Source organism: Rhinolophus hipposideros, assembly GCF_964194185.1.
Source record: "Rhinolophus hipposideros genome assembly, chromosome: 19".
In the NCBI taxonomy this organism is placed as follows: Eukaryota; Metazoa; Chordata; class Mammalia; order Chiroptera; family Rhinolophidae; genus Rhinolophus; species Rhinolophus hipposideros.
Window position 1 is genome coordinate 28608003 of NC_138065.1, and position 60933 is coordinate 28668935.

General features: G+C 40.4%; 1 protein-coding gene across 1 annotated transcript; it reads right to left on the bottom strand.

The window, feature by feature from the left end:
- Positions 1 to 3417: 3417 nt before the first annotated feature.
- On the bottom strand, positions 3418 to 48313 carry CD48 (CD48 molecule). The gene is made up of 4 exons (XM_081025151.1): positions 48083 to 48313; positions 11203 to 11511; positions 7583 to 7849; positions 3418 to 6054 (listed from the first exon to the last, which is right to left on the bottom strand). Exons 1-4 carry the CDS (start codon positions 48162 to 48164, stop codon positions 5975 to 5977), a joined length of 738 nt encoding a protein of 245 aa, XP_080881277.1. The 5' UTR covers positions 48165 to 48313; the 3' UTR covers positions 3418 to 5974.
- Between the last annotated feature and the right edge of the window lie 12620 nt (positions 48314 to 60933).

Below are 60933 nucleotides of genomic sequence, written 5' to 3' on the forward strand. Positions count from 1 at the left end.
GAAGTTCTCTCTGACCCTCAAACCCAGATCCAATCTTCCTGATTTACATTCACTCAGTCCTCACTAGCTCTTTAAGGGAGCAGTTGTCATAGTTGGCACCTGCAGCATTGTCATAATTGAAATTAAATTACTAATTTTCCTTAGGGCTCTCTTCCAGACTAGACTATAATCTGCATGAAGGCAAGCACTGTGTGTGTGTCTTTCTCAGTGCTGAACCTAGAGCGGTGTTTAATTAATAATAGCTGCTTAATACATAGAAACAGTTTTTTTTTTAATAGTATGAACTTGGTTAGTTGGGAGCTAACAGAAAAGAATGCTCTTTCCTCCCTACTCACATCAGCACTATATCAAATCTGCCTTCCATCACTTAAGGATGTTTTGGGAAAAATCCCTCAGTTTCATTTTTATCACTTCTAGTAATTTTACACTACAGTTCAATGTAAAACTCCCCTTTAACCTCTTCCTGTCACTCCAGCTCAAGCTTATCTCATGGTCCAAAAATCTATAATAGGGAGGGAGGTATGGTTTAATCTTTCTCCTATTTTATCTCATCTAGTTCCAGCTTCTCAAGTGGTTTAGGGCCCGGAGGAGAGGGCCAAACTATTTCTGTTACCTGGATGCTGTTGATTTTCTCTGTTCCCCTAACTAATACTGATCCACTGTGGATGCTTTCTCTGAATACTGGCTCTTTCATGGAGCATAGGTGTGAGTGTTTTGGGAACCACAGTACGGTTGGTGGGGTTGGGGAGATCTCCACTAAAGAGTGTCCATGTGGGAAATGTTCTCTGGCTTGGCTTCTCCTGACCCTCCTCCCACTCAGCTTCCACTGATGATGTACCATCCAACCTCTTGCTGCTGGGATCTGGCTATCTGGCGGCCAGGACTACCATCTGCGGTGTCCTCTGTAGAAAGTCCTACATCCTTGCCATGCCAAACAATGAGTGTGTAGGCTGCATCTCGCTCCAATGCCATGTTTCTGCCTTTGGAAAGATCAAAAGATCCACTGCCCAACCAGGGAGAAAGACATTAGTCTTCACTTCTTTTGTATTTCTTGAATCTCTCAAGTGGTGCTTTTGGAACCCCTTTCATCTAGCACTATGGAAAGGGGATCTCATTCATGAGGAAGAGACGGAAAAGCCACAGGTCTCTCTCAACTCTAACAATTTTGATTCTGATGATTTTCTCTTCTCTCCCTAGTGTTCTATTTATATAGAATGGGGGTGAAGAATGCTGGGGTTATTGCTGGAGTAACAAAATCAGTTTGGGTACCCCTTACTAAGCCCCTTACTAGAGGTAGTGCTATCCCTGACTTATTGGTAGCTCTTTCGAGAATGTGAAGTCTCTTTGTCCTAGCTCTAAATTTGAGGCAGTGGGAAAAGTCCCATCAAGAATCCCATTACAGATATCTATGTGATGAGACAATGAACCAATGTGTTTGTTGTGCTGTCTGCTCTGTAGGAGCCTCTGTCCAAGCTGGGCTCCCGGACACAGAGGTCACTGGGCAGGGAAGCATTTATTGAGAGGATTGTATTTTCTATTTCACTAAGGAGGCAAAGAAACCAACCAAGGCACTAACTATCAGGGGTTATCAGAACCTTGTGGGCAGATGGAACATCAGAGGCAGAACCAAGCATGGTGAGAGCTAAGTAAAAAGCAGGAGTTATGAAAGAAATGTATCAGCAGGAAGAGGTGGAATAGAAGAAAGGAAAAATAAGAGACAGGAAGATGATGGAAACAGAAAATGAAAGTGATAGAAATGTGGAAAGAGGAAGATGGTGGAGGAGAGAGGAAGAACGACTAAGAAGCTCAGGTTAAGAGAAGGGGACTGGGCAAAGGGACTGGGCTATAGCTTGCCCAGCTGAAGCACAGGGGGCTGCACAAAGCAGCTAGTGAAAGAGAACAAAGGCCTGTGGTTACCACTTTCCAGCTGGTGCAGGTTGCTCTGGGCTAAATCTGTCCCCTCCTCCACCATGCAGTCTTCTGAGGAGATGGTGAGGGAGAGAGGAGTGGGTGGCGGGAGGGGACAGCACACCTCTCCAGGTGCAGGGGCTGCCACTTTAACAAATGCACTTGAAAATAGCTCAAAGGCACTGGAAGTGGTGGATCCTGTTATTCCTGGACAAGAAATGAGGATAAAAGATGGAACTTTTCTAAGACTACCTTGGTCTCAGCAAGAGTTTTATAGAATAAATATGGTCAAGGAAACCACTTAAAATTGAAAACCCCAATGAAGAATTTTGGAAAGACTTCTCTCAATACCCAGTCCCATTCCTTAAAGGGGAGTATTTGGGTAAAGAGCTCGGCAGAGTGCCAGGCGTTTAGACAGGCTCAACGTTAGCTCTCATTAAGCAGCTCCCAGCACAGGGCCTCGGCTCCCGGTGTGGGAAGGCACTCAGTAAACATGGGTGAGGGATGAATGAACTTATTGATCTGAGCGTCCAGGTCTAATTTATGTGTAACCCTACTTGGTCCCGCCACCAGGGCCCAATCCAAGCTGTTCCCTTGTGCACTGCCAGATATGAAGGCTGCATTCTCTCAGTTCACAGGAGCTCCTGGCCTTGCAAATATTCCATGTGCCACCTAGTGATGCCTGTTATGACAAGCTGGTCCCTGGCAGCATAGCCAATGCACTTGGGGACCATGGGAACCTGGGAAGGACGATTAAAATTTTTAACTTGAGAAGGGAAGGAGCATGGTAGCCAGGAGCCGAGCAAGGTAGGAAGTGGAAGAGAAAACCAATTCCCATAGACAGGCCTAGAACAGCAGAAAGCCTGGAGAGATCTTGTGCCTTTCTGCTCAGTGTACATGAACAGCAGCAGCATCTGAGTCTCCTGGTAACTCATTAGAAATGCAGACTCTTGGTCCTCACCCCAGACCTACTGACTTAGAGTCTGCATTTTAATAAGACCCCCAGATGATTTGCTGTAGTTATAATCAAAGTTTCAGAAGCACTGATCTGATCTAATCCAAGGTGTTAAATTTTACTTAAATGTGGAGCCAGCAGAGGGCAGTGCTGCAGGGCTGCCAGAGCATGCTGAGTGACCACCTGGAACAACTTGTCCTCTGACTTTATCTCACCGTGAAAACTTTGGGAAAGTGCTGGAATATCTTCTTTGCACAAAGACAAATAGCTTAAGTTCACTGAATCACCCCACTAAGTTCTGATGTATAGGAAAACATATGAGGGGTTGGGGAGGACATGAGAATCAGACTTGGTCTCTATACTAGAACTCCCAGACAAGCCACTGTCTTGGCTTAGGGTATCAGGTGTCCTTCAGGCAAATTCGGATTCACGGGCATGTGACCTGTGCAATTAAACAAGGAGTACAAAGGAACTGTGTTATGGAAGCCACTGTCTTCCATAGAGTATTGGTGGAATGTGTGTGCATCAAGAAGTAAAATAAAAGCAGTTAAGTTAGTGTTTTGCAGTATTCTCATTGTGCTGGTAAGAACAAAATGCATCTGCATGTATAAGCCACAAAACATGAATTGAATATTTTCAGTGATTCCACACAGAAATTAAATGTTCTTGTATTTCACTCAAAACTGACATGGCAAAATATAAACAGTAAAATTTATAATAATAATTTACAATTTTAATTTTCTTAGAACAACATTAAATAGCAAATTAAAAAGTACTATCCCAAGTAGAGAGAGGCTGTAGAAGAAAGGGAAAAGCTTTATTTTAGTACATTTAATGATTTTTCCCCCTGCTTTTTGAACAAGGCGTCTCACATTTTCATTTTGCACTGAGCCCCACAAATTATATGTATCTGGCACTGCCTTGGGGGATGGGAGAGACAGGGACAGTTTCTGTCTATGACCTAGGCTGTTTAAGGTGGGATTGCCTCAGTTTCCAGGTAACGAACCAATAGAAACATGATGCCTGGAGAGGTGTGCCTTTTCCCCAGCAACTGAGGAACACACTGACTTGAGATATACAGTTGACATTTCTTTCTTCTTTTCCTGTTAATGTTCTTTCATTCTGCTAGTACCTGAGTGAGTGAGTGTGTGTGTGTGTGCGTGTGTGTGTGCGCGTGTGTGTATGTGTGTGTGGTTTCCTCAATAAAACCTCCCCTTATACCAAGAAAAAGGGAGAGAAAAAGGAAAGACACTGCGAACAGGAAGGATACCTAGATGGTCTAATTGCAGGATGCAAGCTGATCAGAAGTGATGTTGAGGTGGGACCGCAGGCTGGGATGAGGGAGAGAGTGGGTGTTTTAGGAAGCCCAGGCTATCTTGTGGCAAAACCCAAAATCCCAAATTTCTTATCATGTATGTCTAATGCAGACCAGGCAGCAATAGCTTGGACCCAGTCTCCTTGCATTATGTGGCTCCATGCCTGAGTCCCTTACTTCCTATTGGCGGAAACCAGGCACATGGTTCCCACTTTCTATTGGCTAAAACAAAGCACATGGCTCCAGCTAGATGACAGGGCACTAGGAAAAGGAGTCTTTCTATTGGACCATGTATTAGCCAGGGTTCTCCAAAGAAACAGACCAAGAGGAGGTACACACAAACACACACACACACACACCACACAGATTTATTATAAGGAATTGGCTCATGCAGTAATGGAGACTAACAAGTCCCAAGATCTGAGTCAGCAAGCTGGAGACCCAGGAAAGCTGATGATATAGTTCTAGTCCAAATCCGAAGTCAGGAAAAAAACAAATGTCCCAGCTTGAAAGCAGTCAAGCAGGAGGAATTCCTCCATGCTTGCAGGAGGGTGAGCCCTTTTGTTCTACTCAGGCCTACAACTGATTTAATGAGACCCACCCATGGTGGAGAGGGTAATCTACTTTATTCAGTCTACTGATTCAAATATTAATTTTACACACACCCTCACAGACACACTCAGAATGATGTTTGACCAAATGTCTGGATACCCCCATGACCCAGTCAAGTTGGCACTTAAAATTAACCACCACAGCCCGGCAAGAAAATGTAAAGTTTTGGCAGAGACAAAGCATTGTCTCTGCCAGATCAGAGAGGACTAGATGTGGTGAAGGCTAGTTTGGTGTAAAGGCAGTGACGTGTGGTGGGGCAATTCCCAGAAGAGGGAGTCTACCCTTTAGTAACTCTCTCAGCTACAGGCCGATGGGGAGCCTTTGAGAAGAAAAACACACAACAAAAATTTCAGTTGTTATGTCAGTAGTGGGCCTATGTGCTCCTACCTTCATATAACGGAAGACCCTGGTGAGAACATTCTGTCAATTTGATGGTTTTATAGGATCCCATGACACAACTAGGAATTGAAGAGCTGCCCACATAGCAACAATGATGAAAAGAGGACAGGGAATTCAGTTCCCCATGAAAGGCTTGGGAGGGACTCTTTTATGTGGTAAAGCTGCATACTCAGTTCTGGGGAGTAAGCCTGATGCCACATTCCCAGGAAACTTAATGAGTTTGTTCCTCAGAGAGGCCAGAAGAAAGCAAACCACTAGGAAGGAGGTCAAAATTTGGTGAGGGGGAAATTTGGGAGTGCTGGAACCCAAGGAGGTCTGGCATGAATGTGACAGCAAGAGTCAGAGACAGCACAAATGAACTCTTCAGGCACACTGACAGGAGCCTATGGTCCCAGTCTCCTCCCCTTTGTATCTCAATGTTCCAGTTTGTTAAGGCTGATGGAGCTGGTATTGTCTGACAGATTTGGGGCAACTGTGGGAATCCACTTTGACAATCATCTCAACTATTTACTTAAACAAGATAACACTGCATAGTATAATAACATTTTTTGGTGGGAAGAATATATGTGTATTTATATATGTGTGTTGGAAAACAACTAGGTGATATAAAATAAAATATTAACAATGCTTTTTAAAGAGTTAATTTGAAAATCTTTATAGATGCCTCAACAACACACTTTCTGCATCCCATAGAGCCAGAGCTTCTATCTGGGTTAAGAGCATGGTTGCTGACAAAGGCAAGACCCTGCAGTCTTGAAGTTTCACTCTTGAGTTAGGAGAGTTTCTCAGATCAATGGGATGCCAAGAATGGTGGACACCATGACCAGTAGCCACGTTGCAATCCAAGCTACTCCAGAGGATCGGGCTGAAAGAGAAAGCGATGTCTTGATTAGATGTCAAACACTTAGATGTCTTGATTAATGCATTGAGAAGGGGTGGGGGTGTGGACATAGTCATGGGAGCAGGTGAGTGTGTTTCCTCCATGAATTCCCCCAGTGTGCCTGGGACATCTTCTTCCCAAACTGACTCAATCTCTCCAGACGTAAACTGTGGAGTGCAGAAACCCCCCAACTATCACTGGTTCAGCTGAGTCCTGTGCTTGCAGGTTCCCTTGCACATCTGTGGGCCTGGGAAAGAATCACTGTCCTCCACCGGACAGAAACAAGGTAAGGCAGAGCTCCAGGTATAGACAGATGACCATATAATGCTATGCACAGCTGACCTTAGGGTAAAAAGGACCACTACCCCTTCCTGTTTCTCCATCCCACTAATCATCTGAATCAAGGAGGAAAAAGGGGGAAGAAAAGAGAGATAGGGAAGGAAGGGAAAAGAAGGAAATTAAAACAGAGGAAGGGAGGAGAGCAGAGTTGAGGAGAGGAGCAGAGAAGAAAGAGAAGGAGAAAAGAGAAGAGGAAGTACAAAATAATGAGAAAAGAGAATGGTGATAAAATAAGGAAGGGAGAATAGGGATGCTTTTCTAGGATAATTGGGGTGGCTAAAAAGTGACAAGATAGGTTTAGCCCTTCCAAAAAAATGAATGTATTATTGTTTTCATCCTTTCTGCAAATGAGCAGTCATCCTCATTTTATAAAGGACAGGGATTCACTCAGTCCTTACAACAGCATGAAATAAGCACTACTATTTTGTCTGTTATTTAAGAAGGACATGACTTGGAGAAGCTAAGTAACTTGCTTAGCTAGTCAATGACATTTCCAGAATTGATCTCACGTGTCTGACTCCAAAACCTGTGATCTTACTACCCAACCTTAGCTACCCCACTATAGGACCTGTTTACACTTGATAGAAAGCCAGGAGTGATGCTGAAGTGAGTGGATTATCCAAGGAGACAGAGGAATATGAAACATAAAACCCAGAATTTTCCTGTCTAAATTCATTAAGCAGCACACACCTGGGAAAGAGCAGAGAGCCTCTACCTTAGGATAAAGCTCTCTCTCCTACTTACTGCTTGTTCTCACTCATGCTGATCTCCTTGGCCTTACTCACTTTGCTGATTTAGGCTGTCTACCAGAAACCCCTCTATGTAACTGATCAACAATGTGCGGCCTGCTCTCCCACTTGCCCTCTTTCTCCCTGCCCTCCCTGATATCTCAGATTGTCCTACAATTACCCTGGCCTCAGATTCTAGGACTATGCATCATTACAGTGGGCAAGGGAAGGGGATGTCCTATACAACTGCCCTTTGCAGATGAGGACACTGAGCTCCATAAAGGTAAGTGGGTGGTAGCAGAGCCACGAGTAGAACCCAAGTCTTCCAGATACCTTTCTGATTCTCCTCCAAGTTCTGTGCCAGGAGGCTGAATAAGATCTCTATACCTTTCTTCATTCAAGAGAAAACTAGTGCCCACCTCATCTCCCTTAGGAAAATTTCTTACCCAGTTTACAGGTTGAAGTGAAGTAGACTGTATCACTGCTCTTGCTCACAGGATTGCTGACTTGGCAGGTGTAAAACCTGGAGTAGTTTTGTGGCTTGATGGTGATTTCAAGCACACCACTCTGGAGCTCTTTTGGAACGGGCCCTGAGTCCCTATACCAGGTATAATTGAGAGACTGGTTGAAGATCACACATGACAGGATCAGATAACAGCTGTTGTTCACTTCTTGTATCTTCTCAATTCTTATGTCAGGCTTAGGTACAGGATCTGAAGACAAGGAGGATGTTATAAGATGAAACGATGGATTTATGCATTTATGAGGCATTTATGCTGTGAGGGTTTGGCCAAGAAAGTACAAAGGAAACTAGGGAGGGGCTGAATGTTTCCAGAAGTGGAGTCATGGACAAGAAGCCCCTAGACAGGGAGTCAGTAAGCAGCTTTGCCCTCAGGAAGGCTTCAAACTGAAAAAGCTACTCCTTGGGTGAAACTAAACTGAGTCCAGCAGGGGGAGCTATGCACCCAGAAACAAAATGGATTTCTGCCCATCTGTGGGCCAGAAAGAACAGCACAGCAGTATGTTTGTAGAGAAATCCGCTGGTGTCAGGCTTAGCATCCCAGCTGTCTGAACTGCTCAGGGCCCCTTCTCTGGCAGTGGCCTGCTGTTGGCATTTTGGCCCATCGGTCCTTCAAGGGCTCTTGTGCTCAGATTCAGCAAGAGTGTTAGGGTAAGAGACACATTGCATTGCACATGGCAAAGCCCTTTTCTGGACTCTGGCAGAACTACAGAAGAGAACTTCATGTAACCCCCAGCATCTGTCAGCATTATATCTGTTAACTTTGATATCTCAGTGTCTAGTGCAGTGCCTGCCACATAGCAGGTATTCTATAAGCATCGGATGGATGGGTGGATGGATGGATGGATAAATGGATGGAGCACTTAAGAGATAGAAAGGACAAAATACTAGCTGGGTTGAGACCAGCCTAGATCCTGGACCTGGCTCTGTTGGAGTTACATTAGGCAAGATAATCAACTTCTTGAATTTCCTTCTCATTTTTAAAATGACTCTACCTCATAGTACAGTGTCAGTAAGATAAAATGTCATTGTCCATGGGGAAATGCTTTCTGCAGAGTGTAAGTGTTATATGCATGTTGGAGGGCACATCATGATTTCTACTGTTGTCCTGCTGCCAGATGGGAGAAAAGGTAATCCTAGCATCTGCTCTTTCCTTTGCTAGGGTCATGTAACTTGAAATCCTCTGGGGTCTTTTCATTCTGGTCAAGGGTAAACCATTTGCAGCATCAGTGCAACTCAGATGTCACAGGATTAAAATGTGGCAGACAATTGACCAGATCAGAGTTTGCCTCTGGGTTATATGTGTATGAGGGGCAAGAGGAGCTCTACCAGGCTGGCATCCTGAAATCCAGACTCATCTCCTCCATGAAACCCTCTCAGATTCCTCAACTCCCCCTGTACACTCTAACTGAGCATTTTTATACCGTTTTTTTTTTCTCCGTTTCCTGTGGTCTAGCCTCATGTCTTACACAACTTCCGCATTTCCCACGGTGAGCAGCACAGCACTGGGTACTTTGTGGGTGGGATTTACTGAACCAGCTGGGGTAGTCTGGTTCCAAGACGTCCCCTTTGAGCTGTCAGAAATTCTTGGGCTGAACTAAAGGATAATTCTTCTGCTAATCACATCCTGAGGGTCTTATCTTCAGGCAAATGTGCTGAAGCCAAACAAGCTTGTGGATTTTAAAATATTCAGAAACTTTGCAAGCTGATGGTATAACCACTAGTAGCTGGGAATTGGCTGTATAGGAGTATTTACCACAGAAATTGGTAAATGATATAAATTTGGGTTTGTTTTTTTTTTTTAAACACCACTGTAAGAGACTTTGACTCTTTCCTATTCCCAGGACCTCCTGAATTTTCAGGGCATATGACATGGAGAAAGTGAGAAGAAGGGACATAGGCTGTTAAAATAGAGACCGTCTGGCTAGTGGGGCACGAATATATATATATACAACACTTCTTATTTGCACTGTTTTAGATGAATGGATAAAGAAGTTGTGGTATATATACACAATGGAATACTATTCGGCATTAAGGAAAGATGATATAGGAGCATTTGTGACAACATGGATGGATCTTGAGAGTATAATGCTAAGTGAAATAAGTCAGACAGAAAAAGCAGAGAACCCTATGATTTCACTGATATGTGGTATATAAACCAAAAACAACAAAAGAACAAGACAAACAAATGAGAAAGAAAAACTCATAGACACAGACAATAATTTAGTGGTTACCAGAGGGTAAGGGGGTGGGGGGTGGGTGATGAGGGTAAGGGAGATCAAATATATGGTGATGGAAGGAGAACTGACTCTGGGTGGTGAACACACAATGGGATTTATAGATGATGTAATACAGAATTGTACACCTGAAATCTATGTAAATTTACTAACAATTGTCACTCCAATAAATTTAATAAAAAAAATTATCTACTTTGATTCTCATAACATCTTAAAAGGTAGACATAATTATCCTCATGATATGATGAGGAACCCAAGGCTCTGAGATGCACATCTCTCCTGGATGTTTGCCCAGCCCCATTTCTCTAATAATTGCCTACCTCAATCCCAGAGAAACCTCTGCAGGACATGTTTCTGCTTTATAACCTGACATTTTTGGCCATAAATGTTTAGATCAGGTACACATACCTGAATGAAGTTGGGTTAGTCAGTTTCTGTCTCTTGAGAATTTAAACTGAGAGATACAAAAGTCTAGACTTTGAGAGATAAGTCATGTAAATGACACAGATCCATAGACACAGTCCACAGATTCTGGATGCTGGGGATTCTGGACTGGCCCTGGTTCTCACTCTTCTTTCCCTTCAGCCCTTCCTGAATCTTCTAAACTCCTTGAATTGTTCTAAATAGTCCTAGTTTCTTAAATAAATTCTCCTTTTTTGCTCAAGTTACATCGAATTGGTTTCTGTTACTTGCCATCAAAAGAAACTTACCTAATATGGGCACAGAGATGTTAAGATCTTTTTCCAAGGTCACACAGCTAGTAAGTGACTAAAAGACCAGAGTTTTTAATCCAGGTCTGTCTGATTCTAAGTAGAATGTCCTTGTCCTCATTCCACATATACTGGTTAGGCTGGGGTTATGAGTGGAAGGTTTTGTCCCATCCATTCTGAAGGGTAAAAAGCCCTCCTTAATAGCTCTTGCCCCATCCTTTACCTCTTCTATCTTTCCCTTAAGTCTGATAATGTCTTTGTCCAGATATATTATTAAGATGAACTCAGAATTGATCTGGGTTGATCACAGAAAAGCATGAAGAGAATAGAGAGGAAACCATCTCTATTGTTTTCCTTCACTTCAAGTTTAGACTCACTAACAGCAGAAGAGGTTTTAAATGTCCCAAGGCTATCAGTTTCGGTTCTGCTGGCCCAGGCTCACTCCCAAGCGGAGCTCGCTCCAGGAGAAATGAATTAAGCCTGTCCTGAGGATTTTCTCTCCTCTTCCCAGAGAGAGCCCCCATGATCTCCAGGAAGCCTCCCACTGGTCCATCCAGGGCTCCAAAGTGGAGACATGCCCTTTGGTTCCCCAAACTCACTAAACACCTCCAGTGGGATCTTCCATTCCTCTTCTGCCCCAGCCTCCTTTAACACCTTCAGGACGTAGGTACTGCTGTCTGTTTTCAGGACCTTATAGATGTGGAGTGTGCCATTTCGACGATCAAGCGTGAGCCTGTCCTTAAATTTAGAATTGAAGTAGTAAGGCTCAGGCTTGTTAGACTCCCATTCTACAATCTTCTGGTTGGTAGTGTAAAACCAGGTGAGCTTTTTGTGGTTATCAGGCAAATTGGAGATTTGAAGACTCACATTGCTGCCGGAGACCGTGAACACCGGATGTTCTGAATGACCTGCCAATGAGAGTCAGAGTGAGACCCGTTTTAGAGAAGGCAGAGATGCCCTCTGGCCCAGATTTTGTCCTGGGCTGGTGGATCAGATAAGAAGGAAGGGATTTCTGCTTGGGACCAGTGAGTATCTTTATCAGAAGACCTGGCTTCCTAATCGTGAATTCAATGAAATTTGGAGATTGAGAAGTGGGTATGGGGGCAGGGAATGTTGCTTATAATTCATTTGGTTCTGCCTCAGAAAATAAAGAAAAAGGAAACTGAGGCTGGCTCAGCAGATTTTCAAATAAAATAATGACAAGTCATGTCTCCTCTCAGGACTTGTGTTCTCCAATGGTTCAATTTAGTTTTCCAGCAGTAAGTGGGGAGTAGAGGAGAAACAAGGTTTGAAGTGAATGGGAGTCAGAGCTATTCAGTGGCCAAGTATTATAGAAACATGAAGGCATTTCATTAACAAAAATGTATGCTATTTTTCTGGCTTTAGTAAAATTTGTAATATTTGTCAGCTTTTTTTTTTCTTTTCAATCTTTTATTTTATTATTTTTTTGGGGGGGGGAAAGGAACAGGACTTTATTGGGGAACAGTGTGTACTTCCAGGACTTTTTTCCAAGTCAAGTTGTTGTCCTTTCTATCTTAGTTGTGGAGGGTGCCATTCAGCTTCAAGTTGTTGTCCTTTCAGTCTTAGTTGTAGAGGGCACAGCTCAGCTCCAGGTCCAGTTGCCCTTGCTAGTTGCAGGGGGCACAGCCCACCATCCCTTGCAGGACTCGAGGAATCCAACTGGCAACCTTGTGGTTGAGAGCCTGAGCTCCAAACAACTGAGCCAATCGGGAGGCAGCTCAGCTCAAGGTGCTGTGTTCAATCTTAGTTGCAGGGGGCACAGCCCACCATCCCTTCTGGGACTCCAGGAGTTGAACCAGCAACCTTGTGATTGAGAGCCCACTGGCCCATGTGGGAATTGAACCGGCAGCCTTCAGAGTTAGGAGCACGGAGCTCTAACTGCCTGAGCCACCAGGCCAGCCCTATTTGTCAGCTTTTTAAAACTTGCTATATATTGGGATTTCTTTTCTCATTCTAACTAAATTCATTTTTGTTCTCATTTGTATTTACAGTTCTGTTCTTTCTTTCATGAGGGTACCCCAAATTGCGTAAGCCTCAGCTCTAAAAAAGAAAACAGGTTTACTTAAGGTAATGAGAAAGAAGATAGCTAGAAGATGCAAGATGAAGGGAGGCCTATTGGCTCTGTGGAAAGGGAGAACTACTCATTCATGCACTACAAAACAATGCTGCAGTCACTGATGGACTGCATATACAACAGTGGTCCCATAAGATTATAATGGAACTGAAAAATTCCTATCAACTAGTGACATCATAGCTCTCTTAATGTTGTAGTACAACCCGTTACTCACGTGTTTGTGGTGATGCTGGTGTAAACAAACTTACTGTACTGCCAGTTGTATAAAAGTATAGCACATACAATTATGTACAATACATAATACTTGATAATAATAGATTATATTACTCGTCTATATATTTATAATATGATACCTTTTATTGTTATTTTAGAGTATATGCTTTGTACTTATAAAAACATTTCCTGTAAAACAGTATGCTGTTACACTTCCAGCAGCCTCATATTGTGTTTCTTGATTGCATCATATTCTCTTTGCTTGATTTAATCTCATGTTGTTTTATAAATTTAGTGTAGCTTAAGTGTACATACAACGTTTATAAAGTCTACAGTAGTGGACGGTAATATCCTAGGACTTCACACATTCATTCACCACATACTCACTGACTCACTCAGAGAAACTTCCAGTCCTACAAGCTCCATTCATGGTAAGTGTCCTAATGGGTGCACCATTTTCCATCTTTTATACCATATTTTTATTTTATCTTTTCTATGTTCTGAAATTTTTCTGTATAGTAGCATACTGTACAGGTTTGTAGCCTAGGAGCAATAAGCTATATGCCATATAACTGAGATGTGTAGTAGGGTATACCATCTAGGTTTGTGTAAGTGCACTCTATGATGTTAACACAATGATGAAATGCCTAATGATACATTTCTCACCACGTGTCACTGTTGTTAAGCAACACATGACTGTATAGGCTGAGAAAGATCAATAGAAAGAAGCTAACGGTAGAGGAAAGAGAAAATATGACTTATGTTACTCCAGTCTTATACACTCTCACACAAAAACTGAGTCATCCTGTTCAACATCATACATATACCTAGTTGTTCTCTTCTGATGCATCTATCATTTCCAAAAGCATTCTCCTCAATGGCGAAAGACGAAAATGCCTATGTCCCAGGACTTTCAAGTTTCTATTCATTAATCCTTCCAACCATCCATCTATCTATTCAACACATATTTATTAAGCACTTACCCTGTGCCTGGAGCATATGCAGACACACCTAAGCATTCATTTCCACAATGCTTCTGATTTGATTGGGCCATTTATACTTTATAATCTCTGTGACATAATCAATTCAGTCTAAGCAATAGTATTTGAACAACCACTATGTGCCTGTGCTAGGCTCTGTGCTAGGCTCTGACATCAGCAATGTACACAGTGTCTCTGGTTTCTTGGAGCATACAGCCTACCAGGACATTCTCTTCAGGATTTTAAAATCAATAGACATACTTGTGTATTCTAGACTTGTTCTTATTCTGTTAATTGTTTTCATGTGGATTAATAGAAGTGGTGACAATAGATCAGTGTTTATCAATCTTGGCACTATTGATATTTTGGTCCAGATAATTATTTGATGTAGGGGGCTGACCTTGTGCATTGTAGAATGCTTAGCAACACCCCTGGTCTCTGCCCACTGGATGCCACTAGCATCTCCCCAGTTATGACAATCAAAAATATCTCCAGACACTGCCAAATGTCCCCGGGGTGGGGGCGGGGGAATCTCCCCATCACCATTCGAGTGGAGAACTACTGCCCTAGGTCATCCTTGCAGACTCTCCAACAAGTGTCAGATATATGCTCAGTAAAACAGTACAACCCACAATTAACCACGTCTTTATTTCTCAGTAAGGAGTCACAGCCAACCACCAGGATGGCCTTTTTGGAATCATTATACTTTGGTGGTGAATGAAGGAAGAAGGAAAGACACATCTTGTGTATTTCTATATCTTAGCATTTATTATATTGAAATGATCTGTTTAATGTCTACTATCTGTATCACCAGACTGTAAGTATCCTAAGGACAAAAACATTGAGTCCTATGAGTCTATTTCACTTTCCATTATAGGATGGTGGTTGAGAGCAGGGGCTCTGGAATCAGATTGCCTTGGTTCAAATCCTGGCTCTGTCATTCACTAGCATATAACTATGAACATGTTACTTAGCCTCTCTGCTTTTGTTTTAGTGCTTATCTCATAGTTTGTGATGGTTAATTGTATGTGTCAACTTAACTGGGCTAGGGATGCCCAGATAGTTGGTAAAACACTATTTCTGAATGTGTCTGTGAGGGTGTTTCTGGACGAGATTAACATGAATTGGTAGACTGAGTAAAGAAGATCACCCTCAAAAAAAAAAAAAAGAAGTTCACTCTCACTAATGTGAGTGGGCATCATCCAACCCTTAAAAGGCCTAAATAGAACAGAAAGGTGGAAGAAGTGTCAATTTACTCTCTGCCTGAGCTGAAACATCCATCTTTTCCTACCCTTGGACATTAGCACTCCTAGTTCTTGGACCTTCAGACTTAGACTGTGCCTTACAACATTGGCTCCTATAGTTCTCAGTCCTGTGGATTTCGACTGAAACTACACCACCATCTTTCCTGGGCCTCCATCTTGTGAATGGTAGATCATGAAATTTCTCTAGATAGAGAATTACATAATATTCATTATGCTTATGTACCATAATATATAATATATGCCATAATTACATGAGCCAATTCCTTATAATAAATCTCTTTCTACATATTTATATATACCATATTTTATCATGCATAATTCGCTCCCATGTATAATGTGCACCCATGTTTTTGGCCCAAACTTTCAGGGGAAAAAATCTTTTATTTTAATTTTTTAATTCAAATTTTTATTTGTTTGCATTTAGGTACTTGTTTTTTGTATTATAAAGGAGGCTTAGCATTTATTTTTTAACATATTATGGTACAAGAAATTTTATATAACATATCATTACAAAACATAAGAACAGATACAAAGTACAAGAAATTTTATGTACTGGTAACAAATTTATGATATTTATACATCATAGAAGGCCAAGAAATCTGTTGTTACAAGTTTGTCATAAGTTCAACAAAACTGATTACCATATTCCAGGGTATTATTTTGCATACAGATATCGTTATTGATTTCTAGAGTTACTTTTTTAACTCATAAGCATGAATAAAAGAATCAGAACATTTATGTAGATACAGAATTAGTACTAGCCATGTATAATGCAAGTCTTTATTTTTCCCTCACAAATCTGGGCAAAGAAGTACGCATTATATATGGCAAAATATTAGCTCTGTTTCTCTGAAGAAACTTAACTAATACAGAGTTACACAAATAAAATGCTTAGAATACAATTTACTAATACAAATAATCCATACAAATAAAGTGTTTAGAATACCACTTGGAAGATTAGTAAGCATTCAATAAGTGTCATGTATTATTGTTGTTTCATTATTATTTCCTATATTATTTTGTATCCATAACACCAAGTACTATGCCTAAATTATTGAGATGTTTAACAATTGCCTGACTATTGAACTTATTTTATTGTACCAAAACAGCAGTAAAATAAGAACCAGACATAATTTTTAGAAATGAGTGCCTGTATGTGAATATGAAAGAGTGAAGAGTATAGAAGAAGAAGCCTTAAATCCAAAAAATAATAGCAGCTTCTGAAGAGGCTTACACTTGAAGCCTAATGGCCTAAAAGTAAAAGACATTAGTATACACACAAAAAAAGACACAGAACTAGGTCTCTGGCCTGGGACATGTGATAATATGAAAGAGAGGCCCCAGCACCACTGTAAGACCAGAGAATTTCCCTGAAGATTCCCTGGGGAAGGAGGAATAAGGATGAGAATAATGAGAAATGAAGAATACAAAGCATATAGACTGAAGTCATAATCCAGACCCAGTAGTAATTTGCATTTTTTCTCCTTGTGAAAATGAAATCTACTTGATAAGGGCAATGAGATCAGTTTTGGCCAGGGTTTCTTCAACATGCTCAAAAGAACTTCAAACTGAAGTGTGAGTAAGAGGGAAAAATTATAACTGACAGTCACTAAGATAGTGAGCTTCTCAAAGGCAAAAGCCAAGTGTTACTCAATTTTAAATCCCCACAATACTTGGCTCACATTTGGTGTTTGGTATAAAATGAATGAATGAATGAATGAATGAGACAAAATATATACATAAGTGTTCCCAGTCTTCTTCTCTTCATGACTTTCTAGTAATCAAAAATATTTTTTATACTTTTCCTCCCTGTTTAGTTTCTTCCTCTTGCTTACTCCTTAAGATTCATTTGGACTGAACTGATAGGGAGGAAAGGAGATAAACAAACAAGGGCCACTCAGGTTGGTTTAAGAAATAGTGATGCTACACAATATGAAGACTCAAAAGAGTGAGAATCTCTGGGCATCAGATGGATGGCATGGTTTGAGAAGACTGAAAAAGGCAGGAAAGGGGGTTATAAGAGGTGTTACTATAGCTGATAAATTGGATTCCCTTTAACATCTTTTGAGAGACTTCAAGTAGAAATTTGAATTACTGCTTAATTACAGCCAATGAACAATGTTTTTTAAATATGATACTTGTAATGTGCCCAAACTGGGTCAGTGGAGCTCTGGATTATGGCTGGGTCCTGAATACATGAATCAGTATTATGACATAGAAAGCAGACCAAATGGAAGAGGTGCCCAAGAATTCTCAAAAGAAACAACATAAGAGTGTTGGGTATAGCACTCAAATTTTCATATACCTATAAATCAGTGCAAATCAGCTAAGGGAAACATTGAAATTTAACTCCAGCAGCCTTAGATGGGCTGAGACACATGCTTGAAAATAGCAAAGGAAGAGTGAATTTTGTTATGAAATACCTAATGAAAAAGTAGCCCGAAAAAGCAACATAAACCTGAAGGTAGAAGCACTAGAAAGAATGCGTGATTGACCATAAAATATGGAAAAAAAGATACTTTAGTTATCTGAAAGAATTCTATAATCCATTCACAAAATGAAAAAGAAAGATAAATTAGTTTTACTAAAACAGAGATTACAAAACTAATGCAAAGACATTGTAATACAATTTGGGGTATTTAGGTGGTAGTTTAGTCTGCTAACAGAGGATTGCCTAATAAATTCTGATTGATTGATTGATATTTTTCTTATGTATAATATATTTATGTATTTTTCAACTTTTAAAATAAACTGACAAAATTTTAATTTGCCTTCCTATCAATTCCATATTTTAGAAGGTAGGGGAAGCAATGTAAGGAAAGCCACTATTTGATTTAATTCTAACAGGAAGAAGTAGTTGGGTATATGTCTGAATGCTTAGAATAAAGTAACTGTGTTTACCTGTAGTTTATAATAGAAAATGAAGCAGATATTTTCTGAGCTTACCCATGTTTCTTGTCTGTAGAATAGCAAAATTAAAATGGGGAAAAAATCAGATAAAAGAAAATCACAATTTTATACCAAGAGCTTACCCAGGAAAGAGAAAGAGGTTCTGATTACTCCAAAAACAAGTCACACAGTTTCTAATAAAACTATTAAGCATGGAAAGAGGAACATTTTAAAGATATGAAGTTACCTGGAGCTCTCTGACTAATCAACTATTTAACAAACCTGCACAAACCTTTTTAGAAAGTAACTTGGCAGTAGATATCAAGATCCCAAATTTGTATCACAGGTGACAAGATAGATAGAGTACCATTTCCTGAGATGGGAAGTCTAATGAGTTCACTAGGCCAGATTACAATGGGCCAAGGACTAAATGAAAGATGAGGAAGAAACAAAAACAAAAGTAAACCATTCTTGCAAGAAGGGCCAAGATGGCGGAATAGATAAAAGCTGTATCTGCTGCTTCCCATGATCACATTAGAATTACAACTAAATTATAGAACAATCAACCTCAAGAATTATCTAAGGACTAGCTGAACAGAACACCTGTAAATAAGGATATAAAAAAGAGGCCACATCAAGACTGGTAGGAGAGGTGGAGATGCAAATGGGTTGACCTCAAACCCACAAGTAGTGGTAGAGCACAAGGAGGGACACCTTGGTGGTGGAGGTCCCCCCTGAAGAGTGAGGGGTCCCAGGCCCACACAAAGCTTTTCAGCCCAGAGGTTCCTTGCCAGGAAGAGGAGTCCCCAAAACATCTGGCTGTGAAAATAAGTAAGGATTCTATCCATCCATCCCAGTAAGATGGAAGGCAGCTGGAAATCCAGACATCCTTTTAAAGGTCCCATGCACAGATTCACCGCTTGCAAACACTCACCCTGGGCTCTGGCAGCAACTCGAGGGGTGCCAGAGACATAAAGGGAAAGACACGGCTGTGTGGCTTCAGGGCAAGTGTTATAGGAACAGCTGCCATTATCCTTGTGTGGAGCCTGCTTCACATGTAAACCTACAGGCTAACTGGGCCTGACCCATCTTTCCTGTGTTGAACCTTCCTCCACAGGGTCAAATCTGAGACTGCATTGGTCTGGTAAAATCCATGTGCACACCACCTTGGTAACTCCCTGGGGCCCTACCCCACCCAGCTGATGTGGCATTACCCAAAACACTCTTGGCTCCTGAGTGGCCAGCCCCACTCCATGGGCTGCAGGGGGCTTCTACAGAGGTGGGAAGCCTACAGTGGCCTGGGAAACTTTTGGTGATGGGCTGTCACCGCCCAGCTCATGTTGTGTTCTTTCTTGGTGGCTCTCAAGGATCTACAGGCCTGAGGTGATCAGCAGCTGGCCACAGTGTTCTCAGGGTGTTTTTTAGAGTGGCTACAGGCTCAGCACTGGCACAAAAACTGAATGTGCATTAACTTTGTGAAAACCACTGGCCACACACGGTGACTCCTTGGGACCCTGTCCTCCCAACTGGGAGGCATCGCCAGGGGCACTGTCAACACTAAGTCAATCAACCTGGCCCAGGCACCTAAGGAGGCTCCTTCAGTGGCTGAGCATTATAAGCATCCAGCAGGTGGCAACAGGCTTGGGGTGTGGGGCTCTGGGCCTCTTGCTAAGCTGCCCCAGACCCAATACTGGTACCAGCTGGCCTTGGTTCACAGTGAGGCCACCCACACATGCTCCTAGGTCCAGCACAGGCAGCATCCAACTGCATATAGCTTTGTAGCTCCTACCAGATAGCCCCAGGCAGGTCACAGGCAAGTCTGAAATTGGCCTGCACAGGAGCCCCTCCCAAGAGGAACCAGAAACAAAACACCCTGCAGCCAGCCTCAGATCATACCAGAGCACTGACCAGTTAGCTCCACAAGCAGCACACCCAAAGGGTCGTCTTAATAGGCACAATAGCCTGTTGGAACAAATCCATCTCTGAAGGGTCAGCCCCCATATAGCAGCTCACACGCTGTCTGTGAAGCCAATCCTCACAGCCAGTCAGCCTAAAAGTCAATCCCACCCACTGATGTGCCAAAAGTAATCAAGGCTCAACTACAACAGGAGAATACATACAACACACACAAATGACACTCCTGGAAGACACACACAGGTGATCAGGGATACTGCACCACTGGCTCACACAGGACACCTACTATATAAGGCCACCAGGTAAAGACTGAGAGACATAAAAGGTCTACCTAATACATAGAAACAAACATGGAGAGACAGCCACACTGAGGAAACAAAGAAACAAGTCCCAAGTAAAAGAACAGGAGAGAACTCCAGAAAAAGAACTAAATGAAATAAAGGCAACCAACATACTAGAGACAGAGTTACAAATATTGGTTATAAAGAATGCTTAAGAAACTTAGTGAGAACTTCTACAAAGAGAGAGTAAGCATGAAGAAGGATATAAAAGCTCTAAAAAAGAACCACTCAGAAATAAAGAATACAATAACCAAAATGAAGAATACGCTAGAAGGAATCAACAGCAGATTAGATGAAGCAGAGGATTGAACCAGCAATTCAGAAGAAAATATAGCAGAAAATACCCAATTGGAACAATAAAAAGAAAAAAGAATTAAAAAAAAATTAAGATAGTTTAAGGAATACTGGGACAACATCAAGTTTAACGACACTATTATCATAAGAGTACCAGGAGAAGAGAGGAGCAAGGGATCGAGAATTTATTAGAAGAAATAATGACTGAAAACTTCCTTAACCTGGTGAAGAAAATAGAAATACAAGGTCAGGAGTGCAGAGTGTACCAAACAAGATGAACCCAAATGGGCCCACACCAAGACACTTTATAATTAAAATGGCAAAGTTTACAGAAAAAGAGAGAATCCTAAAAGCAGCAAGAGAAAGACAACTAGTTACTTACAAAGGAATGCCCATAAGACCATCAAATGATTTCTCAACAGAAACCTTGCAAACACAAAGGGAGTGGCAGGAAATATTCAAAGTGATGAAAAGCAAGGGCTGTAACCAAGACTACTCTACCCAGCAAGGCTATCATTTAAAACTGAAGGAAAGATAAAGAGCTTCTCAGACAAGGAAAAGCAAATATTACCAAGCCAGTATTACAAGACATGTTAAAGGAACTTCTTTAAGTAGAAGAGGAAAAACAAACAAACAAGCACAAATCAAAAACATGCATAATAAAATGTCAATAATTATGTACCTATCAATAATCACTTTAAATGTAAATGGATTAAATGCTCCAATCAAAAGACCTATGTCTTTTGACTGAATGGATAAGAAAACAAGACCCATACATATGCTGTCTACAAAAGACCCACCTCAGACTGAAAGACACATAGGCTGAAAGCAAAGGGATGAAAAAAGATATTACATGCAAGTGGAAACAAACAAAGAACAAAATCTGGAGCAATACTTATATCACACCAAATAGACTTTAAAACAAAGACTATAAGAGACAAAAAAAGGACATTATATAATGATAAAGTTATCAATCAAACAAGAGGACATAATGCTAGTAAACATCCATACATCCAACGTAAGAATGCCTAAATATATAAAACAAATACTGTCAACATAAACGGAGATATCAACAGTAACATCATCATAGTGGGGGACTGTAACACCCCATTGACACCAATGGACAGATCTTCCAGACAGAAAATCAACACGGAAACAATTGATTTAAATGACACACTAGACCAAATGGATTTAATTGATATTTTTAGAACATTTCACCCCAAAACAGCAGAATATACATTCTTTTCAAGTGACATGGACCATTTTCCAAGATGGACCACATGTTAGGCCACAACTCAATTCTCAATAAATTTAAGAAGATTAAAATTATATCAAGCATCTTCTCCAACCACAATGGTATGACATTAGAAATCAACTACAGAAAACAAAAAACAAACAAACAAAAAAACCCCCAGAAAACTGAAAAACACCCAAACATGGAAGTTAAATAACATGCTACCTAAGCAATGAATGGGTTAACAATGAGATCAAGGAAGAAATCAAAAGATACCTTGAGGGGCAGCCGGATGGATCAGTTGGTTAGAGTGCAAGCTCTTAACAACAAGATTGCCGGATCGAGTCCCACATGGGTCAGTGAACTGTGCCCTCCACAACTAGATTGAAAACACGGGCTTGAGCTTGGAGCTGAGCTGCCAGTGGGCAACCGGCAGTGGTTAGAGCGTGGTGCTCATAGCACCAAGGTCGTTGGTTCGATCCCTACATGGGCAAGTGAGAGACAACAGCTTTAGCTTGGAGCTGAGCTGCAGGTGCACTGGCTCAGTGGTTGGAGTGCAGTGCTCATAACACCAGGGTCACCGGTTCGAGTCCCACATGGCCAGTGAGCTGCAACCTCCACAACTAGATTGAAAACAATGACTTGACATCTTGGAAAAACACACTGTTCCACAATATTCCTCAATTATAAAAAATAAGATACCTTGAGACAAAAGAAAATTAAAATTCAACAACCTAAATTTATGGGACAGTGAAAGCAGTCCTAACAGGGAAATACATAGTAATGCAGGTGTACATTAAGAAACAAGAAAAATCTCAAGTGAATAATCTAACTTTACATTTAAAAGAACTAGAAAAAGAACAGCAAACAAAAGCCAAAGTGAGTAGAATGAAGGAAATAAACATCAGAGAGGAAATAAATTAAATAGAGTTTTAAAGAAATACAAAAATATACTACAAGTCTACAGTAATCAAAACAGCATGGTACTGGCATAAAAACAGACACATAGGTCAATGGAACAGAACAGAGCTCAGAAATAAATCCATGCCTATATGGCCATTTAATCTACAACAATGGAAGCAAGACTTTATGGTGGGGGAAAGACAGTCTATTCAATAAATGGTGCTGGGAAACCTGGACAAACAAATGCAAAAAAATGAAACTGGACCACCTCCTTACACCATATACAAAAATAAATTCAAAATGGCTTAAACATTTAAATGTAAGATCTGAAATAATAAAATTCCTAGAAGAAAATATAGGAAGAAACTTCACAGACATTACCCGGAGTAAGATTTTTACTGATATATCTCCTCGCACAAAGGAAGTAAGAGAAAAAATAAACATGTGGGATTACATCAAGCTAAAAAGTTTTTTCACAGCAAAGGGAATAATCAACAAAATTAAAAGGGATCCTACTGAATGGGAAAAGATATTTGCCAATGATATATCTGATAAGGGGTTAATATCACAAATTGTAAAAAACTCACTCAATTCAACTCCAAAAACACAAACAATCCAATTAAAAAATGATCAGAGGACATGAAGAGACATTTTTCTAAAAAGGACATACAGATGGCAAACAGACATATGAAGAAATGCTCAACCTCACTAACCATCAGAGAAATGCAAATAAAAACCACAATGAGATACCACCTCATCCCAGTCAAAATGGCTATCATCAATAAATCAACAAACAACAAGTGCTGGTGAGAATGTGGAGAAAAGGGAACACTTGTGCACTGTTGGTGGGATTGCAGATAGGTGCAGCCACTATGGAAAATAGTCTGGAATTATTTCAAAAAGCTGAAAATGGAACTACCTTATGATCCATCAATTCCACGTATCCATCCGGAGAAATCCAAAACTCTAATTCAAAAATATTTATGCACTCCCATGTTTATTGCAGCACTAAACACAATAGCCAAGACATAGAAACAACCGAAATGCCCATTGGTAGACGACTGGATTAAGAAACTGTGGTACATTTATACAATGGAGTATTACGCAGCCATAAAGAAGAAAGAAATCTTAGCATTTGCAACAACATGGATGGACCTAGAGAACATTAAGTTAAATGAAATAAGTCAGACAGAGAAAGACAAATACTATATAATTTCACTTACATGTGGAATCTAAAGAAAAGAATAAGTGAATGAACTAATCAGAAACAGTTTTGGAGACATAGAGGAAAAACTGAGGGTTGATAGATGGGGGGGATAAGGGGGAAGCTGAGGGGATTAGAAAACAGTCGGTAACCACAAGATTGCCAGGGGATTACAAAAGTTAATTTGGAGAATGTAATCAATAATGTTGTAAAGATTTTGTAGGGTATCCGATGGACACTTGTCTCATTAGGGAGACCACCTCAGGGATGATGTAGATGCCTGATCACTGCACTCTACACCTGAAGCTGAAGCTCAACAATAATGAATGTCAACTATAAGTTTATACATACATACATACATACATACACATATATACATACATACATCATACATACATACATATATATATATATATGTATATATATACACACACACATACACTTACAAGAAGCGGAGTACAGCATTAGGAATAGAGAGAGTGGAAATGTAATGACTATGTGCGATGTCAGAGGGATAGTGGATGGGGGGAGGGGAGTTGACACAGTGTGAGTATTACTTTGTTTTGTGCACCTGAAACTAATTAAAAAATAAATAAATAATAAAATTTAAAAAATACAAAAATGAAATCAATGAAACTAAGAGTGGGTTCTTTGAAAACACAAATAAAATTGATAAACCTTTAACCAGACTCATCAAGAAAAAAAGAGAGACGACTCAAATAAATAAAGTCAGAAATGAAAGAGGAGATGTGAAAACTGACACCACAGAAATACAAGATTATGAGAAAATATTACAAACAATTATATGCCAACAATTTAGACAATCTGGAAGAAATGAATAAATTCCTAAAAACATTCAAACTTCCAAAACTGAATCAAGAAGAAACAGAAAATCTGAACCAATTGATTACTTCTAATGAAATTGGTAATCAAAAAACTCCCACCAAACAAAGGCCCTGGACTGGATGGCCTCACAGGTGAATTTTACCAAACATTCAAAAAAGAATTAACACCAATCCTTCTCAAACTATTTTGAAAAATTCAAGAGGAGGGAAATCTCCCAAGCTCATTTTACAAGGCCACCATTACCCTGATTCCAAAGCCACACAAAAAACATTACATAAAAAGAAAATTAAAGACTGATATCCCTGATGAACATAGATGCAAAAATATTCAATAAAATATTAGCAAACCGAATTCAGCAATACATTAAAAAGATCATATGCTACAATCAAGTGGGATTTATTCTTCAGATGCAAAGTTGGTTTGTTATTTGCAAATCAGTTAACATGATACACCACATAAACAAAATGAAAGAATAAAATCATATGATCATATCAATAGATGCAGAAAAAACATCTGACAAAATCCAGGATTCATTTATTATTAAAAACATTCAGCAAAGTAGAAATAGAAGGAACATAATAAAAGCCATACACGAATATGATAAACCCACAGCTAACATCATTCTCAAGAGGAAAAAGCATTCTCCTTAAGATCATGAATAAGATAAAGATTCCCATTTTAAACAATTTTATTCAACATAGCATTGGAAGTCTTAGCCACAGCAATCAGACAAGAAAAAAATAAATAAAAATAAAAGGCATGAGCAGGGGAAAAAAATGGCGGCGTGAGGTGAGCCTCTGTAATGCTCCCCTGGAATTTACAACGAATCAGACAACAATAACTCCACAAAGGACTCCCTGCACAGCAGACAGGCAAGACGAAGAGGCCCAGTACTGAATTCACCTCCAGGTGGGTGAATCGCGCGAGCGGGGGAGGAGGGAGAGGAGAAGTGCGGAGATGGAGCCGTGCGGGCGCAGGACACAGACCTAGCTCAGTGCTCGGAGCCCGATCTTCCGCAGCTGCGGGAGAGGGAAGGACTCGGACTGCTAGGGCTCCGCTTACGGCCCACAGGGCTGAGGGGGCAGCATACAAAACCGCTGAACCCAACGCTCCTGGCAGCAAAGACTGAGGGAAGAGGGCTGAAATCGGTGTTTAAGCCCTCATTGCCGAGCGGAGAACGAAAGCCTTAGGCACGGAGACTAGCCGCCCCCTCCCTACCCTCCCAGAGCTCGCCCCGCCCCCACCTGCCCGGTGCTAGAAGCGATAAAGTAGCAGTGTCGGATCAAAGGACAGAATATTTGCTGCTTTGAGAACTGTGGACCGCAGACACAGATTTGCAGCTCAACTAGTTCCTGCAAAGGGGAGGGAGCTGTGGAAGCAGGACTGGCTGTGGTGGTGGTCGCCGCCATTGCTCTGGGCCACCTCTCACAACTCACCCTGCCCCTGGCCCCACCTATCTGGGCGGATCCCTGCAGGAGTAAACAGAACTGCTGAAACATACGGGCTCTGAATCTGGTGCAGAAAGAGCTTTGGAACTCCAAAAGCTCTTCTCATACCTATCAACCTGTTGCAGAAGCCACTCCTGTAGATGTCTAGGAAGAGAAATAGTAAATCAGTGATTGCCATGAATAACCAAGGCAACAAGATAGCTCAGAAAGAAAGTGAAAAGTCTCCAGAAAAGGAATTTAGATATATGGACATTTGTGATTTAAATGACAGAGAATTCAAGATTGCAATTCTGAAAAAACTGAACGAGATGCAAGAAAACACAGAAAGGCAGTTTAATGAACTCAGAAACACAATCAAAGAACACCATGAGCATTTTACAAAAGAGATTGAAATTTTGAAAAAGAACCAAATAGAATTTCTGGAGATTAAGAACTCAATAGAAGACATTAACAATAAAATATCCAGCTTAGGTAGTAGAGTTGACCAGATGGAGGAAAGAATCAGTGACATCGAAGATAGGAACCTGGAGTTTACACAGAGGGAAGAAGAAAGAGACTTGAGACTTAAAAGAAATGAAAGAACTCTACAAGAACTTTCTGACTCCATCAGAAAGAGCAATATAAGAATAATGGGCATACCAGAAGGAGAAGAAGGAGGGAAGGGAACAGAGAATATATTCAAACAAATCGTCGATGAGAACTTCCCAAACTTGTGGAAAGAACTGGATCCTCGAATCCAAGAAGCAAATAGAACACCTAATTACCTCAATCCCAACAGGCCTTCACCAAGGCACATTGTATTGAAGCTGTCTGAAATTAATGACAAAGAAAGAATCCTCAAGGCAGCCAGGGAAAAGAAGACGGTAACCTACAAAGGAAAGCCCATTATATTATCATCAGATTTTTCAGCAGAAACTCTACAAGCTAGGAGGGAATGGAACCAAATATTCAAACTATTGAAAGAGAGAAATTATGAGCCAAGAATAATATATCCAGCAAAGATCTCCTTTAGATATGAAGGAGGAATAAAGACCTTTCCAGACATCCAGAAGCTGAGGGAATTTTCTAATACACGACCTGCACTACAAGAAATACTAAAGGAGGCTATTAGACCACCATCAACAGGGACAACTTGTGGCAACCGAAACATAAAAAGGGGGAGCGTAAAGGCCTAACTGGAATATGGGAATAGAGAAAGTAAGCGTACTGAAGAAACTGGAATACTCTAAATATCAAACTTTCTTTTACATAAACTCAATGGTAACCACTCAAAAATAAAAGGCATCCAAATTGGGAAGAAAGAAGTAAAACTAACTGTCATTATTTACAGATGACATGATAGCATGATATATTATATACAGGGGGTGCCAAAAATATACGCAAATTTTAAGAGATGTTATCTATGTATTATTTTTCGAAGTTGAATTGAATTACGGTAGCAATGTGCAGTGTGGCGTTCGCTCAAAAGATGACATTAATCAAATGAATGCTAGCATCACCATGTGACAGCAGGACAGTCGAAGAAAATGGCAGAAGCACAGTTGGTCGAGGAGCGCATTTTGAAGTGGTATTTGAAATTCAAGAACATTGTAGAAGTCCGACAATGGAGGTGTAAGTATTCAACACAACCTCCAACATGTGTAAACATGTGTAACAATTGCACACATTCGTGTTAAGTTTGAGATGCATGGTACTGTGTGTGGTGTGCACAAGGGAAGATCTGGGAGACTTCACACAGCAACAAGTCTTGCTTCTTCTGCTATGGTGTTGGAACAGTTTATGCTGATGGTAACCACTCTGAGCACCTCTTGTAATTGCAGAAGTCAAACGTGACTTGTATTCATCTTTTGTTATTGGTATATATTAAATAATTACGATTTTAATATATTGGTATATATTAAATAATTACAAATTTAAGACTGTTTTTTCCTTTCTTAAAATGTGTACACATTTTTTTGGCACCCTCTGCAGAAAACCTGAATGATTCAACCAAAAACTATTAGAACTGATCAATGAATTCAGTAAAGTAGCAGGATGCAAACTTAATATTCAGAATCAGTGGCCTTTTTATACACCAAAAAGGAACTGCCAGAAGGAGAAATTAAGAAAACAAACCCATTTACAACTGGATCAAAAAAGAAACACCCTAAAAATAAATTTAACCAAGGAGGTAAAAGACCTGTACTCAGAAAACGATAAGACACTGAACAAAGAAACTGAAGTAGATACAAATAAATGGAAGTATATACTGTGCTCATGGGTAAGCATTATTAACATTGTTAAAATGTCCATACTACACATACTATCTATAGATTCAATGCAATCCTTATCAAAATGCCAATGGCATTTTTCACACACCTGGAACAAATAATCTTAAATTTTGTATGGAACCACAAAAGACCCTATATAGCCAAAGCAATCTTGAGAAAAGCAATCTTGAGAAAAAAGAACAAAATTGGAGGTATCACACTACCTGATAGTCAAACTATACTACAGGGCGATAGTAATTAAAACAGCAAGGTGCTGACATAAAAATATACACAAAGATCAATGGAACAGAATAGATATCCCAGAAATAAACCCATGCCTATATGGTCATTTAATCTATGATGAATGAGGCAAGAACATACAGTCCATTCAATAGATGGTGTTGGGAAAACTGGACTGATGGATGCAAAAAAATGCAACTGGACCTCCTTCTAACACCTTATACAAGAATAAACTCAAAATGGATTAAAGACCTAAATATAAGATGTAAAACCATAAAACTCCTAGAAGAAAATATAGGCAGTAATCTCTCTGACATTGCTCCTAGTGATTTTTTTTCTGATCCTCAGGCAAGGAAAACAAAAGAAAAAAATAAACAAATGAGACTACATCAAACTAAAATATTTTTGCACAGCAAAGGAAACTATCAACAAAACGAAAAGACAGCCTACTGAATGGGAGAAGGTATTCACCAATGATACATCTAATAAGGGATTAATATCCAAAATTTATAAGGAACTCATACAACTTAACACCAAAAAAACCAAACAATTCAATTTTAAAAATGGGCAGAGAACCTGAATAGACATTTCGCAAAAGGGGACATACAGATGGCCAATAGACATGAAAAGATGTCACTAATCATTCTAGTTCGATCAAAATAGCGGCATGTGGTGAGCCTCTGGAAACCTTCCCTGGAATTTACAACAAATCAAACAACTATAACTCCACAAAGGACTCCCTGCAGAGCAGACAGGCAAGATAAAGAGTCTCACTACTGAATTTTCACCTAAGGGTGGGCAAATTGCTGGAGCAGAGGAGGGTGGAAGGGAGAAGTGTGGAGACTGAGCCCCGCGGGCACAGGACACAGACTCAGCTTAGTGCTCCAAGCTTGCTGCATCCTGGAACTACCGCAGCTGCGGGAGAGGAAAGAACTCCGACTTCTAGGGCTCCACTTATGGCCCACAGGGCTGAGGGGACAGCATATAATACGGCTAAACCCAGAGCTCACGGCAGAGACCTCGGAGCAAAGACTGAGGGAAGAGGGATGAAAACACTGCTTAAGCCTCACTGCCGAGCAGACAATGGAAGCCTTAGGCACTGAGACTAGCCGCCCCCTCCCAACCCTCCCAGAGCTCACCCCGCCCTCACCTGCCCAGTGCTAGAAGCAGAACAGTAGCAGTGTCAGATCAAAAGAACAGAATATTTGCATTTCTGAGAACTGTGATCTGCAGACACAGATTCGCAGCCCAACTAGTTCTGGCAAAGGGGAGGGAGCTGTGGAAGCAGGATGGCTGTGGTTGTGGTCTGGGCCACCTGTCACAAATCACCCTGCCCCTGTCCCCACCTATCTGGGCAGATCCCTGCAGGAGTAAACAGAACTGCTGTTTACAGAACTGCATGAAACACATGGGCTCTGAATCTGGTGCAGAAAGAGCTTTGGAACTTCAAAAGCTCTCCGCATCCCCACACAGACACAGTGCCCTATGACCCAGGCAAACTTTTAACAGAGGAGAAGCCCGCCATCCAGGGAATACCCCCATTGTGTGAGAAGCTGGAATAGTGCAGAGAAAACATAACACTACAGTGTGTGAGAGAAAAACAGGCTGCAATCTGAGAGAAAATAAAACATTCTACAAACACGTACTGGAAAACAAAAGAAAGACCTCTTCCTATCAACCTGTTGCAGAACCCACTCCTGTAGATGTTTAGGAAGAGAAATAGTAAATCAGTCAGTGCCATGAATAACCAAGGCAACAAGACAGCTCAGAAAGAAAGTGAAAGGTCTCCAGAAAAGGAACTTAAGGATAGGGAAATATGTGACTTAAATGACACAGAATTCAAGATTGCAGTTCTGAAAAAACTCAACGGGATGCAAGAAAACACAGAAAGGCAGTTTAATGAACTCAGAAACACAATCAAAGAACAACACAAACATTTTACCAAAGAGATTGACATTTTTAAAAACAATCAAATAGAATTTCTGGAGATTAAGGATTCAATAGAAGAAATAAAGAATGAAATAGCCAGCTCAGGTAGTAGAGTTGACCAGATGGAGGAAAGAATCAGTGACATCGAAGATAGAAACCTGGAAATGACACGGATGGAAGAAGAAAGAAACTTGAGACTTAAAAAAAAAAAAAAGAACTCTACAAGAACTTTTGACTCCATCAGAAAGAGCAATATAAGAATAATGGGCATACTAGAAGGAGAAGAAAGAGAGAAGGGAACAGTGAGTATATTCAAACAAATAGTCGATGAGAACTTCCCAAACTTGTGGAAAGAACTGGATCCTCAAATCCAAAAAGCAAATAGAACACCTAATTACCGCAACCCAAAAAGGCCTTCTCCAAGGCACATTGTATTGAAGCTGTCAAAAATCAACGACAAAGAAAGGATCGTCAAGGCAGCCAGGGAAAAGAAGATGGTAACCTACAAAGGAAAGCCCATTAGATTATCATCAGATTTCACAGCAGAAACTCTAGAGCCAAGAGGGAATGAAATAAAATATTCAAACTGTTGAAAGAGAGAAATTATGAGCAAAGAATAATATACCCAGTAAAGATATCCTTTAATTTTGAAGGAGGGATAAAGACCTTTCCAGACATACAGAAGCTGAGGGAATTTTCTAATACACGACCTGCCTTACAACAAATACTAAAGGAGACTATTAGACCACCATGAACGGTGACAATTTGTGGCAACCAAAACATAAAAAGGGGGAGAGAAAAGGCCTGAAATGGACTATGGGAATGGAGAAAGTCAAGACACTGAAGAAAATGGAATACTCTAAATATCAAACTTTCTTTTACATAAACTTAAGGGTAACCACTCAAAAAAAAAATCTAGAACTGAAATATATACTGTAATAAAAGAAGAAACAGAGGGAAACATCATAGAATACCACCACACAGAAATAACAGACAACAACAAAAAGGCAAAGAAACAATGGAGACACAGTCTTACCAAAAAACTAAAGATAGAATGATAGGAAATCCTCACATATCAATAATCACCCTAATTGTAAAGGGACTGAAACCCAACCATATGCTGTCTCCAAGAGACGCATCTCAGCTACAAGGACAAGCATAGACTCAAAGTGAAAGGGTGGAAATTGACACTCCAAGCAAATGGTATCCAGAGAAAACCAGGTGTAGCTATACTGATATCAGATGAAACAGACTTCTGGGTGAAAAATGTAACAAGAGACAAAGATGGACATTTCATCATGGTAAAAGGGACTATACAACAAGAAGACATAACAGTCATCAATATTTATGCCCCCAATCAGGGAGCACCGAAATATACCAAGCAACTACTAACAGAACTAAAGGGAGAAATTGACCAAAACACAATTATACTAGAGGACCTAAATACGTCATTGACAGCTATGGAAAGATGATTCAAACAGAAAATAAACAATGAAATGGCAGCCCTAAAGGACACATTAGATGAAATGGACATAATTGACATTTATAGAGCACTTCATCTTAAAACATCAGACTATACATTTTTTTAAGTGTACGTGGAACATTCTCAAGGATAGAACATATATTGGTACATAAAACCAACCTCAGCAAATTTAAGAAGATTAAATCATACCAAGCATATTCTCTGATAACAAGGCTTTGAAGTTCGATATCAACTGCAAAAAGAAAGCAGGAAAAACCACAAATACATGGAGATTAAACAACAGACTTGTAAAGAATGACTGGTACAAAGAAGAAATTAGAGGAGAGATCAAAAAATACATAGATACAAATGACAATGAAAATACATCCTACCAAAATTTTTGGGATGCAGCGAAAGCAGTTTTAAGAGGGAAATTTATATCATTACAAGCCTATCTCTAGAAACAAGAAAAATCCCAAATAAATAACCTCACGTTACACTTTAAGAACTAGAAAAAAGAAGAAAAAATTTAACCCAAGGTCAACAGAAGAAAGGAAATAATGAAAATCAGAGCAGAACTAAATGAAAGAGAGAACAAAACGACAATAGAAAAAATTGATGTGACAATGTGGTTCTTTGAAAAGATTAACAAAAATGAAAAATCATTGGCTAGTCTCACTAAGATAAAAAGAGAGAAGACACTAAAAAACAAAATCAGAAGTTATCACAGATACCACAGAAATACAAAGGATCATCCAAGAATACTATGAAGGACTATATACCACCGAATTCAATAACCTAGAAGAAAAGGACAAGTTCTTAGAAACATATAGTCTTCCTAGGCTGAACCATGAAGAACTGGAAAATCTAAACAGATAGATCACCAGTAACGAAATTGAATCAGTCATCCAAAACCTTCCCAAAAGCAAATGTCTGGGACCAGATGGCTTCATTAGTGTATTCTACCAAACCTTCAAACAGGATCTAATACCAATCTGCTCAAACTCATCCAAAAACTTGAAGAAGAGACAGTACTCCCAAACTCATTTTATGAGACCAACAATACTCTGATACCAAAACCTGGTAAGGACAACACAAAAAAATAGAACTACAGACCAATATCTCTGATGAATACAGATGCAAAAATCCTAAACAAAATTCTAGCAAATCAAATGCAACAATGCATTAAAAAGATTATTCATCACGACAAAGTGGGGTTCATCCCAGGGGCACAAGGATGGTTCAACATACGCAAATCTATCAATGTGATACATCACGTAAACAAAATAAAGGACAAAAATCATATGATTATATCAACTGATGTAGAAAAAGTGTTTGACAAGATACAACATCCATTTAATATTAAAACACTTAATAAAATAGATATAGAAGGAAAATACTTTAACATAATAAAGGCCATATATGACAAACCCTCAGCTAATCTCATAATTAATGGTGAAAAACTGAAGCCCTTTGCTCTACGTTCAGGAACACGACAGGGCTGTCTCCTATCACCTCTGCTTTTCAACAAAGTGTTGGAAGTCCTCGCCAGAGCAATCAGGCAAGTGAAAGAAATAAAAGGCATCCAAATTGGGAATGAAGAAGTTAAATTATCACTCTTTGCAGATGACATGATGCTATATATAAAAAACTCTAAAGACTTCACCAAAAAGCTATTACAAACAATCAACGAATACAGTAATGTGGCCGGCCACAAAATCAACGTACAAAAGTCCATTGCATTTCTATATACTAACAATGAAATCTCAGAAAAAGAAATACAAAAAACAACAATTCCTTTTGCAATTGAGGCAAAAAGAATAAAATACCTAGGAATAAACTTAATAAAAGATGTGAAAGACCTATATACTGAAAACTATAATACATTTTTAAAAGAAATTGAAGAAGACACAAAGAAATGGAAAGACATTCTGTGCTCATGGATTGGAACAATCAACATAGTTAAAATGGCCATATTACCCAAAGTAATATACAGATTTAATGCAATCCCCATCAAAATCCCAATGGCATTTTTTAAAAAAATAGAACAAAAAAATCATCAGATTTGTTTGGAACCACAAAAAACCCCGAATAGCCAAAGCAATCTTAAGAAAAAAGAACAATGCTGGAGGTATCACACTCCTTGATTTTAGCTTGTACTACAGGGCAACAATAATCAAAACACCATGGTATTAGCAGAAAAACAGACACGTAGACCAATGGAATAGAATTGAGAACTCAGAAATGAAACCACATATATATGGACAGATAATTTTTTACAAAGAGGCAAAAAACATACAATGGAGAAAAGACAGCCTCTCAATAAATAATGCTGGGAGAATTGGAAAGCCACATGCAAAAGAAATAAACTGGACAGCTATCTTTTACCACGTACCAAAATTAATTCAAAATGGATCAAAGACTTAAGTATAAGACCTGACACAATAAACTGCATAGAAGAAAACATAGGTTTAAACTTATGGACCTTGGATTCAAAGAGCGTTTTATAAATTTCACTCCAAAGGCAATGGAAGTAAAAGCTAAAATAAATGAATGGGATTATATCAAACTTAAGATATTCTGCACAGCAAAAGAAACCATTGACAAAATAAAGAGGCAAGCAATGAATGGGAGAAGATTTTTGCAAACAATGCCTTCGATAAGGGCCAAAATATACAAGGAACTCATGCAACTCAACAACAAAAAAACAAAGAACCCCATTAAAAATGGGTAGAGGACCTGAAGAGATATTTCTCCAAAGAGGACATACAAATGGCAAATAGACATGAAAAAATGTTCAACATCACTTATCATCAGAGAAATGCAAATTAAAAACCACAATGATATATCACCTCACCCCATTTAGAATGGCTATCATCAACAAGACAAATAAATAATAACAAGTGTTGGAGAGGCTGTGGAGAAAAAGGAACCCTCATACACTGTTGGTGGGAATGCAGACTGGTGCAGCCATTATGGAAGGCAGTGTGGAGGTTCTTCAAAAAATTAAGAATAGAATTACCATATGACCCAGCAATCCCTCTCCAGGGTATCTACCCAAAAAATCTGAAAACATTTATCCATAAAGACACGTGTGCTCCAATGTTCATTGCAACTTTATTTATGGTGGCCGAGACATGGAAACAACCAAAATGTCCTTCAAAAATTGAATGGATAAAGAAGTTGTGGTATATATACACAATAGAATACTATCCTGTTATAAGAAAAGATGAAATAGGACCATTTGTGGCAACATGGATGTATCTTGAGATTATAATGCTAAGCGAAATAAGTCAGACAGAAAAAACAGAGAACCATCTGATTTCACTGATATGTGGTATATAAACTAAAAACAACAAAGATCAAGAGAAAGAAATGAGAAACAAAAACTCATAGACATAGACAATAGTTTAGTGGTTACCAGAGGGTAAGGGGTCAAGGGGTAGTAGATGAGGGTTAAGGGGATCAAATATATGGTGATGGAAGAAGAACTGACTCTGCGTGGTGAACACACAATGAGATTTATAGATAACATAACACAGAATTGTACACCTGAAATCTATGTAACTTTACTAAGTATTTTCCCCTGATAAACTTTAATTTAGAAAAAGAAAAAGAAAAAAAGATGTCACTAATCATCAGAGAAATGCAAATTAAAACCACAATGAGATATCACCTCACAGCTGTCAGTATGCCTATCATCAATAAGTGAACAAATGACAAGTGTTGGTGAGGATGCCTAGAAAAGGGAATCCTATTACACTGTTGGTGGGATTGCAAATTGGTGCAGTCACTATTGAAAGTGATTTGGAGTTTCCTCAAAAAATTAAAAATAGAACTACCTTATGACTCAGCCATTGCATTTCTGGTTATTTACCCGAAGAAATCTAAAACACTAATTCAAAAAGATATACAATGCACCCCTATGTTCATTGCAGCACATTTACAACAGCCAAGATATGGAAACCACCAAAATACCCATCAATAGATGATTAGATAAAGAAATTGTAGGCGGGAGAGAATGTAAGATGGCGGCAGCGGAGCACATTTTCTGAGTTCTCCTCCGGATCTTATTACAAATGGGACATATAACCCATCAAACAACTCTTTGCTCATCACGCATAACAGCTAAGAGACTCCTAAGAGACTCGTGGAAGGATTACTTGAAGAACAGCGGGGAGACTCGTGGAGGAATTACCTGAAGGTGGGTGCTGATTGCGAGCAGGGGAGGAGGCAGGACAGCGAAGTGGAAGCACGCTCCCCCCCCCATGGAAGTGGAAGCACGCTCCCCGCCCCATGGCTGGCCGGCGACCGCCACCGTGGCGCCCAGGACGGAGCGCAGACTCCTAGAAGAGCCCAGGCCTGACGGCAACCGTTGCGCGAATCTCAGGACAGAGCGGAGACTCGTGGAAGGTTTGCTTTGGGGTGCACTAGTTGGGCAAGCAGGGGAGGAGCGAGGAGGGCAAGAGGAAACGCGCCACGCTCTCTCCACCCCCCACGGTAGAGCCGCGGCCCTGTAGTGTTCCCACAGCAGCAGCGGCAGGCAGCACCCGGGGCTATAGAGTCCCACGGGAGCCCAGGGTGCAGCGGAGAGCGTAGGGTCCAGGACGTGGGCTCTTTCCCTGCGTCCCACAGCTGATCGCTCCTGCCGGGGCGGGCAGCTCGTGGGCCCCGGGGCAGACAAAGAACTCAGACGCCACACCTGGGCCCCTCACTGCGCTTTTCGAATCCTCCCCCCCCCCCCCCCCGCACTTCCAGAGACTTAAACTGACTCCTGAACTGAAAAGTAGTGTCAGATTACAGAGGGGCGTCTGTGCTCAGGCGCTGGGAAGGTTGGCAGCCAGCTCTGACCTTTGGAAGAGGCTGGGAGGAGGGGATTTTCGCTGGACGAGGAGAGAGGAGACTCCCACACCCCCAGCCACCACCTTTTCCGGCCTGCAGGAGGAGTGTGACGTGGCTGGCCTGAGAGAGAGAAGACCCCTCTATCCCCAGCCCCCACCCTCTCTGGCAGGCCTGGGGCGGGGCAAGGGCAACCGGGGAAGCACTCCCTGAGTTCAGCAGTAAGCGGCAGATGCAGCTTTCAGCTTTCAGCAGCTTAGAGATCTCCCGCCCACCCCCTCCCCCACACCCACGGAAGGAGGGCCCTAAGACTCAGGAGTACTGGGCACAGGGCTGGTGGAGCTACTCTCAGCATGCATTTGTGCAGGAAAGGACAGAAACTGCACGGTCTCTCTGAAAATTGTCATCCAGATCCCTCAGCCCCTCGCATATAAATCTACACTCCCAAATTCACTCTGGGCACCAGGTGACCAGCGCTGCCTGTGCAATAGGCAGGGAACTCTTTGGCACAGCGGAGGACAACCTGGAGATTACTTGGTGGGCTTAAGCCAAGACTGGTGCTGCTTTCTGTTTTGCTTTGCTTGGTGTTTTTTTTTTTTTTCCTGCTTGTTGTGATTTGCTTTGTTCTGCCTTTATTCCTTTGATATCTTTGCCTATGTTGAGTGGGGATTGTCGGTTGTATTTTACATGTGAATGTACTTGATTTATTTTCGTTGTTGTTGTTGTTGTTGTTGTACTTGGTAATTTGATTTGTGCTGAAACTGCCCTAACAGGGCCCGGCTTGAGAGGCACAAGATTCAACATATCCAGAAGCCAACTCTGGACCAAACCAGAGTAGTACTGGGTTTGACCAACAAGTCACACACCCAGAGGGAATTCTCTGAAGGCACAAGAGCCCATAGAGGCCAAACCTCATTTAAGTGGCCAACCCTCACCCAGCAGAACACCCTGTGGTGGGCAGAGCCAAGTTTCACAACTAGACGGCCTAGGAGTTAAACCCACCTACTCACAAGCAAAAAGCAATTAAAGTTCTTCTTGAACAGGACAATATACTAAACACACGAACCACCTGTGGAGCACATGCAGAGGAGAAGAACGAAGTAGTCCAAGTCAAATATAATGGACACATACTACATAAGATAACCCAGCAAGAACTAAGAGCACTAGGGGATCTTCCTAATACATCAAAGCAAACACAGAGAGTCAGTCGGAATAGGGAGACAAAGAAACAAGTCCCAATTAAAAGAACAGAAGAAACCTCCACAACTGGAACCAAATGAAGCAGAGGTAACCAACCTGTCAGAGACAGAGTTCAGAACACTGGTGATAAGAATGTTTAAGGAGCTTAGAGAAGACATAAAGAAGGATATAGAAATCATAAAGAACAACCAGTTAGAACTAAAAAAGTATGTAGAAATCTTAACGAACAACCAGCTAGAACTAAAGAACACAATTACCGAAATTAAGAACTCACTTGAAGGAATGACCAGCAGGTTAGATGAAGCAGAGGATCGAATCAGCGACTTAGAAGACAAGTTAGCAGAGATCACTCAAACTGAACAACAGAAAGAAAAAAGAATAAAAAACAATGAAGATGGGTTAAGAGACCTCTGGGATAACATCAAGCGCAACAACATGCACATCATACGAATACCAGAAGGTGAAGAGAGGAAGCAAGGGATTGAGAACATATTTGAGGTAATAATGTCTGAAATCTTCCCTAACCTGATGAAGAAAACCAACATACAAGGCCAGGAAGTGCAGAGAGTTCCAACCAGGATAAACCCAAACAGGCCCACAGCAAGACACATTATAGTTAAAATGGCAAAGCTTAAAGACAAAGAGAGAATCTTAAAAGCAGCAAGAGAAAGGCAGAAGATTACGTACAAGGGAACTCCCATAAGGCTATCAAATGACTTTTCTACAGAAATATTGAAGGCCAGGAGGGAGTGGCTGGAGATACTCAAAGTGATGGAACACAAAGGCCTACAACCTAGATTGCTTTATCCAGCAAGGCTATCATTTAAAGTTGATGGAGAGATAAAGAGCTTCCCAGAAAAGAACAAACTGAAAGAATTTATTACAACCAAGCCAGCATTGCAAGAAATACTAAAAGGACTTCTCTAAATAGAAGAAAGATGAAAACAATTTACTACAAATTTAAAAATGGCAAAAACTATGTACCTATCAATAATCACTTTAAATGTAAACGGATTAAATGCTCCAATCAAGAGACATAGGGTGGCTGAGTGGATAAGGAAGCAAGACCCTTGTATATGCTGTCATCTCAGATCAAAAGACACACACAGGCTGAAAGTGAAAGGTTGGAGTAAGATATTTCATGCAAATGGAAGCGAGAAAAAAGCTGGAGTTGCAATACTTATATCTGACAAAATAGACTTTAAAATGAAGAACGTATTAAAAGACAAAGATGGGCACTATATAATAATAAAGGGATCAATCCGACAAGAGGACATAACCCTAGTAAATATCTATGCACCTAAAATAGGAGCACCTAAATATATAAAACAGGTACTGATGGACATAAAGACAGAGATCAACAGCAACACTATCATAGTAGGGGACTTCAACACACCTCTGACAAGAAAGGGACAGGTCCTCCAGACAGAACATCAATATGGAAACAACAGCCTTAAATGACACTTTGGACCACTTGGATTTAATTGATGTTTTCAGAGCATTTCAGCCCAATGCTGCAGAATACACGTTCTTCTCAAGTGCACATGGAACATTTTCTAAGATAGATCATATGTTAGGACACAAAACAAGCCTTGATAAATTTAAGAAAATTGAAATCATGCCAATTGTCTTCTCTGACCACAGTGCTATGAAATTAGAAATGAACTACAGGAAAAAAAAAACCAGGAAGACACACCAATTCATGGAAGCTGAATAACATGTTACTAAATAATGAATGGGTCAAGCAGCAGATCAAAGAAGAAATCAAAAGATATCTTGAGACAAATGAGAATGAGAACACGATGACCCAAAATCTATGGGATGCTGCGAAAGCAGTCCTAAGAGGGAAGTTCATAGCACTGCAGGCCTACCTAAAGAAACAAGAAACGTCACTAATTGGCAGTTTATCTTCACACTTAAGGGATCTGGAAAAAGAACAGCAAAATAAGCCTAAAGGGAGCACAATGAAGGAAATAACAAAGATCAGAGTGGAAATAAATGAACTAGAAACCAGAAAAACAATACAAAAGATCAATGAATCCAAGAGTTGGTTCTTAAAGAAGATAAACAAAATTTACAAACCTTTAGCCAGACTCATTAAAAAAAGGAGAGAGAGGACCCAAATTAATAAAATCAGAAATGAAAGAGGAGAAGTGACAACAGACACCACAGAAATACAAAAAATTTTAAGTAATTACTATGAGCAACTATATGCCAACAAATTTGACAATCTGGAAGAAATGGACAATTTCCTAGAGGCGCACAACCTTCCAAGGCTAACTCAAGAAGAAACAGAAAGCCTGAACAGTCTGATTACCACCAGGGAAATTGAATCAGTAATCAATAATCTCCCAACAAACAAAAGCCCTGGACCAGATGGCTTTACAGGTGAATTTTTCAAAACGTTCCAAAAAGAATTATCACCTATTCTCCTCAAGCTCTTCCAAAAAATCCAGAAGGAAGGAAGACTCCCAAACACTTTTTATGAAGCCACTATCACCCTGATCCCAAAAGCAGACAAAGACACCACAAAAAAAGAAAACTACAGGCCGATATCTCTAATGAACATAGATGCAAAAATTCTCAACAAAATATTAGTGAAAAGAATTCAGCAATACATTAAAAAGATCATACACCAAGATCAAGTGGGATTCATCTGTGGTATGCAGGTGTGGTTCAACATCCGCAAATAAATTAATGTGATACACCACATTAACAAAATGAAAAATAAAAATCACATGATCATATCAATAGATGCAGAAAAAGCATTTGATAAAATACAGCAACGTTTCATGATAAAAACCCTTAAGAAAGTGGGAATAGAGGGATCATATCTTAACATAATAAAGGACATATATGACAAACCCACAGCTAACATCATACTCAATGGGGAAAAGCTAAAACCATTCCCCCTAAGATCAGGAACAAGACAAGGTTGCCCACTTTCTCTACTTCTATTCAACATAGTGCTGGAAGTTCTAGCCACAGCAATCAGACAAGAGAAAGAAATAAAAGGCATCCAAATTGGTAAGGAGGAAGTAAAATTATCACTATATGCAGATGATATGATACTATATATAGAGAACCCTAAAGACTCCACCAAGAAACTATTAGAACTGATAGATGAATTTAGTAAAGGAGCAGGATATAAAATTAATATTCGGAAATCAGTTGCATTTGTATATACCAATGATAAAATATCAGAAGGAGAAATTAAAAAAACAATTCCATTTACAATTGCTCCAAAGACTATAAAATATCTGGGAATAAATCTAACCAAAGATGTAAAAGATCTGTACTCAGAAAATTATACAACACTGAAGAAAGAAATGAAAGAAGACATAAATAGATGGAAACACATTCCATGTTCATGGATAGGAAGAATTAATATAGTTAAAATGTCCATACTGCCTAAGGCAATATACATATTCAACGCAATTCCTATCAAACTACCAACGACGTTTTTCACAGAAATAGAACATATAATCCTAAAATTTTTATGGGACCATAAAAGACCCCGGATAGCCTCAGCAATCTTGAGAAATAAGAGCAAAGTGGGAGGTATAACGATACCTGATTTCAAACTATACTACAAGGCTACAGTAATCAAAACAGCATGGTACTGGCATAAAAATAGACACATAGATCAATGGAACAGAATAGAGAGTCCATACGTAAATCCATGCCTATATGCCCATCTAATGTATGACAATGGAAGCAAGAATGTACGATGGGGTAAAGACAGTCTGTTCAATAAGTGGTGTTGGGAAACCTGGACAGACACATGCAAGAAAATGAAGCTGGACCACCTCCTTACACCATATACAAAAACAAATTCAAAATGGCTTAAAGACTTAAATGTAAGATCTGAAACCATAAAATATCTAGAAGAAAATATAGGAAGAATCTTCATGGACATTACCCAGAGTAAGATTTTCACTGATATATCCCCTCGCGCGAGGGAAGTAAGAGAAAAAATAAACATGTGGGATTACATCAAACTAAAAAGTTTTTTCACAGCAAAGGAAACCATCAATAAAACAAAAAGGGATCCTACTGAATGGGAAAAGATATTTGCCAATGATATATCTGTTAAGGGATTAATATCACAAATCTATAAAAAACTTACTCAACTCAACTCCAAAAAAACAAACAACCCAATTAAAAAATGGGCAGACGACTTGAGGAGACATTTTTCTAAAAAGGACATACAGAAGGCAAGAAGACATATGAAGAAATGCTCAACCTCACTAACCATCAGAGAAATGCAAATAAAAACCACAGTGAGATACCACCTCACTCCAGTCAAAATGGCTATCATTAATAAATCAACAAACAACAAATGCTGGCGTGGATGTGGAGAAAAGGGAACGCTAGTGCACTGTTGGTGGGATTGCAGATTAGTGCAGCCACTATGGAAAACAGTATGGAGGTATCTCAGGAATCTGAAAATGGAACTACCCTATGATCCAGTAATTCCACTCCTAGGCATCTACCCGGAGAAATCCAAAACTCCAATTCAAAAATCTGTATGCACTCCTATGTTTATTGCAGCACTTTACACAATAGCCAAGATATGGAAACAACCGAAATGCCCATCGGTAGATGACTGGATTAAGAAGCTGTGGTACATTTATACAATGGAGTATTACGCAGCCATAAAGAGGAAAGAAATCTTATCATTTGCAACAACATGGATGGCTCTAGAGAACATTATGTTAAGTGAAATAAGTCAGAAAGAGAAAGACAAGTACCATATGATCTCACTTATATATGGAATCTAAAGAAAAGACTATGTGAATGAACTAATCAGAAACAGTTTTGGGGACACAAAGAAAAAACCGAGAGTTGTTTGATGGGCGTAGGGGGGGGTTCGGGATAAGGGGAAAGGTGAAGGGATTTGGAAGCAGCTGGTAACCACAAGATGGCCTCAGGGTTTTTTTGAATATTAATTTGGAGAAGGTATTCAATAATGTTGTAAAGATTTTGTTGGGTATCCGATGGACATGCGTCCTATTTGGGAGACCACCTCAGGGATACTGTGGATACCTGATCATGGCATTGTACACCAGAAGCTAAACATTAATGAATGCCAACTATAATTTTATATATATAATGTGATGGTTCAGTGTGAGGTCGGAGGGATAGTGGATGGGGGGAAGGAGGTTCACAGTGTGAGGGATATAAATGATGAACGTCTAAGTATTACCTTGTCTTGTACACCTGAAACTAATAAATAAAAAAATAAAAAATGGGCAGAGGACTTGAGGAGACATTTTTCTAAAAAGGACATACAGAAGGCAAGAAGACATATGACGAAATGCTCAACCTCACTAACCATCAGAGAAATGCAAATAAGAACCACAATGAGATACCACCTCACTCCAGTCAAAATGGCTATCATCAATAAATCAACAAACAACAAATGCTGGCGCGGATGTGGAGAAAAGGGAACGCTAGTGCACTGTTGGTGGGATTGCAGATTAGTGCAGCCACTATGGAAAACAGTATGGAGGTATCTCAGGAATCTGAAAATGGAACTACCCTATGATCCAGTAATTCCACTCCTAGGCATCTACCCGGAGAAATCCAAAACTCCAATTCGAAAATCTGTATGCACTCCTATGTTTATTGCAGCACTTTACACAATAGCCAAGATATGGAAACAACCGAAATGCCCATCGGTAGATGACTGGATTAAGAAGCTGTGGTACATTTATACAATGGAGTATTACACAGCCATAAAGAAAGAAATCTTATCATTTGCAGCAACATGGATGGATCTAGAGAACATTATGTTAAGTGAAATAAGTCAGAAAGAGAAAGACAAGTACCATATGATCTCACTTATATATGGAATCTAAAGAAAAGACTATGTGAATGAACTAATCAGAGACAGTTTTGAGGACACACACAAAAAACCGAGAGTTGTTAGATGGGCGGGGGTGGGTGGGGGTTGGGGATAGGGGAAAGGTGAAGGGATTGGGAGGCGGCTGGTGGCCGCAAGATGGCCTCAGGGTTTTCTGGAAATTAATTTGGGAACTTATTCAATAATGTTGTAGGGGTTTTGTTGGGTATCCAATGGGCATGCGTCCTATTTGGGAGACCACCTCAGGGATGGTGTGGATGCCTGATCGTGGCGTTGTGCACCAGAGGCTAAACATTAATGAATGCCAAGTATAATTTTATGTGTGTGATGTGATGGCTGGGTGTGAGGTCGGAGGGATGGTGGGTGGGGGGAGGGGGGTTCACAGTGTGAGGGATGTAGATGGTGGGCGTCTGAGTATTACCTTGTCTTGTACACGTAAAACTAATAAAAAAAAAAGGAATTGTAGTACCAAATAAAATGGAATATTACTTGGCCATAAAAAGAATGAAATCTGAACATTGCGACAACATGAATGGACCTAGAGTGTATAAGTGAAATAAGTCAGATTGAGAAAGACAAATATCATATGATCTCACTTATATGTGGAATCTAAAGAACAAAATAAATGAATAAATAAGACAAACAGATTCATAAATACATAGAGCAAGCTGATAGTTACTAGATGGGAAGGGGGTTGAGGGTGGATGAGAAAGGTTGAAGCAATTAAGAAGTACAAATTGATGGTTACAAAAGGGTCATGAGGATATAAAATATAGTATGGCTAATATAGTCAATAATATTATAAAAATTATGTATAGTGTTTACCAGGAGGATCACTGCATAAATTATATAATTGTCTAACCATTGTGCTGTAAACCTGAAACTAATATAAAATAATATTGAATGTCAACTATAATTTTAAAAAATTGTCGTTTTTATTGGGGATATAAAGTACAACATAGAGAACATTGTCAATAATATCATAATGACTATGTACAGTGTCAGATAGGTAAAAGACTTATTATAATTATCACTTTGTAAGGAATAAAAATGTCTAATCACGATGTTGTTTTGTACACCTGAAACTAATTTTTAAAATCCAAAAACAAAAATGTAAACTATTCTTTTAAGACACATTAGTGTGACTGTGAAGGAGAATGGTAGGGTATTATGTAAAGGGGCATGAAAGATAAAGAGAGTTTTTTTGGCATTAGTTTTTAGTTTTATTTAAAGAGGAAACAGACAAGCTATGATAGGTCAAGGGAAGGAGCCGTGGCTGGGGACACATAGGAGAGAAAGAAGGTGCCTGATGGGTTGGGCTAGAGAGGGTTCAGAGCAGAGTTTTAGCGGGGAGAGGAGATACCTCTTTTCTGAGGGAAAGACAGTGATATAGAGTAATTTGTAGTTTTGAAGAGATTTCTGACTAATGATTTCTAGTGCCCATTTCTTCAGTGAAATAGGAGACAAGTTCTTTGCTCAGAGGTCAGAGAATTGAGGTAAGGGGACTTGAGGATAAGAGTGAAAGTTTGAAATAGCTACTGTGGGAAATGAGAGAATTTATCAGGGCCTGTTGATATCAAGGCTACTCTAAATTCCCAACTTGACTGAAACAGTGACTCCTAATTTCCTCCCTCCCTTCTTTTCTTCCCTCTGTTCATCCATTTATACATACAAATTACATCAATTTATTCATTCACCTAATAAATGTTGAGTAACACTATGTATTAGGCTCTGTGCTAGACACCATTTATACAATAAAATATAACTCCTCCCCTTAAGGAACTCCCATTCCAGTGCTACAGACAATTAATCAGACAGTTTTACTATTGGTGATAAGTGTTAGGAAAAGAAAATTACGGAATTCTGCGGAGGCACACAAAAGGCAGCACATATTAGAATTAGGGGGTCAGAAACAACTTCCACGGAAAGTGTAAGTAAGAATTAGTATAAGTAGAAATCAGCTAGGGAAAGATGGGAACGGGAAATAATGAGTGTTCCAAGCAGAGGGGAAAAAGAAAAAATAATATCAAGTCCCCAGAGACAAAAAAAAAAAAAAAAGCAAGATTCAGTTGAGGAAGTGGAAGTAGCTCAGTTGGCTAGAGCAGGCCTAGGGGAGGGTAATGTTAAAGAGAAAACCACAGGCCCCAAATGGTGTCACTTGCACTAAAGCCCATGATAGCAAACCTAGATTTAATACCCAACTTAATTTTTGTTTTAACCTCTTTCAGAAGCATAATCTCGATCAATTAGTCTGGAATTTTCTGGTCAACATCAATGAGGTAATCTGAATGGGAACCTGGAAGGTTTTCCCCATAAAAGACAGGCGGCCTCTCCTTTGTCTTGGAGGATGACAGTTTGGGTTGCTACCTGAATCTGCATTTCTTAGATTGCAATCCTTTGCTCAAATAAATACTATTTATTCCTTATTATAGCCTAAAATTATTTTTGGTTGACAGAGTTTTATGCTCAGAGTTTCTGCTGTGGGAGGGTGGGGGAGAGGGGGGTGCAGGAAATCTTAGGTGGAAGGGTGGGCATGTATTACTTAGTCCTACCAGCAAGAGAGAAAACACCTTCTTTGAGGCAAAAAAAATTCAATGTAGATGGAATGTGGTTAATGATGGGGGTCACAAATTGGGGCTAAGATGGCCATATGTAGGCGTAATCTATGCACAAAGAAATTCAGACACCTTGAACTTGTATCTAGAGAAAGTCATGAAATATTCCAGTTCTCTTGGTAGCGTTCTCTTTCCCAACAGTTGGGTTAATACTTCATATCAGCCCCCTACTCACGAGTCCATATCAGTGTCCTATGAGTTGAATCAGCCCTGTGGAGCCCATAAAGCCACGACCTCATGTCTCTAGTCTTACGCAGTCATGAACTAGATCCAAAGTATTGTCACCCTGAGAGGACTTGCCTGAGTGATCAGTAGGATTTCCTCTGAGCATTTCTACCTCATCTCCCTAAAAGTTACATATTGTCATAATTTTATCATATTATACTTATTCCCATGTTTTTTTTTACTCATTTTTCTTAGAGTAGTGATCATTAAAGACTTGTACACAAAAAAGATCTGAGCATTTTTAAAGGGGAATAATGAAAAAGGCAATAGTTTAACGCCCGCTTCTCAGCTGGCCTGGGAAGACAGGTACTGGAGGGCTGGGCAGCTGTAACAGGAAAAGCCAAGTTAGCTCAGTCCCTGGGCACACGTGGGAACCAGAACAAGTCTGTGCCTAGGGAATGAAACCTAACTCTTAACAACCAGATATTTGGGGGTGCCTTTTATATTTGAGGCTCCTCAGGCCTCTGTTCAGACCGTCATTCAGAGACCCTGGACAGAGCAGTCCTTTCCAAGTTTTCTTTCCTACAAATTTAACCTCTTTGGGACAATGATAACATCATTTACCTTGGCTCAGGACGCTACTCCTTGCATAGCCAGAAGTCTCAAAGAATGCCACAGGGAGCGGCAGAAGCGTGCCTGAGCAGCTATCAATGTGGAGCTTCCTATCATTCAAAATGCAAAAGATATTTCACAGACCACAACCATGGGACTAAATACGAGGGGTCTACTTCCCCATCTCCCCAGTGTCCTGTCATGTCCCCTTGGGAAAAGAGATGGCGCCGGATTCTCCAAGGCTAAGGTAAGCTCCCTAACTTGCCACCTCCCTGCTACCAGGATGGAAGTACCTGCCATGTTTCCCCGAAAATAAGGCCTAGACGGACAATCAACTCTAATGTGTCTTTTGGAGCAAAAATTAATATAAGACCCGGTATTATATATAATATAGTATAGTATAGTATAGTATAGTATAGTATAGTATAGTATAGTATAGTATGGTATAGTATAAAACCCGATCTTATATTATAGTAAAATAAGACCAGGTCTTATATTAATTTTTGCTCCAACAGACGCATTAGAGCTGACTGTCCAGCGATGTTTTATTTGTGAGGAAACGCAGTGTGGCCTGGAGACTATATATCCAGGGTTGAGCCACATCCCATATCCCCTTTCCCATCTGACTGTGCCTTTGGTGCACAGTCATAAACAGACAATTTATGGAAATTACCTTGAATGCTGGTCTTCAGGAACAAATGAGGCAGAAGTAGAAGTTCCAGAGCCAGACACCACTTCGACCCTCCAGAGTACATGCTACTCTCCAGAGGTTTCCAGGAAGGCTGGAGCCAGGCAAGAACCAGGCTAGAAAGGAACGGAGGGCTCCAATGCTCTTGAGTTCCTGGCCCTGGGTAAGAGGGAAATACTCACTGACCTTTTCTCTCCACAGTAGTTCCTGGGTGGGGCTTGGAGCCCAGAAACAGGAAGCCCAATAGATTTTTTTTTTTTTTTTAAATCTGAGAGCACCACGAAAACAGAATGAATAGTTTTGTTTGAATGTGCATTTGTTCTGTTTCTGGGGAGTGGATCCATAGCATCTATTGGATTCTCAGAGGTCAGTACCCCGGCAGGAATCACCCTGATTAATTCAGAGGTTAAAATTAGCAGGTACCCACTCAAGCCTGCAGGGGATTTCTGGCCTGAGTCAACTCTAACTCCGTGTTGGGTAAGTCTCTTTCAGAACAGAAAGTCCGGGAAATCAGAGCTACAACCTCAGTGCTGCATCTCCAACTCTTTAATCCCCACCCGTAGACTCTTTTTCTTTTATGACAAATTACTGCTAAAACATTTACATTGGCCTATCCACTGAACAGTACTAGAAAACCAAGATTACTTGGCCCCAAAGGATGGATTCCCCACCCTTGTGGTCTAAGAAATTTTAGGCCCATTCCTCTTGAATCTAAATGAATCATTTGGCCAACCAGGGCACTGTGGGGATCCATAAGGCAAGCTTTGGTCCCTGATAAAGCATACTTGTCACTATATCCGAATTGGGGACAATTCCGATCTTTGACATGGAGGTGACCAATAAAAACACTGCTCTCCTCAACCTATGACTGCCCTCCCCCCCATGGAAGTAGTCCCTTCCCCGAAGGACCAGCATGGTGAAACTAGTTGGAAGCCTGAGCCCTCTGAAGCCACACAGGGTCATGGGAGCTCCTGGGGCCAAGGCAGCTGGACTGCTCTGGGGTGGGTGAGGAACTTGGGTTCTCAGGAGTCTGTCAGGAGCCTGGTGTCACGGGAGATACTTGGGGTACAGGAGCCAGCAAGCACCAGAGTGGGCCGGGGTCTCAGTTCAAGGGAGCCACCTAGGGCTATAGGAGTCAATCTGGTGCTAGGATAAGCCAGTGCTGGGGTCAGTGAAGTTGGGTGCTCACTTCACTCTCCTTTTCTGATAGGGAAGGTGTCTCTGTCCACACTGAGCTGCCCAGACTTGGGAGAGGAGTGATGGGGATAATGTGAATCTGTCTTTCCCATCCTCTTCAATGCATCTTTTCTTATTTTTGTGCCTCTCCCAGGTGCTGTGGTCCCTCACCTGGAATCCTTAGGTCCTGTGAAGATATTTTTATGTGTGGATAGCTGTCCAGATTGATGTTTCTGGAAGGGTACAGGTGCTAGATATTCCTATACCACCATCTTGCTGATGTTAATCCTTGTCTCTTCTAAGACCGAATTTTTCTGTACACTCACTAATCCCCAATACCCGTGTGTCCTTTTTGTTTGTTTTCACTAAAAGTAAGTCTACATTCATTTGCCCAGTTTAACTGTGGCGTCAATACCAACTACTTACATGCGCCCAGAGCTGCTCACAGTTTGTCGGGGGCATGTGTTGGGAGTTCCTCCAGCATAATTTCCACTCCTAGTGTCAATTTGATATGAATTTCATCTTAATATGCTAACATAGCCTGTCTTCTTTACATCAAAATAGAGTGTTTTATATAAAAATTATCCTTAATTTCCACAAAGTTGTTTTCCCCAAAATGCTTTGTAAATCTGTTTATACTAATTTGTATAGCTACTGACAACTGACAAGTATTGAACTTCTACCAAGTTTTCCTTTGTTTTTTGAGAAAGACTGACATTATATGAATATAATGTCAGAGTTTACAATTGGTGGCATGAGTGTCGGGAAAATAGAATAGACTTCTGGGTGTCTATCACTGCACACTCACCAGCCATCCCCCCTCACCCAAGCCCGGCAGATGGCACACACACCTGTGTCAGCAGAGGGCAACAAAGAGTCAGGGAATCTGAGCCAAGGTATCAGTTATGGTACTGTGGCCTACCGGAGGAGGCAGGAGTATTTTCTGCAGTGGCGGGGAGCTGGAACATCAACATTGAGGGCAGAGGGCAAGTGGAGAGATGATCCAGGCATGTGGCTCACTAACTTCTTCACGTGAAGACTGCGACAGGGGCTCCATCTATTTATGCTTGGCTCTTCATGTGATTAAAAGCCATTAAGTCTTAAGTGATTAGAAGCCATTTTAAAGGAATTAATTAAAATAATAGCTAATGTTTACTGACGACTTACTAAGAGGTAGTCTCTCTGCTATTTTATGATGAATTATCTTATTTAATACTTACAATTTTGTGGACTAAGGAGTACAGTTATCTCCATTTCCCAGATGAGGAAGCTGAGGCATCAAACATTAAAGTCCATGCCCAAGGCCAATCTTCTAGTCCATTGGAATTGATGGAAGTTTTACTGCTATAGGCACAAGGCTTGGGATACCCAGGGCTCCTCTGCTGTCCTTTCCTCTGTCCTCCTTTTAGATTTCAGAAGTTGTGAAACTGGGCTAGGACTAGCTCTGAGTTCTATACATCTGGATAAATGCCTAAACCCAATGAAAATAGCAGGAGCCAGGCACAGGACCATCCCTTCCACTGTCACCCCATATGCATTGTAGTTACTCTAGTATAGGCCTCTAGAGGTACAAACTGCTTTCACATTTGCCCACGACAATCCATGATGTAGTCAAGAGGAGGCAGTTTAATTCTAAATTTACAGGTGAAGAAACTATGAATCATAGACGTGAGATGACTTATAGTGGCAGACCCTACATTAGAATTATTCTGTGCTCTAATAGCCTCTTAGACTTTAACCATTGTTGTCTTTGCTCTCTGCATGGTAACTGTTGCTTTATGTGCATATTTCCCCAACAGAGCATGGTTCATTTGAAGGCAGACAAATGTCTTTTGACTGTATTTTCAACACATAATATAGTGGGTGATACAAGTATTGTTAATGACAAATGAGGAGCACTAGGGTTTTGGTCCTGGGCCCTCCACCATAGTCCTTGAGGCAGATCTTTTGGTGTGAGGTCAGTGTGTGGGGTCTGGTCACACCAGGCTCTATTCTCAGCACAGGAAAGGGGTAAACTTCCTTTTCAGAGTCCCCTTCCCCAAAGGACATGCAATGTGATTGGTGGGACACAGAGAGAGAATGTGAGTGAAGGAGCATAGAAACACATTGCTCTATGCTCACAGAATTCACATTGGAATTCACATTGGAGATGTGAGGTCTAATAATGATTCTGTCATCTGTGACCACTTAGAAGTGACTTGTAAAAACTGGGGGTAGTTTCAGGAAAGCCCAGCCATAGACTCATAGCCAGCTAATGTAACAGGAAATAATGATCAGCAGAGTCCAACCTTGTGAATGAACAAGAGGGGAACGAGTTATGTGCAATCCTAGGGACATTTTAACACTAATATAAATATTTCAGAGTAAGTTGGAAGAAGTATTCTACTGAAGATATCCAAAAATCTGGTCAAATTGTGGTTAAAATATATTAGTAGAGAAAGGCATCAAAATGTTCCTGTTCTTTTGGGGTTTTTTTTGGTTTGTTTTCTTTCTTTTTTTTTTTTAACTTGAAATTTAAAGTTCTTTCTTTCATACTTCAAAGTCATGCTTGGTTATCTTACAAAGAAAAATTAAATGATGATTGAGTGTAAAAATCACATAAGAAAAGTGACTGCTATGGTTGCTTTTGCATAACATATTCTAGTTTTAGGTGTTTTGAAAAAGAAATAACTATTGAAAAAGCTATTTTTAAAATTAGATGAGTTGTAATAATACTGTAATACTTTAAAGCAACAACAGTTTCTCACTTTAAAATGACACAGATTTTCTCCTGAAAATGTACAAACATTCTATTCTTTATAAATTTTTCTCACCCCCATAGAGTTGCTGAATCTTCCCTCACATTCTTTCTGCCATTGTACCAATCTCACAAAAGACTGAGTCCTGAGGTCCTGAGAAATCTCACCCCTTTTCTGCTCCCAATTTTCCTCTCCAAATAGAAAGAAGGAAATGCTGTGCATCATTCATAATTACTCAAGTTTTATTGCTCAGGACACTCATTCATTCATTCATTCAACACATATCAAGGATTTACTATGTACCAGGTACTATTCTAGTTGCTGAGAATAGAGTAGTGAGCAAAACAAAGTCCCTCTTCTTATAGTTCTTAGATTTTAGTGTGGTAGGTCCTATGGGGAAAAAAATAATAAAGCAAGGTAGGGGTATAGAGAGTAAAAGATCAGGGAGTGATGTTTTATTGAGAGGACAAAGAAGTCATCTCTAATAGATAATATTGAGTAAATCTTAAAAAAGAGATAGCTATGTGGATATCTAGGGGAAGAGCTTTTCTCTAGTACAAAGGCCTTGAAGTGGGAGTGTGCTTAGGGTATTCAGGAACAATGAGGTGGTTAGTGTGATAGACTAGGAGAAAAGAACTAGATGACATCAACAAAGAAGCCAAGAGCCATCATGTAGGGCTTTGGAAAGGACTTTGCATTTTATCCTTAGTAATAGGGGAAACAACTGGTAAACAGAGGAATAACATGACTGGATTTATGTGTTAAAAGTATCACTCTAGTGGCCTGTGAAGAACAGATTATAGGGGACCAAGGTAGATTATACGTGCAAGGAAACTAGTTAGGTAGCTGTTGTAACAGTGCAGGCAAGAGATGGTAGTGATGAAGGTTGATAAAGGTGATAAGAAATAATCAGGTTTGGGGCATTTTCCAAGGAAGAGCCAAGAGAATTTGCTGATGAATGGGTATGGGATATGAGAAAGTAGAGTCAAAGATAATTGTAATTTTCTGGCATGAAAAACTTAGTGGCTACAATTATATTTACTGAGATGAAGAAGACAGGTGGGGGCAGAGGTAAAGGGTAGGAAAGCATGAGTTTGATTTGCCACATGTGAAGTTTTAGATGCCTGTTAAATATTCAAACAGAGAGACTTAGTAGGCCATTGGATATACAAGACTGGGATTCAGGAAAGAGGTCAGAGTTGGAAATAAAATTGAGTATTTCTAACCAAGAGACTGAATGAGATCAACTAAGAAATTGGAATAAAGAAATGAACAAGTCTAAGGACTGAACCCAAAGACTTTTCAATATTTACAGATGGGAGAAATTTCCAACATTGAGCAAAATAGAATGAGAATCCTTGGGTGGAAGAGAACCAAGAGAGATTGGAGATCTGTGGACCAAAATGTCTCAAGAAAGAGGGAATAATTAACTAACAAATGCTGCTAATAAGCTTTGTTTTTCAAAGGAAATTACTTTCTGTTTCAGCATAGCATTTTGTTTTCAGTTTCTTTCTCCAGATTTCTTCGTGGGGTGCCCTCTGGAATTTTTACTGATCTCATTTCACTCCATCTAGGCCCCTTACCATCTCATGATAGCTTCTCTGCATATCTTCCCAGAAACCTTGGCTTGGTCATTTCTAGGACCAAGTGAAATTGCTTGAATTGGAGTGAAACATGTGCTCCAAAAACACCACTGGGTTCGTTTTTAAGAAAACACTTTATTCCCAAACTCATTCTGTTTGCTAAGAATATCAGGAATTACAACCACAGCATTTCAAAAGAGCTGTTTTTACCATTGTCACATTCGTACAAATGGGCAATATTTCATAAGGGAAAAATCACTGGATTTGAAGTGATAATATTTGGGTTCCTTTCCTGGCTCTGCTAATAAAATTCTGTGTAACCTTGAGGAAAATACCTATTTGGCTCTTAATTAAACTAGGTCAAGGTTAATAAACAAGTGCCAACCTGTGAGCCAAGTTAGAAAAATATCTTTGTGCAATTATGGTTGTTTTCTGGAATCCATGATCGCTCTTTTACTAGTTCTGCAATTTGTCTGCAGATTCCTTCGAATTTCCTATGTCAACAAAGAGATGATTAAGAATAATGGTAATTTGTCTCTCCTTTTCTCTCCACATACATTTTATTTATTTATTTATTGATGTATGTATGTATTTGTTTATTGTCTCATTGCTTTGGCCAAGAAAACAGTTAATTAATGAATAGTAGCAGTGACTAGAAAAGTCCTTTTCTTATTCCTGACTTTGATAGTATTCTTCTAAAGACTCAGCATTTAAATATGATGTTAGCTGTAGTTTCTTACAAATTTTTAAAATTATGAATGAGTGTTGAATTTTATAAAAAAATTTATTATACCTTCCAACAAAAATTTTATTATATGACCCAACAGAGTCTGATCATATGTTATTTTGCCTTTAATCAATGTGATGGATTACACTGATAAATTTTTATAATGTTGGCCTGTTCTCAAAATCCATGGATAAGTGATATTTGGTCATGATGTGTTTTCAATACATTGATGGATTTGATTTGTTAATGTTTCATTTAGAATCTTTGTAACTATGTTCATAAGTGATACTGGTCTATAATTTTATCTTTCTGTTTTTGCATGATTTTGGTATCAAGGTTCCTTTCAGATGTATACACTCTCTTTTTTTCATGCATTGTGGGTTTCTACACAATTTCTCATTCACAGAAATTGTTATTTTAATTTTGAGCAAAGCTATCTAATTTAATACATTTGAAAATATTTTGTTTATCATTACTGTGTTTTTCAAGTCAGATAAGGGAAATATCCATGTTGGAATCGTTTCACCAATTAACAAGAAGTCCTTTTGAAAGATTTCACCATTATTTAAATGGAGCCAGACGAGAGAAAGGATATAAAAACATATGATCAGACTCTCATTTCAGAAAAGATGAAGTAGGCACATTTTTTCCTTTTTTTCCTACTAACTACAGATAAAAATCCTAAACAATATGTATAAAACACAAAAAATAAGAAGATTCTAAAAGGTGAAGGGAAGAAAGTCTATTTAGGGAACTCTAGATCTGAGGAATGGCATGGCAGTTAGTTCCTTGGATTTCCTTTTTGTTACTTGTACATCCTGGGCTGCATGTTAGACAAGACTATAATCCAGAAATACTAACCTCCCCACCCTCCACCCCCGAAAAAAAGCCTATTCTGTCTTGGCAAAAGACAAAGAGAGGCAGACGAGCAAGACAGAAGACTTTAGACAATAATTACCTTATTCCAACCAAATCCCATTGGAAAAAATGTGGAGCCCCACCCTATCAGCAAATACCAAGTGGAAAGCCTAGACTTTCACTCTTCCTTGGCAGTAAGGAGGAATTCCTCCCTCTCCCCACTGTGGTGGCATCAGAAGAAGCTGAGTGGGAAGATTCATCCGACCCCTACCAGAAGTAATGAGGCACTACATCCCCTTCTTTCTTGGAGTGATATTAGGGAAGGTCAAGTGGAAAGTCTGGATTTTCACAACCACCCAGTGGTAATAGGGTCATCCACCCCATCACCACAATGTCAAAAAGTTACTTGCCATATTAAGTACTAGAAATATACCAATTTGAATTTTTTAAAAAAGGCAATAAATAGGCACCAAAACCAAGATTACAGATGTTGAAAGGATTTTAAAGCAGCCATCATTAAAATTCTTCAAGTAATTGTGAACACACTGCAAACAAAACAAAACAAATAATAACACTAGAAAGTAAAAGCATAGAAGATATAAAGAAGAACTAAAGGGAAATTTTAGAACTACATAAAGCAATAACTGAGAATTAAAACTCACTTGATGAGCTTAATAGCAAAATGGAGATGATAAAGAAAAGAATCAATGTACTTGAGGATAGACAATACAAAATGCCCATTCTGTACAATGGAGAGCATATAAACTTTAAAAAAATTTACAGAGACTAGAGCTCTATGGGGCAATGATAAAAGATCTAACATTCTGGAAGGAGAGAAGAAAAAAATAAGAATGTGGAGCTATAAAAAGAAAAGTAGTCAAAGAAGTACTGAAATTTTCCCAAACTTGGCAGAAAACTACAGATTCAAGTAACTGAATGAACCTCAAATAGGAGAAACGCAAATAAATACATACTAAGATACATAATCAACCAGCTGAAAATAACAAGATAGAAAAAAATCTTGAAAACAGCTAGAGAGAAACAACATATTAACTACAGGGGAAAACAACTTGAATGACTGCTGATTTCTTATCAGAAACCACTGAAGGCATGAGGAATGCACAACATTTTTCAAGTGCTGAAAGAAAAGGACTGTCAACCTAGAATCTGATACCAAGGAAATGAAGGTGAAATCAAGACTGTCACGCGGGGGACCCTGCTCGCTGCGCCATTTGTCGTGCAGGGTCTCAGCTCCCACTCCTCGCCCAAGAACGCAGGACACGGTAAGGCCAAAAAGGAACACCCATGGAGCCATAAGTAGGGGAATCAAACCAATATATTCTCGCTGGTGGCTGGGCTGGAGACACAGGAAGCAGGATCTACACAATCTGCCTAACAGCAGTCCGCGCTTGCCAGCCACCATCTTCTTGCTAGCCCCCATTCCCTTCCTGCTAGCGTAGCCACAGCCGTTATATTAGTGGCCAATGGCCTACGGGTTACAGCTGACGGCCAACTAGCCACAGCTGCTGGCATCTGATCACAGTTGATGGCCATTTACTACCCGAGCCAGCACCTTTCTATGTGAGGCCGAGAGCCTGGAAACTGTTTTTTGGGGTTTTGTCCCCACACTCCACCCCTACAGGGTCTCGCCTCACAATCTACGCAACAAGCGTCTTCTGCGAGGGGCCCTGTGCAAGGAGCCTGGAGGTGAATGCACTATCCTGAACACAGCCAGGCTCTCTGGGCACAGCCAGGGTTTCTCAGGGCACCACCAGTACTTCTGGGCACAGCCAGACTTCCTGGGCTTCTTAAGGTACCACCAGTCTCCCCGGGCACAGCCAGGGTTTCTCAGGGCACCACCCCAGTACTTCTGGTCACAGCCAGACTTCCTGGGCTTCTTAGGGTACCACCTGTTTCCCCGGGCACAGCCAGCTTTTCTCAGGGCACCACCACAGTACTTCTGGTCACAGCCAGACTTCCTGGGCTTCTTAGGGTACCACCTGTCTCCCCGGGCAGAGCCAGAGTTTCTCAGGGCACTGCCACTCTCTCTGGACACAGCCAGACTTCCTGGACACAGCCAGGGCCTCTCAGGGCTCTGCCACTCTCTCTGGACACAGCCAGACTTCCTGGACACAGCCAGGGCCTCAGGGCACTGCCACTCTCTCTGGACACAGCCAGACTTCCTGGACACAGCCAGGGCCTCTCAGGGCTCTGCCACTCTCTCTGGACACAGCCAGACTTCCTGGACACAGCCAGGGCTCTCAGGGCACTGCCACTCTCTCTGGGCCTCTCGGGGTACCGTGCTGGAACAACAGCGGCTCACATCAAGGTGCTTACATATTATCAATGGCGGCCAGTCAAGACACAAAAGCAAACATCCACCAGTCCCACTACATGATGGTATGTTCCCAAACAGTCAAGCGTCCATTAAATCAGGCATAGAAGGCAATTCCCCATAGTCCATAGTTATTCGCCAGGGCTGTCCTGGGGGTGAGGGATAACCTTGACCTCACCCTCATGTCCCATGGAGGACTCAGCATGCATTTCCTCCTGGGACAAGTCCCACATCCAGGCTGCGTCAGCAAGCAGTTCTCAGCCCACAGGGCTGCAACAACCTTCGCTTTCTCCGCTTTCTCCGGCCTCTGCTGGTTGGGGAACCATCCACGTCTTTCCACCCCTCCACGGGAATCGAGCTCTCCGGCAGCTGCTCCTCCTCGTCTTCCTCAGACTGAGCTTTCATACACACAAACTGCTCCACTGCCCTTCGGAAAGCTTTGGCCAGCACCGTATCCTGCCGACTACGCCATGTGTCACGCGGGGCACCCTGCTCGCTGCGCCATTTGTCGTGCAGGGTCTCAGCTCCCACTCCCCGCCCAAGAACGCAGGACACGGTAAGGCCAAAAAGGAACACCCATGGAGCCATAAGTAGGGGAATCAAACCAATATATTCTCGCTGGTGGCTGGGCTGGAGACACAGGAAGCAGGATCTACACAATCTGCCTAACAGCAGTCCGCGCTTGCCAGCCACCATCTTCTTGCTAGCCCCCATTCCCTTCCTGCTAGCGTAGCCACAGCCGTTATATTAGTGGCCAATGGCCTACGGGTTACAGCTGACGGCCAACTAGCCACAGCTGCTGGCATCTGATCACAGTTGATGGCCATTTACTACCCGAGCCAGCACCTTTCTATGTGAGGCCGAGAGCCTGGAAACTGTTTTTTGGGGTTTTGTCCCCACAAAGACATTCTCAGGTGAATGAAAATTAACAGGATTTGTCACCAGCAGATCTATCCTAAAAGAATGGCTAAAGGAATATTCTGAAACAGAAAGAACCGATAAAAGAAGGTGTGGAGACAAAACCCCAAAAAGCAGTTTCCAGGCTCTCGGCCTCACATAGAAAGGTGCTGGCTCGGGTAGTAAATGGCCATCAACTGTGATCAGATGCCAGCAGCTGTGGCTAGTTGGTCGTCAGCTGTAACCCGTAGGCCATTGGCCACTAATATAACGGCTGTGGCTACGCTAGCAGGGAGGAATGGGGGCTAGCAAGAAGATGGTGGCTGGCAAGCGCGGACTGCTGTTAGGCAGATTATGTAGATCCTGCTTCCTGTGTCTCCAGCCCAGCCGCCAGCGAGAATATATTGGTTTGACTCCCCTATCTATGGCTCCGTGGGTGTTCCTTTTTGGCCTTACCGTGTCCTGCGTCTTGGGCGGGGAACGGGAGCAGAGACCCTGCACGACAGAAGGAAACTTGGAAAATTAGGAATAAGGAAAAAACTATGGAAAGAGTAAAAATATGGATAAATATAATAGACTATTCTTCTCTTCAGTTTTCTAAATTATTTTTGACAATTGAAGGAAAAGTTATAACATTATTTTATTACCTATAACTTACCTTCAATGTATGCATAGGATATATTTAAGACAAGTTATTAAGGAGGAATGGCAAAGGAATCTAGTACAGGTATGGTTTCTACACTTTAGATGAACTAGTAAAATGTCAACACCAGTAGAACATAAAACATAAGTTATGTATGTATAATGTAATGCCTAGAGCAGCCATTTAACAAATCTATTCAAAGAGATACACTCAAGATACACTATAGATAAATCAAAATGGAATTATAAAAAATATTCAAATAACCAACAGAATGGCCAGGAAAGTAAAACAGAGGAACAACAACAACAACAAAAAAACAGAACCAGACTTAAGCCTTAATATATCAATAATTCCATTATATAAACCAATGAAACAGAATGGATAACATCTACACCCAAAAATTATGATCAACTGACTTTTGACAAAGGTGCTAAAGCAATTCAATATAGGGAGGATAGTCTTTTTCAACTAATGGTGCTGTAAAATAGGGATTATGGTAGTATCTCGCTCAGGTTTATTATGAGAAATAAAAGAATGCATGTACTCCTGGCACTTAGCAAAGCTCAATAGATTCAGATGTGGTGCCTGCCTGTGTCTGCATGCTGGGTTGGGGAAAGGCTCAACAAAGGAAAAATGGCTTCTGTCAGCACTTCTGTCTTGGAGAAGGCTGCCCTTCCAGTCCTCAGCCAGGAGAACCCAGACAATTCAGTTCCTTTCCATTTGTCCCTGGCACCTTTAGCGCTGCTACCCCAAAGCTGGAGTTCAGAGTGAGTGAATGCGTCAGCGAGTAAGTCCATGTGTGGGCCCTTTAAGAAGATTGCCTGGGACTCCAGCCGCCCTCCATCTCACTCAGCTACAATCTCCACTGGTTTTCACAGCCAGCAGTTATAAGGACTTCTCTTCCTGGCACTGGAGCCCTGGGCTAGGGAGCGTGGTGTGGGGCTGGGACCCCTCACTCTTCAGGAGGGACCTTTACAGTTGAGATAGACCTCCCAATTTTTAACTGCCACATGTGGGTGTGGGGCCAGCCCATTCCACATCTTGCCCCTCCTACCAGTCTTGATGTGGCTTCTTCTGTATGTCCTTAGTTATAGGGCTTCTGTTTGGCTAGAATTCAGGTGATTCTCAATGATGGTTGTTCTATCTTTAGTTGTAATTTTGATGTGATTGAGAGAGGAAGTAAGCACAGCATTTCCCTACTCTACCATATTGACTGGAACCCCTGTTTTTTCTTTTAAAGTCTATAGTTTTATGTCTTATTTGTTACATCCTCTAAAAATATGTTATATAGTGTTATAGTAATATCATTCTAAATTCTTGTTTGCTGTAGTGTTTGAGTAGATATTCTTTATCAAACTAACAAAGTTTCCTTCGGGTATAAGTTCACTATGATATTTTAAATATTAAATAACTACATTTTCCTTTTACTGAATTCCCAATAATCCTTCAAGCATCACCACCTCCTTTGTTCAAATGTTTATGTACAAGTATATATTCTTCTCTTTTGGGTCTACATAGTATTATTTGCATGTATTATCACATTGTATTATAATTGTTCATTTTTTAATCTTCTTTATGTACAAGTATATATTCTTCTCTTTTGGGTCTACATAGTATTATTTGCATGTATTATCACATTGTATTGTAATTGTTCATTTTTCAATCTTCTTTATAAGCTTGTGGACTTTAGTGAAGAAACTTTGTTTTTCTTGTCTTTGTGCCTTTGTTACTCAAAAAAAGTGTCTATACTAGAATTGTATTTTAAATATATGTGCAATAAATGTGTTAGATTTCAAAAAACCTCAATAAATATTGTTATTATGCCCAGTTCCATCCTTTTGTCTCCTCTTAACATTTCCTGTGTTCTGAATCTCCATAG

Coding starts and splice junctions, on each gene's coding strand:
- CD48 (XM_081025151.1), bottom strand. CDS start 48,164: ATGTACTCTGGAGGGTCGAAGTGGTGTCTGGCTCTGGAACTTCTACTT. Junction 11,512..48,082: donor CCTGAAGACCAGCATTCAAG/GTAATTTCCATA, acceptor TCTCATTGGCAG/GTCATTCAGAACATCCGGTG. Junction 7,850..11,202: donor GATCCCACTGGAGGTGTTTA/GTGAGTTTGGGG, acceptor CCTTGTCTTCAG/ATCCTGTACCTAAGCCTGAC.